Source organism: Rhododendron vialii, chromosome 1a (genome assembly GCF_030253575.1).
Source record: "Rhododendron vialii isolate Sample 1 chromosome 1a, ASM3025357v1".
NCBI classification, from domain to species: Eukaryota; Viridiplantae; Streptophyta; class Magnoliopsida; order Ericales; family Ericaceae; genus Rhododendron; species Rhododendron vialii.
Window position 1 is genome coordinate 7,565,072 of NC_080557.1, and position 70,950 is coordinate 7,636,021.

Consider the following 70,950-nt stretch of genomic DNA (forward strand, 5'->3'; position numbering starts at 1 on the left):
CAAGCCGGTGACAGCCCGGGCGTCCCTAGGAAGAATGCTTCCTTGGAGCATCCCGAAGGCCACACCGAGGTTCTTGACGCTGACGGCGTGGTGGATCGGCCGGCCAGCAAAATGCCGAAACTCGGGAGCCTAGGGGAGTTCCCTTGGATTGACCCAGGAGCCTTCCTCTACTCCACCGGTTCCGCCACCGAGCTCCCCCTGTTCCTCCTCGATCAGGATCGTCTCCTGACCTTCTCCGGCTCCTTCCTCCCGTCAAGTCCTCTTCTCCGGGGGCTCCTGCGGTGAGACTGGGGTCGGCCATGAAGTCCCGGCACCAGCAGTACCGGGGACTGTTCCCCTGCCTCAGCCAGCAGGCCTTCGGCGCCTCAGGTTCAACACCTCTCGGGTTCCCGTGCCCTCCATTGCCTCGCTCAGCCCGGTCCTCTCTGGGGTCTCACGATCAACTTCCTGACGAATGACTCCCCGAGGCGTTGATGTGCTGCCCTCGGCTTCGTTCTCCCCGTCTGTCCTCTCCCCTCTTCCTGCACCTCTTCCGGTTCTTCCTCCTCGGCCTCGCCCTCGGCCTGCCCGCGAGACCCCCTGTTGCCTCGGTTTCTTCTTCAGAAAGCCTGTATAAGTTGGGGTGTACCCAAGCAGCTCCGGTGCGTACCGACTTGTTATGGGAATGGCGTAGGCCGCTCTAATCCGGGCCCGGTCAGCTCTCTCCCGAAGCTGTTGAACGATTCCCTCGCCTGCAAGGCAAAATCAAAACAAGGAATCAGCACGAAGTACGCAAGGCATAACCAAAACAAACGAAACATCTACTGAAAAGTAAATTCTACCAACCCGGAGCCCCGGTCCCAAATTGTACTCTGGTAGTGGTATCGGCGTTCTCCCCGGGCCCGAACATAAAATTGCCGGTCACCGAGATGTAGATGTTCGCCCATTCCTCAGAATCGGGGAGATGATCGACAAGGAACGTGTCGTACCCCGTCCTGCACGAGAGATAATATCGGTTGCTCTCTCGGTTGACTCCTAGGAGGTATACGCCGAAGAGTTCCTCGACCCCAAAGGTCAAGTTGAACTGCCTCCTCAGCTCGATAATGCTTGTGACGATTCGGTAGGAGTATACTGTAAGTTGGGAAGAGGTAAGGGAAACGGTCCGGAGAACTCGCCGGACAAATTGATGAAGGGGGAATCTAATCCCCCCCTCAGTGATAGCCATCAAAGGAAAGATCAACTCCCCTGGTCGGTGAGGAAGGACCTTTGGGTTATTGTCAGGAAGCAACCGGACCTCTACGTCCGGAGGGATGCTGTAAACCCTTCTCAACTCGGCGTAGGCAGCCGGGGTCCCATTAAAATACTGGTTCACGTAGGTGCACGGCCTCATCGGCCACCTTCGTCCCCGAACCTCCTCGGGGGCATCGGCAAATGGGCCCGGCCCGTGGGCCAAAGTACTAGGGATTTCCATCTCCCAAGAAGCGAAGGTTGTGACGGGGTGTGAAGCTCTAAGAGGGTCTAAAGGCTCGATGACGTCCAAATGGATTCGGTAAACGGCTTGGGCACGACACTCCTTAAAGATTTCCTCAAGGTCGGCAGAAGAGGAGCTACTGGTACTGTCATAGGAGACTTCAACAACCATTCGCCCCTACCTAGCAACAGAAAAGAAGTGCAAAAACCCATTAGCTATATGCTCAGGGAGAAGCAACATGACCTAGCAAACAGGGACGAAATGGTAGCCGCTCCTCGGGATGTTTCTAGGACCCTCTCCCCGAGAAGGGTCTCCGAAGCCAGTGGTTTTTTCTATGGTCTCGGGTTGAAGATTGGCCCCGGGAAGAATGTGGGCCTCGGTTTGAGTTTAGACCTCTGTAAGAGCGTGAGCAGCGCTGGAGAAGCCCAGCGCCACCTTAAACCAGACGGCGGCGAGCGGTTGCTCAGCCAGAACAAGCGCAAGAAAACGGCAAAAAACTCAAAAACAGTGATCAAAACATGAAGAATAAAGCAAGGAGATTGACATACCTCAAGTTCGTGCAAGATCTGCCAACCGAAACGATCGAAATCTCGATTGAAAGCTGGAAGTATACGGCGGCGGCGTTTCGACTTCAGAAGCGGAGGAAAAGGTGACGATCTTACCTCTGTCTCTCCTATTTATAATGGTAGAGATGGAAAGCTGCGCGGGAAACGAAGCGTCGTGCATCGAGCCATTAGATCATCGACACGTGTTATCATCGGACGGCTAGTATCAAGGACTCTGCACCGAGGACAGGCGCCGGATATTCAGACCTTAGGCATGTTGACGCGTGTCACCGAAGCGACGTTTCGTACCAATCAACTGACATGGCACGTGCCGAGGCAGCCTTTAGATCCTGAGACCTCGGCAACAACTGACACGTGGCTCTTCTCTGGCGCGGGTTGGATGGAATCTACCGAAGCAATTTCACTCTCCGGTTATTCTCTAAAAAAAAGATCAAGGCCTGATATCTCACACGATGGGATCAAGACCCTGAAGCAGAGGTGCAAAGCTCCAGGGACTTGAGGGGCTATTGTGGAGGCTTCGGTCATGGTCTCGGTAATCTAACCGGACCACCATTAACCGAGGCCTCATATCAGCACGGGCCTGTGTATATCTTTCTGTTTACTCGGTTGGTATCGAATCTCCTGTTTATGCTTCGGTTAAATACCGAAGCATGCATTCCGTTAAAGCCATTTGGAAGAATGTTGCATAGCAAGAGGGGACCAAGAGCGACACGTGGCGGAAGGAATCTTCTAGGCCAGGTCTGGCCATATGCTTCGTAACCGTCTTATCCGGTGCGTCATCTATGACGTCACCCGAGGCGGTTACCTAAGCGTGATCTCCACGCACTAGCTTGAAGCCCAAGTTAACTTAGGTCTATAAATACAAAGAGACACTGATCTTTGAGAGGTATGCCATCTTTCCCTAACCCTAGACCTAAAAGCAACTCTCCTTACTTCTAACTTGATCGTCGGAGGGTCACTAGGCTATTCCAGCCTTAGTGACTTGTTGCAGGTTCAAGCGGCGGAGGAACAGAGCAGCGGAAGAGAAGTACTAGTTCAGGCCAAGGTCCCTCCTCCTAAATCGAACCCCTACAATAACCTTCACGGCTCATTCAGGTAATAGTTAAACCATGATCGAACCGATACCCATTCGGTTATCAAAGGGCTCAATCATAGCCCGTTTCAACCTGCCCGAACTCACCCCTTTGCCACCTCTACCGCCACTCCATATAAAAATGCTTTGTATTATCTTTTTAGTTTTCTTAGTTGTTTTCACACTCTTATCCTATTTTATTTTTTCACATGTAGTTGATACTTATTATTGGCTTTTTTTTGACTTGATGTTGCGTGCTTTTCTTTTTTCATGGCGAAAGTTACTAGTACGTTAGTTGTGGTTAGTGAGTTTTTTGGATAGTGATGACCGCGCGATAGTAAAGTATTTTATACACTTTTCCGTTAATACCACATGTGTGTCTCTTTTCTTTAGAATGGCCACACACACCCATATTTATATTGCCATATGTGAGGCACTAAGGTTGTCTCAATGAGACTTGGAGGTCACATGTTTGAGTCGTAGAAATAGCCTCTCCATTCATGAGGGTAAAGGTTCATAAACACAATCCTTCCCAAGACCCTACATAGCCCTATTTTGCGGCCTAGCTTGACATTATAAGTCAAATGACATATTTTTTTTGTCCTTATTCGAATTGTTTCGCATTTGTTAGTTTTTTGTCGATTTTTTGAGAATTCTTGCATCGTCTTGACGAGAGAAATCTAAAAAATAAAAAATTACGATCAAAATCTAATTTTTTGAATAAAGACAAAAACATAAGTTTATTGGCTTATTTTTGTCTTTATTCAAAAAAAATTGGATTTTGATGGCAATTTTTTACTTTTTAGATTCCTCTCACCATGACAAAGCAACAATCTTCAAAAATTCAACGAAAAACTAGCACATACGAAAAAAATTTGAATAAGAACAAAAAAATAACCATTTAGCTTATTATGCCAAACTAGGCATGCCTCAATGTTAGCAGTTGAGACCATTGTTTTCTGCTGAAAGTAACCGATGGAATACCATCCCAGTAATCATTAAGCGTGGAAAAAAGAAGCCATGTTATTTGATTTACTTTGCAGCACATGCCTATTAAAATATTTCAAGTACTTCTCCGCAATTGAAAAACCTGTCGTTTTTCTGTGTTCAAGAGGAAAGATGGGCCTTCAACAACTATGGCTTTCCTACAATCAACTATTTAACCTCTTCTTCTTTCTCTTCCTTTGCCAACTCACTTGTTTGAATGCCCAACTCTGCACTCAAGAACAGACCTCTGCCCTGCTGCAGTTTAAATGAAATTTTTCCTTCAATAAATCTGCTTCTCAAGAATATTGTGATGATTTTGGAATCACTTCTTTTCCAAAGATGAAGTCTTGGAAAAAGGGTTCTGATTGTTGTTCGTGGGATGGGGTCAACTGTGACGGGACGGGTCGAGTAATTGAACTCGATCTCAGCTGTAGTTGGCTCCAAGGCACCAACCATCGTAATAGCAGTCTCTTCCTCTCCATTCCCCACCTCCAAAAGCTCAACCTCGCTTACAATAACTTTTCCATGTCTCGCATCCCACCTGAATTCACTCGGTTCACCGAATTGACATACCTCAATCTTATAGGCGTAAACATGTCTTCTTCGGTGGTTCTTGTTGGGGTCCACCCATAGTGGTGTGATTATTTTGTGTAACACCCTTAGTGTTGGGTGTTGAGCATATTTACCCTTGGAGTCCCTTATATATAGTTGTAAACCCTATTAAGATTAGTGTGTGACATAATGTGAGGGAAAGGGTGAGGCTAGCGTGGGGGGGCCGGTCTATGGCCTCCCGGAGAGGAACCTACGTGTGGTTCCCGGAGAGTTTTTTCATCTTTATTGTATATTGTGCGAATATATAATCAAATGGAGTTTTTCTCTTAAATCATTGCATGGTTTGTGTATGTGGTGTTCCTCACGGTCCTAACAATTGGTATCAGAGCGGGATTGAAGAAGAGGGTCACCGGAAAAACCACGGGTTCGATTTCTGAAAAAAAAAAGTTGCTCACGAACCTCGTGTTTTGTCACCCAAGGAGGAAGCACGGAGCAAGGCCTAGTCTGGGTTCTCGGTTGAGTTATTTGAAAACTCAATCGGACCAGTAAGGGTTGTGCACCTCACTGAGACGAGTCTATAGGAGGTGACGGGGTCGAGTTTCGTCACCGGATGAAGGCTCGGGAGCCATTCGATCGCAGCGGGTGGAGTCGGCAACGGGCAGAGAGGCTGTTTTGAAAAGCCCGAGGTCATGGATGATTCCAACGTTTAAAATATACATTTAAATACTTCAAAAGCTTCAAAGCAAAGATGAATGTGGATGAACTGCATGTTGATTTGAATACATGGGAACTCCTGCTACTAATGCTGCAATTTTAAGTTACTATTAGGAAATTGATAGTCGCACTCTACTTTATACTGATAGCCCTCCATATTATTCATGAAGTTACTAGTAACTTCACGTTAAAATTGGAACGGCATTAGTAAAAAGTGAAGCGTGAAAATCAGTTTCCTTCCTATTATTCTGATTCTCTGACAATAATAATCAAAGGATCGACCATTGAAATGACAAAAATCCTTAAAGTTTTCACAGCAATTGATTTATCAAGGAACAAGTTCCAGGGTGAGATTCTTGGGATCATCGATGGGCTAAATTCGATACGAGGGCTCAACTTATCACACAACAGCCTCACAGGTCATATACCAAAGTCGCGTGGGAATATAACTAAGTTTGAATGGTTAGACCTCTCATCAAACAAGCTCACCGGGGAGATCTCTCCACAACTTGCAGATTTACTCTCTCTCGGAACGCTTAACCTTTAGCAGAATTGCCTAACGGGGCCTTTACCTCGAGGCAAACAATTCGATACATTTTTGAATGATTCTTACATCAACAACTCGGCGTTATGTGGGCCTCCATTGTCGAATACATGTGGCGATCCTAAGGCAACACAGCTACCCCCGTCGACATTCGAAGAAGAAGATTCAGAGCCCGTGAGTGGATCTGGTTGGGAAGTCATAGTGTCATACTGCCAGGGTATGGATTTGGACATGTCATAGGATATCTTATGTTCTCGTTTGGTAAACCTCAATGGCTTGTGAAGATGGTTGAAAGTGTTGGAAACAGAAATGGAAAGAGGCTGAAAAGCAATGCTCGGCGACGTGGAGGCAGATGAAATTAGCAAAATGCAACTGGTGTTGTATGGTAAGTGTTCAAATTAATGTCTTTTATCATCTTATGCCTACAAAAAAACGTACCTTTTGGTTGTAATCTGGCCTGTCTTTATGATCCTAATTCCTACAATTCGTAGGTTACGATACGAAAATTCTGTTGCAAATTAGTATTATTTCTCTACTGTTTATTGCAAAGCATTGAACTATAAGTTGGAGCCGACATGAGCCCCATGAGCATATATAATTGACTGAGTGTAACGCCACTAATTATAGAATTAGTTAACTTAAAGCTTATACTTGGAAACGGGAAGCACGGATTTTTAAACTTTTTAAAAATACTCCACACAACTTTAAAACACATCTTCAAATATAATAGTATGTACCCGAAACCATTTGATGCACCTGGGTCAATATACATTGAATGACTCTAAGAAAATTATGTTTGAAATTATATTTTAAATTCGTGTATAATAATTTACAAATTGAAGCTACTAAAATTTATTGGGGATAAGAATTAGTTCCTAACATATGTTATTAACGCATTCAACGAGAGACAAAATTTGGTGCGCATTAAGTAAAAAATATTACAGAACTGAGCATTGAAGGAATAAGAAATTAATATAAGTGAAAATTCTATGACATAAATTTAGAAATACACAATAATAACAAGTACTTATGACGATAAATTTAGAACCATGGGTATAATTTTCCACACCATGCGAATCGAACACAATAACCTGCGAAGATGAAATTAATAAAAGGCACTAATTTTAAAGCCTTAAAAAATTGTTTCAATGTATACTGATGGAAAAAATTATTGATCACAGGGACTGTCCATTCTCTATTAATTTCCCATTTTGAAACCAATTTCTTCAATGCCATCATTGATCTGAAGGAGGGCATGAAACTGTGCTGTGAATGCCTAATAATTAGTAGTAAGTACAACAATTAAAAACTAAAATCAGAATATTTAACTTAAAAAACGAATATCTCAAATAATTATTAGTATGCCAAAGAGTAGCTTGATTGACAGGAAGAATCTCTGGGTCACAAACATAGCCAAACTCCAACATCTTCATAAACCAAAACAACAGATGCACACGATGTAATCTCATATACCAAAGATAAAAAGGTAAACACTGAAAGTCAACGTAGAGCAAAACATGATCGCGTGGTTACAGTTATGGGTTGAGTTTTGTAGCTTGTTACGTAAATCTTCCAAGTTTAGTTAGATGCATGTTCAGTAATGCAGTTTAGTTAAAAAGCTACGCGTAGAAAATAGTAGTTACCATACTATGATGACAATACTGAGTTACCATAGTTATATCGAACCTAAAGTCCAAAAAATTACAAATTACTGAGTTCAAAAAAGACGCAGCACAAGATAGAACAGTCACAACTCTTTTTTTATAGGCAAGAGTAATATTTTATTATGGGGGATTTTTAGGCCGGCCCAAAAAATTAGGCTCGGACCTAATTCAGTCCAGCACAAAATATTCTATACCCCCTTTAGTCCCGGCGCTACATTGTGGACAAAAATACCCCTCGCGGGTCAAAACAAGCATCCCGGATCCTCTTGTGGGTCAAAATACACCTCGCGGGTCACGTTCCCGAACCCTCTCCATACGGCTAAACAAAACCCTCTCTCCCCCCAACCACTACAGAACCACCCTAACTCTACCGCTACAGAACCCTAACTCTTCCGCTCAACAGCGCTCTCTCTCTCTCTCTCTCTCTCTCTCTCTCTCTCTCTCTCTCTCTCGTGCAATCGATCAGGCAACAACATTTCAATATGGCAAAAAAAGCTATGTACATTAAAGAATATCGAAAGTCTATGCGAAATTTCTATGCGAACTGTAAAATATGTATATGAGAACCCTAACTCTCATAAACGTGTTGCGTCTATGTGAAGTATGTGTTTTCGAGTTATGTGAACTGTGTGTAGGGTTCTATGTGAAATGTTCTCGATCAGCTCCTTCAAGGAGGAGACTGGCCAGTTATCCTGCGGCAAAGAGGTCAGGATAATAAGCACTTTCGATGGTTTCGCTTTAGGTTTTTCATTTTTGAGTTTTTAATATGAGAATTGTGTATTATACATGACATCTGTCTATGAGAACTGTGTATTTTTCTACTGAAACATTGTATTTTTCCTATGAGAAAACTGTTTATTTTTCTATAAGAACTGTGTACTATACCTATGATGAGACAATGTAAACACTCTATCTAACTTTTGTTCATATATTTAACGGGACTCAAGAAGACTTACAAGATTTGAACTGTGTATTCTGTTCCGAAAGAATACATTTTTAAAGTTACACATCATCATACTTATCCATGAGAACTGTGTATTTCTACGAGAACTGTTTATCAGAACAGTGTATTTTTCTATAAGAACTGTGTGTTATACATGAGATTTGTCTATGAAAATTGTGTATTTTCTACTGGAACATTGTATTTTTCTATGAGAACTGTTTTTTTTTCTATGAGAACTGTGTACTATACATGAGATTTGTCTATAAGAATTGTGAATTTTCTACTGGAACATTGTATTTTTCTATGAAAACTGTGTATTTTTCTATGAGAACTGTGTATTATACATGACATCTGCCTATGAGAACTGTGTATTTTTCTACAGGAACATTGTATTTTTCTATGAGAACTGTTTATTTTTCTATGAGAACTGTGTACTATATCTATGATGAGCCAATGTAAAAACTCTATCTCAATTTTGTTCATATATTTAGCAGGGCACGAGAAGACTTACACATAAGATTTGAAAACTTCTTACGAGATCAGACCAAGAACACTAACAATGGAGGAGGCAGAAGTCATTACAAGATCGAAAACTCAACCTGACAGGCCAGCAACCTCCTTAGTTAGCCAATCATCACAGTACCCTTCGCAAACTTAGGGAAAGAAACGACAAAGATCAAAACAAGAAAAGGTCGCCAAGAAACGCCAAAGGCTTACCCAACAATCTGAATCTGAACCAGACTCCCCAATCCAGACCCAAAAGCAAACCCAACAAAAGAAACATCGGAGCCCAAAACAGAAAAAGAAGGCAATGAAACAAGAATCACAATCACAATCACAATCACAATCACAATCACAACCAGACTCCCCAACCCAGACCCAAAAGCAATGCACATTCAGGTCCAATGTAATAGGAACGGTGGGGCTATTGTCAAAACTGAACTTGAACAATGCCCACTTAGAGCTCTTGAAACAAACACCGTTTTGGATGCTGATTGATGCCATTAGGAAAGGTAAGTTAGCGGAAAAAGCTTGCATGAAGCACGATAAAACCATCCTGAGTATCATTCAGAACTATGATACCAATGACAGCAAGTTCCTCATTGGTGGTAAGAAGGTTGCCATAACAAGGAATGACATCAAGCTAATCTTTGGTATAGCTTGTGGGAACAAACAAATAGGAGATTTGAACAAGAAGAAAAGTGATGTTGCATTTGCAAAAAGAAGGGGGATCCAGGAGGCAAGGATTGGTAGTAAAAAGATGAAAGACATGATCAATGAAATACTTTCAAAAAAAGAGGAATCCATAACTGAAGAAGACATCCAAGATGTAGTCCGCCTTGTATGCATGTTCATTTGCCTGACGCTGTTCTTCTCCACATCAGGAGTCACCATTGCATGGACATATGTGCATTGCATGGAGAAAATAGAAGAAATAAAAGACTACGACTGGGCACAATCCATTGCAGAAACATTGAATACATCAATGCACAAATTCCATGACAAACCAAGAGATGCAACAGGATGTGTGGTGGCATTAATGGTAACTTAAATCTATTTTGCTATGAGAAGTATTTTTGGGTATTCTAATAATTTTCTTTTATTCTAATAATTTCATTTGACCTGTTTTTGCAGTACTGGATTTGTGAACACACGGATTTGATTGCACGACCAAAAAATGAAGCAATTCCAAGACTACTAAACTGGAACACCTCAGACCTGAAAAAAAGAATTGATGATTTTAAAGATTTGAGCAATCTCAACATTACGGTATATACACTAATCAAATTGCTTAACTTGGACACGAAAATACACACTTCTCATAGAAAATTACACACTTTTCATAGAAAATTACACACTTCTCATAGATAAATACACACTTCTTATAGCAAAAACACAGTTCTCATACAAAAAAACACACTTCTCATACACAGTACTCATAGAAAAATACACGGTTATCATATGAAAAACACAATTCTCATACAGAAAAATACACACTTCTCATACACAGTTCTCAATAAAAATACACAATTCTGATTGTGAATTCACATCTTTCAGGTATATGAGAAAGAACTTCAAGAAACATGTCAAGAGGCTCAAGTCTACAGCATGCCACACCCAGAAGTTGTAGATGACAATGACAGGGGAACTATATCACAGATGATGCAGCATACACAATCTCCACAAAGTCCGGCACTACGACTTGATGAGATACACTTAACTGAAAAATAGCAAACATCTCCTCTTGTGTCAACATCATCTCCTAAGAAACAACAAGCAATGTTCTCACAATCACAATCAGGCGAGACTATGGTTCCAAGTACCTACCAACCTCTGGACTCCATTAATTTCAGTCAGGGCCTAATTAAAGAGCACAACCAGATGGGTAAATTCTGTGACAGCTTACTGGAGGACAATGATCAAGTTATCATCAAGGATCTCCAGCAACAAGTCCAATATATTCAGAATCAAAAACAAATAGTTGAACAACAAAACCACGGACTTCAAAAGGACAAGGATACAATGAAAAATGAGCTTAAGGAAATGTAAAAAGAACGGGATGCAATGAAAGAAAAGCTGCAGAAGATTGTAACTATGTCCAACACAATGTTGCAGGCCCAAGAACAACACAAGTTCCTGATAGAGAAGACTGCAGTCTTGGAAAAGGACAGCGATACAATGAAAAATCAGCTGTTGAAAATGGAAAAAGAAAGGGATTCACTGGAACAAATGCTGTAGAAGATGGATACTATCTCAAACGTTTTGAAAAAGGACAGGGATGAAATGGAAAAACAGCTGCTGAAAATGGGAAAAGAAAGGGATGAATTTGAAAAACAGAAACATATGATGCTGCAACAATTTGAAATTGAGAAGAACAAAATCAAAAAGGCCTTTACGATGCAAATTGAATCCCTAATGATCGAGAAGGGCCAGCTGCAAAAGTATCTGAGCACAATTGAACAAAGGCAAAAGACTATAATTGTTCAAAAAGATGCAGAAATAAGCAGCCTAACCAACAAGCTTTCCCTCACCAGCAAGCTTTCCATCCAACCGCAACATACCAAAGAACCTCAAAAGCATTTACCGGTTCTCGAGACTGATTCCTCTTTGCTCACACAAAGAAGTGAGGAAGCAATACATAACATCACACAAACGTACACTGATCAGAAGATTGAGCAAGTGGTCCATGAAGTTACACAACTATATGCTCATGCCGGGAAAGATTCTGAAGAGGACAACAAAGATGATAATGCAAAACAAAGACAACGAAGGCAAAAAATGGATGACAAGTATTACTATGGTTCAATCACAAAGGATGGTCACAAAAAAGAACAAATTGTCCTTGTCGAAAGTGACAAGCCACAAGCAGAAATCAAGAAACTTGATGACAAGATTCCTTCCCTAGGAAAAAAGGCAGACATTGTCCTTGCCTTGCTACCTGACGAATGCCAAGAAACAATCAGAAAATTTTGGAAACTCGAGGAGGGATGGTAAAAATGCTAAACCCAACAATTTACTGTCTTTAAATCATTTCAGATTGGCTAATGTTATGTATATCATGCAGTACGCACATATGGGATTGTGAATTAGATGACCTGCGCATATATCAAGAAGATGTGAGGTTTCTGCTATGTGATCAAGAATTAACAGGCCAGGTAACACAATAAAAAAAGAAGCAACTCTCTTTCTGTATTTTAAGAGAAATGTATATGAGATCTGTGCTTTTGTATGAGAACTGTATTTTTTCTATCAGAACTGTACGTGATAAACAAATACTTTTTACATTCTGATACAGCCAATAGATGCCTACGTCCACTTGCTGACTACAACACTACAACCACCAACATCTGGACCATCCTTTTCATTGGGAATAGAAGATTCCCAATAAGATATGCCGTTTGTCTTCAACAGCTTTTCATCAGTAAGAAAAGGAAGCACTCTCTCACAATTCATGTAGCATACACTCACAGTTAAGAGGTTGCCTAATTATCTTCTTTCGAAATAGACCTTCTTTGGAGGTGATCAAAACTCAGCTAACAGAGCACTTGATGTCGTCCGCTCAAAGATTTTGAACACCAAAACAATCCTTATTCCAATATTTGGTTCAAGCCATTATACTTTGCTTGAGCTAGACACCATTGACCAAGAATGGAGGTTCTACAACTCCATCCACAGACAAGGGAGAAGAGATAAATACTGTGAAGCAACTGCCAATCTGGTAACATAATCCCTCCTTATTCTAAGAAAAATATATGAACTCTTTCAACTGTGTATTGTAGTCTATGTGAACAAACTATGTGAAATGTGTATCGTTAATGTATCCATGATCATATTCTGTAACAAAGAAAGAATGTCACGAACTACATCAACCAACAATGCAAGAAGAAGATTAAAACCTCTGCAAAGCTCGTGGATAATGCACCACAACAAGAACCAGGCTCGTAAGTATCCTTCAACTACCAAAACTCGTCACTGCATCTTATATAAGCCCCTAACATTAGTCTTGTATTCACAGGGTTGATTGTGCAGTTGTTGTTGCCTACATCATTCGCCAAAAGCTAATGAAAAAACCAATTAAAAGCGACCTTATAAAGCAACAATGCCTTCAAATGAGAGCTGATATTGTGCAAGCATTTGTCAGTGACCCGAAGAGATCATGGACTCCAGAAATCTATCATAATAGAATGGAAAATCTCAGACTGCAAAAATATTATGACGACCAGGAGCTTCTTGAAGAGAAGAAAAAAAAGGCATAGATTCAACTTACTCATCAAAGTTGGTAGTGGTGTTGTTCATCAGTTGTATAGTGGTTAATGAGTTGTTTAGTTTATTGGTAAATGAAGATATACAATCTCAGACTGCAAAAATAGTTTTGGAAGTGAAAGTAGTGCAGATGGGTAATGACATGGTGGAGGTAATGTTCATGACTTGTATAGTGGTTAATGTGTACTGTTCAGTTTAGTGATTAATGAAAATATACAATCATCTTTCTCTGAACTCTATTTTTTATTGTTCAAATTTTGCAGTTCGCATTGGAGGAAAAAAACAGTTCTCATACACACTTCTCATACAAAAATTTGCAGTTCGCATAGAAAAAATACAGTTCTCATACACACTTCTCATAGAAAAATTCACAATTCTCATAGAAACCTAACATAGCAGAAACCTCATTAACCACTGCAAAAATATTAGTTTTGGATGTGAAAGTAGTACACATGGGTAATGACGTGGTGGAGGTGTTGTTCATGACATGTATATATTGGTTAATGAGTTGTTTAGTTTACTGGTTAATCAAGATATACAATCATCTTTCTCTAAATTTCATTTTTCATTGTTCACAGTTTACAGTTCGCATAGAGGAAAAACACAGTTCTCATAGAAAAATTTGCAGTTCACATAGAAAAAACACAGTTCTCATAGAAAATTTCACAATTCTCATAGAAAATAACCAATTCTCATAAAAAATTTAAAGGGTATTTTTGTAAATTACATCTTCAACGTGAAACCTTATTTTATATGGCCTATAAATACCCCTCTTCCTCTTCCCATTTCTTCATTTCCCACCCTCAACACAACTACAACAAAAAAATCCTAAAAAATGGCAGAAGACTTGGCAAGACTCATCAAAGATGCCGTAGATGCATCACTCAAAGAGACCAGTGAAAAACTTGATGAAACCTAAGCCCGATTCTTCGAAAACCAGGACAACATCAACCTTCTTAAGAAAAAAGTGCAGATTTTCAAAGATTGGAAACTTGCCAAAAATTTGGCAAAGGAAGCGGAAGCAGAAGAAGCCACTACTAGCAGAAACGTGCGACCAAGAAGACAACCACCAACTAATTAGGGATCTAATTTTTCAGTTTGGCTGTTCTATGTTTTTTTTTTTTTCTTTCTTTCTTTCTTAGTAGATCTCTTGTTTAAATCTGGTACTTTCTTCTTCTCCTTGTATTTGGATCTATCAATTCCATCTAGGATGTTTGAAATGTGTACTTTCTTCTATCGTCAGGTGTATTCAACGATGTATGTCTTATAAATCTGGATGTTTTTCCTTATTTATTATATTTCTAATTGCCAAAAATACTTAAACCAAAAAATAAAAGTCACAATTAATTAGTAATCTCGAATATATTCTATTTTTTGTTTTATTTATTATTATTATTATTTATTATTTTTCAAACAAAGATCTCTATATTTTATTTTTGTTGTTTTTGTTTTGTTTTTTGTTTTTTATACCCAAAATCGTTGCACTTAAAACCGTTCACCACGTGTATCACTACCATCTTCTCACTCCATTAAATACCTGAAAGGTTAAACACCGCACACGGCTTTTCATTTCTAGAGAGAGAGAAGAAATCTCTGACGCAAACTACAATGGCAGCCCCAAATCAGAACGCTCCGGACGACACTCCACCAAACAACGCTCCAAAAATCTCAACCATGGAGGATGTTGTGAAAAAGATCATTGAGGAGCATGTGGCTCCACTCAAAGCTGAAGTGGAACGCCTGCATCGCCAGCACAGGATACAGAGCATGGATCTTCTCCGCCTCAGGTTAGACATCCAGGCATTGATGGACGCTCACAGAGCAGGAGGGAACAAGGAGGACGAGGGCGAGGAAGAGAAAGATGCACAGTAGAAGTTAGGGTTTGGTGCGTCAACTACTTTTTGAAAAATTAGGGTTTCTAGTTGGGGTTCATCAACATTTTGGGGATTTTTTGCGACTTTTTGGCTCCTTCCTCAAATGATTAAGGAATCTAACTCCGATGAACATTAGGGTTTGTAGTTGCGTTAAACCACTGATGCTGTAATTAGTGCTATCTGACTCTGATGATAATTAGGGTCTTCTGAATGTTAAGCTGGATTTCATCTATGTTAACAATCGTTTGCTATTTGTTAGTATGGTTTGGTGTATGTCAATTTGATGCATGTTCTCTTAGAATTTAACTTATCATCGAAAATACACACTTCTCATAGGGGAAAAAATACTTCTCATAGAAAAAAAAACACTTCTCATAGAAAAAAACACTTCTTATGAAAAAATACACACTTCTCATAGAAAAAAAAACACTTTTCATAGAAAAAAACACACTTCTCATAGAACAAAACACATTTCTCATAGAACAAAACACAGAATTAGTTAAAAAACACAAAAAAAATTCTTATTCTCAACAATTATTTCATGAATCAAATCCAATAACATTGTTTTTTGTACAACTCAATTATTAAAACCTAAAACTAGGCCTCAAATCCTCCTTACAAGTAAGTTTATTATGATTCTCTATCTTCCCACACCTACCACACTTCATTTCTCTAACCTTCTCCCCATTCGAACGAATCCTCTTCTTCTTAAGCCGCCCTGGAGGCTTTTTTGACAATGGTGGCAGAATACTAGTACCACAATCAACCACATCACCTTTCAACAATGACGCAACTGGGTAAATTGGTTTTGAATACACCTGACGATAACTCTCAACATGAAAAAAACGCTCTACATACAAGTTCAAATCCTTACCACTATATTTGATAGCACAGACAGCGTGGCAACAAGGGAATCCATTCAACTACCACCAACAACAACTGCATGTACGCCTCCCAATATCAACACATATAGACGGATCCGTGTCAACTTCAAATATATCAGCACTTGAAGGAATCACTTTCCATGTTTTAACTAAATCATATAACTTCTCCAACCGAGACTCCCCATAAGGACAAATCACCTGATCCAATTTACTTGTCATTTCTCTCCTCAAACACATTGATTTCATCATCTTCTTCCTTATACGATCAACCATATCCACCACGGGCAATTCATGCTCTTTCAATATCCATGAGTTAAAGCACTCAGCTAGACTAGAGGACATTGCTCCATAACGTTGCCCCGGGAAAAAAATATTTGCCCACCGCTCATTAGGCAACTCCGACAGAAAATAAACAACAGCTGCTGTAAGGACCCGTATTTTTTCGGATATTATTTGAACATTTTATAAAAAAAAAAAAAAAAATAATAATAATAAAATAAAATGTGAAATTGATTGAGTTTATTTTAATTGTGGGTCAATGTGCAAGAGTTTAAAATATGTGGGTGTTAGTGTGATAAGGTGCATGTGTGTATAAGTGTGTGTGTGCCAGGGGAAAATAATTCCCAAAACCCCATCCCATTCTCTCTCCCGTTCTCTCTCTCGGCTCTCTCTACCTCTCTCACTCCCTCACCCAAAAACTCACCTCTAAATTCAAAACCCACAACAAATAACCTCCATTCCATCTTCTACTCGTGTATTGTGGTCCGTATCGCTCCGGTTCGAGCTCGGAGAAGTTGTATTCCGGTTGGAACAAGGTTTTCGGAAAGCTAGGGCTTGTAACTTCTTGGGTTTCGTGCTCCGACTTCGAGGTAGGGAATTCTACCTCACTTTATATGCTATTTGAGTGTTTTTATGCCTTATTCGAGCTGGTATTGGTTGTCGTTGAGATTGGATCGAAACTTAAAATTTTCTGTCGAAATCTGTTGAAATCGTCTGTAAGTAACTCCTCCTACCGGTAGGAGCTTTTACCCTACCGGTAGAACGATTGAGAAATTTTGTCAACCAGCTCAAACGTACAGCAGCAGCTCAAAAGCTGCTCAACGTATCGAACTTCTACCGGTAGGAATTCCTTACCTACCGGTAGGTCAAGCATGTATCGAACTTCTACCGGTAGGAATTTCTTGCCTACCGGTAGGTCACGCTCGAATTTGAATGTTGACCTTTCTGTTTCCAAGTTCTACCGGTAGGACTTGCTTGCCTACCGGTAGGTTGCGTGAATTGGAGTTTCTACCGGTAGGACTTGTTCACCTACCGGTAGGTCTAGGTTTTATCGGAATGTTAGCCTTTCTGTTTTCAAGTTCTACCGGTAGGACTTGCTTGCCTACCGGTAGGAGACTAGAAGTTTCACCTGCTTTCACCTGCTTATTTGAGCTGCTGCAGTATCTTTCAGCTGCTTTCCTATATCTTTCAACTTGCATGTCAAAGCCTCTCATCGACTCTAATGAGCTTGTTTGTGTATTCTTCCAAGTGTTTTGATGAGTATTACTCATTTCTCACTTAGAGTGGCATCCAATGGACTAGAGTGAACATGTCTAGGGATTCGATGAGTAGTGTTGCAATCCGTTCCCTCTCTCGATTCGTAAATTTCTTAGATTCGTTTAGTACATGCTTTTACGGACTCCAAGTATAGAAACTAGATGATCAGGCATCGTAAAGTCTAGTCATGGGTTAATATGTGGCGTGTGAAGGTACGGGAAATGTACTTAGAGGTACGGTGAGGACGCGTGAGGTTATGGTGTACTTAAAGGAATAGGCGTGTAATAATTAATTAGTCCGAGTCTTGATATGGATGACAGTTAGGAACGGTTTGAGATGTAGTCAACGCGGTAGATTGGTAGATTGTTTGGAATGCTTGAAGTGAAAATTGATGTGAGAAAGAATTGTTTGAAATGAGGAAATAACTCGTGTCCTCTCGACTCGTCAAGCCTTTTAATCCTTTTGACACTCTCTCTATGAGGCTCAAGTGTAGAAACTAACGGATAAAGTATGGTAGGATTATATGTACGGGCTTAGTATGCTATGTCAAATGTGAATGGCTAAATTAATGAAAAGGCATGAACATGTATATTTGTGGAGTCACGTAATGATTAATTAAAATTCAGTGGTATAACCGTTAAAGGGATGATGAAATTGATTATGAAATGATGTCGATTGTGAAAAGTGTGAAAGGTGACCCAAGTGGTCGTTATTGAGGGAAAAGACTCGGGGTGACCCTGCGCTCGAGGGAACTAGACCCGAGGTGACCCAACTGATTCATATTATTGGAGGAAAAGACTTGGGGTGACCCTGCGCTCGAGGGAACTAGACCCAAGGTGACCCCACCTGATTATTGTTATTGAGGGAAAAGACTCGGGGTGACCCTGCGCTCGAGGGAACTAGACCCGAGGTGACCCTAGTGATTATTTGATGGGAAATACCGGATTAAAGGAAAAGAAAGGTTTTGCAATTAAGGGATTTAATGAAGATCAATGTGGACACGAGAAAGATTGTACTATCATACGGAGAATAATAAGATGTTTTGATTTGATTATAGACAAGTGTGAGATGACGTGAGTTTAATAATGTAACTAGTTAAAGAAGTAAACGGCTAGTGACATTGATGTGAAGTCTAGGACTCTTAGGCGATAATTCGCAGCTTGTTGGTAGTCATTTGTGGTATAGGCGTATCTGTCAGTACTCATTCATTCTCGGTGCATGGTTCATTCAAATTGCATATAGCTTGAGTTTAGAATTTTCTACTGGGCTAGTGTAGCTCAACCAAATCTTTCTTTTCAGGTTCTGATGCCGGGCAATAGATTGCATGCATTATGTGCTTGACAGTAAAAGACTTTTGGAAGCTGACATCACTGGTTATTTCGTCATCTTTGTGAAGATCTCATTTTGTTAAAGGTGGTTTTGTAACTAATTATTACTGAATTTTCTTTTGACTAAAGTTGTAATTATCTAAACTTAAGGACTTGTTTGTAAATTAAACAGGTGGGAAACTCATTTGGGTAACGTATATGATATGCGAGGTTTCTCTTTTATTGAAATGTATTACTTAATTATGTTGAAAATCGAGGGTGTGACAACTTGGTATCAGAGCATAAGTTTAGAACACCTCGAGACCGTGGGGAGACTTTTGGTCTCATGGGTTCAAAAAAAATCGATGCATCTTTTTACAAAAATCACATGTGTGCTTGCATGAAGAGTCAGTATGTCGATGTGACATTGCATATATATATCACATAGAGTGGCACAAAGTTGTTGACTTCGGTTGGAAAGGTTGGAGACCTGTAGCACATAATTAGGTGGCTAATGTTGATGATTTCATTTCTTATGCTTCCATAGTAGGATGTCTTCGAGACGTGGAGATAGGTGTGGTGAGACTGGGGATCGTGAGCACCAGGGCTGTAGTGCAAACGGGGAGAATGAAGTGAGTCAATGTACCAGGGATGAAGCGATGTTTCCTGAGATTGCTGAGTGCGGAAAAGGTGTCGAGACACTGGAAGGTGCGCAAGGTGGTGTGAATGTGGGAGAAATTAGGCATCGAGTCGTTAGCACAAAATCATCTTCTAAGAGTGTTGAGAGTTCAGGAAGGCAGAAACCTAGAGTATTAAATCACTTTACTCAGGACCAGCAGGGCTTTAAGCCACCTCTTTATATCGGGACTCCAAGAGCTCTTCTCAAGTGTCAGACTATGTGTTATCGATGTCGTCAGTTTGGCCATATTCGTTCTCAATGTCCACGGCGTGGGGGATCTTGTTATACTTGCGGTGAACGTGGCCACATGGCAAGGAATTGTCCTCGGGGATTGGGAGTACATGGTGAGTCGAGCTCGATGCAGCAGGAAACACATACGTCGAAACAGCAACAGATGCAGTTCCGCCGCTAAACTACCACCCCCCCTTATTCTCTAGCTCTTAGAAGCGTCACTTGTTTGAGGTATCATTTATTCCTAGTTGTGCTACTCATTCTCTACAATACTTTTGATTTGGAAGCATTTCACTCATTGAGAATCCTATTCTTGTCCATGTTTGGAATAGAAAATAAGAAATCTTAGTCCACGCGTGTTGAGAAATATCGATAGATCATATTTGCCGAGATTAGAGGTTAATCATTCCGTATTGAAGTGTTGTCTTTGACCTCTTTAAATTGCTTATATCGAGATTTGGTCTGATTTGGACAGGGATTGTTTGTATCCATGATGATTGGTGACATCTCAAATGTGAGTTTAGAAGAGTTGTTTCTTTTATTACCATCTTTCATTGGCCGAGCTGAATATTGCCAGAATTGTATCGTAATTTATTCTTCCATGAAATCCAGTGGGTGGATGACCCGTTATAATTCTCAGTATTTGAGTCAATTGTCATGCGATCCCTTCCTAACTTTTCTTGGGCATATTTAAATTCTTATAGCGAAGTATCTTATGACACTGTTGCTATCAAATTTGACAAGTGTTTCTCGTTCCCTATTCGAGGTCTTATTTGACATCATCCTGCTTGAGATAAGTTTTCATTGGTCAGTTTAGATTTCCTTGATGCGATTATCATTTTCGTCGTTTGCTTATAACCGTTATTCCATATGAGTATTTAATTTGCAACATCAATCTGTTGAACCCAACCTTTAGCTATGTACCGTATGAAATACAAATTCGTTAACACTATCAAAATTTAGACCTTGTACCCATCATTGCCTGCTTGGGCCATCATTCATTGTGGTCCCATGACTAAGAAGTCATATGATTTGAACTCATATCCTCTTTGTATCTATTTGTTTGCCCTTGCCTATTTGGTTGGTTCGAATTTCCATTGTTGGAGTCAAATCTTGTGGTGACATATCTATTGATGTCTATTCATTGACACCGTTCAATACAAATTCAATTGTGGAAATTACTTTCAATGGTATTTTACTCTGTCGTGGTTCCTCGATTCTGGAGGCACATGATTCATCTTGTGATGCTTAGTCTCAAATTGTTGAAAGTTCTACTCATTTCTAGTATGGAAAATTTCCTATTTTGGATCAATTGGTTTGCGCGAGATCAGTCTCATTACCTGGAACTTATTCATAATATCGAAATCTTTCGTTTGAAAAATGTTATCCGTTGACTCCTCTGACTTGTAAAGCAATAAGAGAGTTATGACCTGTCACTTCAAATTTCGTGAGTTGGCATAAATAGGTACTTCGAGTTTGTTGCCGAACCGCCGTAAAGATTCCAAGTGCTCTCTAAATTTCAGATGCCCTATTGCTGTTCTTCAAATTCTTGATTAATGCTGCTTGAGTTTTGTAGCTTATTCGTTTCATTTGAGATGACGAATCGAATCCTTCTCGTAATATAGAATGACCCAACCTAGAGTGAAAATTTGGTGCGGCCTTTAGAAGGATTGGCTTGTGTTATGGACCCGCTAAAACAATTAATTCGATTCGCCAACGATAGTTGGAAGCTCGAGGGAGAATGACCGAAAAGAGAAAGGTAAAGATCGTCAAAGATTGCTAACTGCGGAGGGCTGACCAAAGGATTGTGTTGACCGTCGACGTCACCCAATGTTATTTGAAGAAGGGAAATCATGAATTTCGTAAAGCATAGTTGCGTTGGGGCTTGTCTCGTTCTGGCAGAAAGGAAGCGTTCACCGTAAGAAGGATAGTCTAAGTGTCGGACACTATGTGCGTGTTTTGGGATACCCAGGCGACAACCGGTGAAATCCACTTGGAAGAGGCGCTTGATCACCGCCCATTCTAGATGGAAGTCTCGGGAAGTCAAATGGATTATCTGATTATACTTAGGAGGTAAGATCTCCATGGTGAGATAGATAATTGTGTATAGGATTTGTATAATAAAGAAAAGTTTAGAAACTGTGTACCGTTTGACGTTACCGCCTGACTTTTTCAAAATATATGATGCATTATGTATACGGAGATTGAGGAGGTATGAAATAAATCCATTGCATGTGTTAGAGAGGTCCGAAATTGAATTAGAAGCTCAAGTGTCCTATGAAAAGAAACCGATGCGTACCTTAGACTCGCGTAGTCCATTGTTGAAAGGTAAGCTGATGTTGTTAGTGCATGGTTACGTGGAAATGGGGGTACGAATTTCGAAAGATATACGCGTGTTTGTTGTGGTTTGCTTGATATGAATCTAGACGTGGACTTCGATGATTATTGAATTGTTGCGTGATGGATAGTGCTACGGTTCGAGTGTGTTGATATGTTATTTGGCATGGCTAGATTAGTTTTAGCAAATTTCGAGGACGAAATTTCTTTAAGGAGGGTAGGGTGTAAGGACCCGTATTTTTTCGGATATTATTTGAACATTTTATAAAAAAAAATAATAATAATAATAATAATAAAATAAAATGTGAAATTGATTGAGTTTATTTTAATTGTGGGTCAATGTGCAAGAGTTTAAAATATGTGGGTGTTAGTGTGATAAGGTGCATGTGTGTATAAGTGTGTGTGTGCCAGGGGAAAATAATTCCCAAAACCCCATCCCATTCTCTCTCCCGTTCTCTCTCTCGGCTCTCTCTACCTCTCTCACTCCCTCACCCAAAAACTCACCTCTAAATTCAAAACCCACAACAAATAACCTCCATTCCATCTTCTACTCGTGTATTGTGGTCCGTATCGCTCCGGTTCGAGCTCGGAGAAGTTGTATTCCGGTTGGAACAAGGTTTTCGGAAAGCTAGGGCTTGTAACTTCTTGGGTTTCGTGCTCCGACTTCGAGGTAGGGAATTCTACCTCACTTTATATGCTATTTGAGTGTTTTTATGCCTTATTCGAGCTGGTATTGGTTGTCGTTGAGATTGGATCGAAACTTAAAATTTTCTGTCGAAATCTGTTGAAATCGTCTGTAAGTAACTCCTCCTACCGGTAGGAGCTTTTACCCTACCGGTAGAACGATTGAGAAATTTTGTCAACCAGCTCAAACGTACAGCAGCAGCTCAAAAGCTGCTCAACGTATCGAACTTCTACCGGTAGGAATTCCTTACCTACCGGTAGGTCAAGCATGTATCGAACTTCTACCGGTAGGAATTTCTTGCCTACCGGTAGGTCACGCTCGAATTTGAATGTTGACCTTTCTGTTTCCAAGTTCTACCGGTAGGACTTGCTTGCCTACCGGTAGGTTGCGTGAATTGGAGTTTCTACCGGTAGGACTTGTTCACCTACCGGTAGGTCTAGGTTTTATCGGAATGTTAGCCTTTCTGTTTTCAAGTTCTACCGGTAGGACTTGCTTGCCTACCGGTAGGAGACTAGAAGTTTCACCTGCTTTCACCTGCTTATTTGAGCTGCTGCAGTATCTTTCAGCTGCTTTCCTATATCTTTCAACTTGCATGTCAAAGCCTCTCATCGACTCTAATGAGCTTGTTTGTGTATTCTTCCAAGTGTTTTGATGAGTATTACTCATTTCTCACTTAGAGTGGCATCCAATGGACTAGAGTGAACATGTCTAGGGATTCGATGAGTAGTGTTGCAATCCGTTCCCTCTCTCGATTCGTAAATTTCTTAGATTCGTTTAGTACATGCTTTTACGGACTCCAAGTATAGAAACTAGATGATCAGGCATCGTAAAGTCTAGTCATGGGTTAATATGTGGCGTGTGAAGGTACGGGAAATGTACTTAGAGGTACGGTGAGGACGCGTGAGGTTATGGTGTACTTAAAGGAATAGGCGTGTAATAATTAATTAGTCCGAGTCTTGATATGGATGACAGTTAGGAACGGTTTGAGATGTAGTCAACGCGGTAGATTGGTAGATTGTTTGGAATGCTTGAAGTGAAAATTGATGTGAGAAAGAATTGTTTGAAATGAGGAAATAACTCGTGTCCTCTCGACTCGTCAAGCCTTTTAATCCTTTTGACACTCTCTCTATGAGGCTCAAGTGTAGAAACTAACGGATAAAGTATGGTAGGATTATATGTACGGGCTTAGTATGCTATGTCAAATGTGAATGGCTAAATTAATGAAAAGGCATGAACATGTATATTTGTGGAGTCACGTAATGATTAATTAAAATTCAGTGGTATAACCGTTAAAGGGATGATGAAATTGATTATGAAATGATGTCGATTGTGAAAAGTGTGAAAGGTGACCCAAGTGGTCGTTATTGAGGGAAAAGACTCGGGGTGACCCTGCGCTCGAGGGAACTAGACCCGAGGTGACCCAACTGATTCATATTATTGGAGGAAAAGACTTGGGGTGACCCTGCGCTCGAGGGAACTAGACCCAAGGTGACCCCACCTGATTATTGTTATTGAGGGAAAAGACTCGGGGTGACCCTGCGCTCGAGGGAACTAGACCCGAGGTGACCCTAGTGATTATTTGATGGGAAATACCGGATTAAAGGAAAAGAAAGGTTTTGCAATTAAGGGATTTAATGAAGATCAATGTGGACACGAGAAAGATTGTACTATCATACGGAGAATAATAAGATGTTTTGATTTGATTATAGACAAGTGTGAGATGACGTGAGTTTAATAATGTAACTAGTTAAAGAAGTAAACGGCTAGTGACATTGATGTGAAGTCTAGGACTCTTAGGCGATAATTCGCAGCTTGTTGGTAGTCATTTGTGGTATAGGCGTATCTGTCAGTACTCATTCATTCTCGGTGCATGGTTCATTCAAATTGCATATAGCTTGAGTTTAGAATTTTCTACTGGGCTAGTGTAGCTCAACCAAATCTTTCTTTTCAGGTTCTGATGCCGGGCAATAGATTGCATGCATTATGTGCTTGACAGTAAAAGACTTTTGGAAGCTGACATCACTGGTTATTTCGTCATCTTTGTGAAGATCTCATTTTGTTAAAGGTGGTTTTGTAACTAATTATTACTGAATTTTCTTTTGACTAAAGTTGTAATTATCTAAACTTAAGGACTTGTTTGTAAATTAAACAGGTGGGAAACTCATTTGGGTAACGTATATGATATGCGAGGTTTCTCTTTTATTGAAATGTATTACTTAATTATGTTGAAAATCGAGGGTGTGACAGCTGCACCACCGTGTTTCAGCAAATTACCCATATGCTGATTAAACTTTGCCACAGTGGGAGTATAAGCACATTTTGAAAACACTCTGATCAAACCCTCTTTATACTTGACATTTGTGGACGCCAAAGCAGTACGCAAATTGCACTTCAAATGATAGAGACGGTAAGCATGAAAGCTTGAAGGAAACACCTTAGCAATACCCTCTTTTATTCCTCTGTGACGGTCAGATATAAAAACAAAAACCCTTCTGTCTTCATCCAAAATACCATGCAACTTCTCCATAAACCAAAGCTAATTATCATTATTCTCAGAATCAACCACACCAAAGCACAATGGAAATAGACCTGAGAAGGAAAAAATAATTCAGTTACCAGTTCATACATATGGCAAAATCAATTCTCACACTTCAAGAACCAGTTCTCATAATTTTGAAAACAGTTCTCATATTTCTCATAGTGCATTATAGCCTATGTGAACTGTATGTTATATTCATATGAGAATTGTATATGTAATCTATTTCATACCTGCATTACCATCTTTAGCTCAATCACACATCAAGCATCCTATATGACTATAAGAAACCAGTTCTCATAGTTCAGACACCAGTTCTCATAGTTCTGAAAACAATTCTCATATTTCTCATACTGCATTGTAGCCTATGTGAAATGTGTGTAAGTAGTCGTATGAGAATTGTATATGTGATCTATTTCATACCTGCATTACCATCTTTAGCTGAAGTAGACATCAAGCATCCCATATGCCTTGCCTTCAAGAACGTTGCGTCAACGGATAAAACAGGCCTACAGTGCTTAAATCCTTGTACACATGCATCAAATGCTACAAACAACCTCAAAAAATGATTTGTGATTTGATCCCACTCAACATCAAAAACACTTCTAGGATCCGAATTCAGAACAACATTACGATACCATTGAAGTTGATTAAAAGAATCTGAATAATCTCCAAATGCACTTGACTTGGCTTTCTGGACAGCTAATCAAGCACGATTATATGACACATCCACCCCATAATACTCCTTCAAATCATCAACAACATCAACAGGACGTTTCTTTGACTTGTCTCGAACATCATCCTTTATCAATTGACTAATCAGAGATGAATTAGCATGACAGTTCTTTGTCGTACGCCCAGCAACACCACAACAATGAACATTATAATACCTTTTGATGTAAAAGCAACCACTGACCTTGTCAAGTCTAGCATGGATATTCCACTTGCAAGATTTTACCTTACAAACTGCAGTCACTCTCTCTGTTTCATTCTTTACAAAGTCAAACTCAAAAGAATGAACAATTGAATATTTCCGCAATGCATCACGAAAACCTTCCGAACCCCCGACAAACAACTGACCAACACTTTTAATAAGCTCTTTCCACGCGTCCAACAACCTTGGCCGATGCTGATGCGAGCAAAACATAGCTCCCAAATCATCCTCTTTACCTACATATTCCATTGATTCCAACCGACAGCCGACTAACCCTTGCCCACTGAAACAAATGCCCTTACTAGTGCTAGCACCACCACTATCGAAAACCCCACTACTATTAGCACCAACATCAACACCACACCCACTAATATCACTATCAAAATCATGACTGTCTACTACTGTAACTTCAATGCAATTCAATCCAATACTATCAGCTACAGCAAACATCACCTCCAAATCTTCATCATTATATAACATGGTACTAGGATGATCACGTATAGCATAAAAGAGTTGCAATGAGTGTCTTCTCAACTCACTAAACTTGCCACACAATATCTTCATAAAATCTCCAATTCTCGACGACCGAGACAACTTTATTCCAGCACACAATCCATTGTATTTACAAAACAAAATCAACGATTTCTCCGTTTCCCTAACAAAAAAAACAAACAATTCACACAAAGAAAAATGACACAATTCTCATAAACCAACACAGTTCTCCTATAAAAAACACAGTTCTCATATAAATAAACACAGTTCTCATTTTAAAAACACAATTCTCACAAACACTTCTCATGCAAAAAACACAAAAAGACAGTTCACATCAAAATCTAACAAACAAACACAATGATAGTTCAAGCTAGGCCTCAATCTAACAACAAAAACAACATTTAAATAATAAAAATATGAAAATAATCACAAAAACAGTAAAAAAATCAAAATCTAACAACATAAACGCGTGCAAAATACACAAAACGACAATTCACATCAAATTCATATGAGAACTATAGTTCAGAAACCAGTTCTCATAGTTCAGAAACCAGTTCTCATAGTTCAGAGACCAGTTCTCATAGTTCAGACACCAGCTCTCGTAATTCAGAAACCAGGTCTCATAGTTCAGAAACCAGTTCTCATAGTTCAGAAAACAGTTCTCATAGTTCAGAAATCAGTTCTCATTTTAAAGAAACCAGTTCTCATAGTTCAGAAAACAGTTCTCATAGTTCAGAAACCAGTTCTCATAGTTCAGACACCAGCTCTCGTAATTCAGAAATCAATTCTCATAGATCTAAAAACAGTTCTCATATATCAAAACAATCACATAAACACTGAAAATAAATAAATCTACCAACAAAAACAACATTAAATACCTCATCTGCTCGACTCCATCAACCTGCATCTCCTCACGCACCACAAAGCTACAACGAATCACAAAGCAACATACATCACTACTAAATGAAAAGTACATCAACTGAATAACTAATCAAATCTAACAACATACTCAAAAATACCTCAACAGATCGATTGAATCTCAATCCAACGCAATTCCTCCTCTCAATCGAACATCAATCGCTCAAGCTAGACATCAATCGTTCTCTCTATCGCGATCTCTCCCTAGATCTCGATATCTCTCTCTCTCTCTCTCGAGATCGCTCTCACGATCGCGATCGCGATCGCGCTCTCTCTCTCTCTCTCTATCTGTCTTCTCTCTCCGCCAATATTCTTTTGAAAACAAGCCTATATATAGTAAACCCGGAAAAGGTCAAAAACGTCCATCACCCAACATACCCGAGCCATTCAGCTTCGGGAAAATATTTCAGGGTTGGGATCATTCCGAGGCTAGAAAGGAGGACCGGCCTCTAATTATCTATTAAAGAAAATGAGAAGGGGAATTCAACCAAAAGTTGGAGTGTAAAGTTGGAACTTTTTGGTTCATCGGAACTGGAAATAAGATTTACTATTTGTATATAGTTGGAGTTATTGATTTTTCACGCTCCCACTTTTATAACTACACTCTTTTTGGTTTTTTGGGCCCTTAGTTTTTAGAATCACACCAAGGAACACCGGAGTTGTGGTTCCTTTCGTTAAAAAGCCAAGAGGGATAAGAGAGATTCGCAAAAAAAGAGTGCGTAGTGGAAAAAGAGAGAATACCAGATATCGAAAGCTTTGGGGCAATCACGAAGAACATGAATGGTATTTCCCGTCAAATTCGGACAGAGAGAATACGACATTGAAAAGCTCATTCTCACTTCTGGAACAAGGACGTGGCCCGTTAATTGCAATAAGGGAATATTCAACGGCCAAGATTGGCTTGACTTTCTAAACGTCCATTCTCTAGATGTTGTCAAAGTTGTCGTCTTCACTTACGACATCTGTACTAACAAGGTTCAAGTTCTCACATGCTCCTATTTTTTGCCAAAAGTTGAAATAATGGTACACAAAAGTTTTTTTTGGTCGGCAAGAGAGAAATTTTATTCAAAACTCGAAAGGGTACATCGATCAAGGGAAAGAGTAAGAATGCATCACTACTAGAACATAAATCCCAACGAGGTTGGCACTTATGTCATAATACTATCATGTGCATACCACAATCCCGGAGGAAGAAACAAAAAGAAAGACATCCAATAAAGTATTGGACGTACCCCAAAAAATACAATCACAATATCAAATCCATATACTAAATTTTAATCCTCCTGATTCCATTCAAACTCCTCTTGAAATCCTCAATGGAATAATCCTTGATGTCAAACTTTCCTTTTATCCAAACACATTCTAATCTTGACCAAGTCACTCAGCTCTTCCACATCTTTTGAGACGTTGTTGAAAATGAAATCATTCCTTGCTTTCCAAAGTGTCCACAAGACTGCAAAAAAACAAGTCTCCCAGCAAGACTTTTCTAAATTCTTAAATCTGTGAGAAAACTACCAATTCATGAGCAAAGTTAAAGAACCCGGACAAACCCATGTTGTGTCCCACCACCTAATGATTGAGGACCAAAGCTGCCACGGAAATTTGCAAAACAAGAGCAAATGCACTGGTGACTCAATATGCAGAGAGCAAAAAGGGCACATAGATCATTACCTGAAACAAGGATTCCTCTGCTGCACAAAATGGATTTTGTTGCTATTCTATTTTGGATGGCCTGCCAAACGAAAACTTCAATTTTGGGGGGACATAAGTTCCTCCAAATCACACTGAGCCACCCATTTTGATTTTCCATCTGGTTTTCCCATTCTGCATAAGCTGAGCTTACTGAGAAAATTTTGTTGGCATTCCACCTCGATCCATTCCATAATATCATCTCTGGACCTAGCCATCTGGAATCCTTGAAGTTTCTAAAGAAGCCTCTGTTTTTGCTCTTCTTGCCACACTCGCAAAGGTCTTTTTTGAAAAGCAAATTCCAGGCAGGTTCTTCTCCCTCTTGTAGCATGTCTTTTATCAAGGAATTTTTCTGTAATGATAATAGGAACAGCCTAGGAAATTCTTGTTTAAGTGGTACTTCCCCGATCCAAATCTGGTCCCAAAACCTTGTTGAAGCCCTTGAGCAAACTCTGATTCTAAAACCTTGTTGAACCACGTTACAAAGCTTTGAGGACTCCTTAGTCCTTACCTATGGAGCAAATATCACTCCACATAGTTGAAACTTTTCTAGGATCTGGAGTTGTTGGGACTGAAAAATCATTCCTCAAACCGTACTTATTTGAGACCACCTTGGTCCATAAGGCATCCTTCTCCTCAGTAAACCTCCACCACCATTTTGCAAGTAAGGCCTCGTTACGAACCATTAGTCTTTTGATTCCTAATCCCCCACACCCTTTGCTCCTAGTTACTGACTCCCATTTCACTAGGCTCGTCTTTCTCTTTTCACTTGCACCTCCCCAAAGAAATTTTCTTTGCATTTTCTCCAAGTTCTTTGCCACTCCCACTGGAATTTTGAACAATGACATGTAGTATATAGGTAGAGAGTTCAAGGTGGATTTGATCAGAGTAATCCTTCCACCTGTGGACAAAAATCTGGTTTTCCAGAGGGCTAATCTCTTAGAAACCCTCTCGACAATTGGCTTCCAAGTCTTTACCCTTCTAGGATTAGCTCCCACAGGAAGACCCAAGCAATTCATTGGGAGCTTACCTTTCAAACAGCCCATAATCTCAGCCAAAACCTCCACTTCCTGATCTTTAATACCCACACCACACATCATGCTTTTAGAGAAGTTTATCTTCAGTCCGGACATCAGTTGGAAGCATCTAAGAATCCTTTTAACCCTTCTAATCTCCTCTGGATTGTTATTACAAAAAAGTAGTGTGTCATCTGCAAACTGTAGGTGAGTCACAGCCAGTCTAGTATACCCAATCTCCACTCCTTTAATTAAACCCAGACCTCTTGCTCTTTCAAAAAGAATGTTGAGAGCTTCCACCACAATATTAAAAAGGAAAGGGGACAAGGGGTCTCCCTGCCTCAGACCCTTGTGAGATTTGAATTCCTGAGTTGGTGATCCATTTACTAAAACTGACAATGACATAGAGGAAATGCATTCCTTGATCCAATTACACCACTTTTCTCCGCATCCCATTTTCCTTAGCAGGTCCAACAAAAAATTCCAGTTAACACAATCATAAGCTTTTTGAAAATCAATTTTTAGTAGGATACCTCCTTTCTTGTTATTTTTCCATAAATGGATAATTTCATTTGCAACAAGGGCACCATCCAGAATATGTTTGCCTCCCACAAAGGCAGCCTTCTGCTAACGTTGAAAGAACGGTGAAATGTATCATCATTTCCTCCTACAACCACAAGTATAATGGATTTCTTTCTTCTCGACAAGTTGTATAGCCCTAACTTGATTACTATTTCTGGTCATTTATTATGCATTTATATATTAGTCGACTCCTACTTGACAACCAAGTAAGGAAAAATAAAATAGGGTTTTTAAAACAATTTTATCAATGTTTGTTCATCTTTAATGCCCCCAGTTGGGTCATAGGCTCACGTAAATAAGCTCAGCAAAGTTTGATCAATGAGTATTAAAGAGCACAACTAAAAAGAGAACAAGGCCCTAAAATTGAAGAGCTTGGAAGTTTAAGCAAGCTACAGGGTAGATTAATTGTTTATGATTTACAAAATGTGAAAGACAAGGAAGAAGCAAATGGAGCCCACATGTCTGAAAAATATAAATTACAGAAAATAAAAACAGCGGGCCACCCTACTTTTCCGTTGTCAATTACAGTACCATGCCTTGCCTACCATGTATCATTCTATCTCCTTCCATGAAAAGCTTCCCGTCATTGATTTTCGTACTGGATACGGATGCGAATGCAACAGCCAAAATGAGAATCGATTTCCATAGAGTACTCAAATTCACATTTAACCCGAACCACGGTGGCATTCTTATAGAAAGTAATGCACAGAGCAAAATAAAATTAGAAATTCCTATCCATAAAATGCGAAAAAACATATTCATGTCCGCTTGTTATGTCTCTTATCCCAAAACTCAGGCAGTAAACCTCACGAAAAGTCTGCCATTGCTTGATTTGGAAAGATAGAATTTGAACAGGTTTTGAGGAAATTAAAATCAATCGATCGATCAAGAGAGAGAGAGAGATTCACAAATTAAAATAAGATTTACTATTCGTATATAGTTGGAGTAATTGATTTTTCACACTCCCACTTTTATAACTACACTCTTTTTAATTTTTTGGGGCCCATAGTTTTCAGAATTACACCAAGGAACACCGGAGCCATGGTTCTATTTGGATTTACAAAAAGCACAAAGCCATGAGGGATTAGAGAGATTCACAATAGAAGAGTGCGCAGTAGGAAAGGAAAGAGAATACTAGATATCAATTCAGACAGAGAGAGCTTTACGCCATCAATTTTTGTACTCTTGGATAATGGCTGCAAATGCGACAACCAAAATGAGAATACATTTCCATAGAGTATTCAAATTCACATTCAACCCGAACCACAATGGTATTCTTGTAGAGAGTAACACACATATCAAGATGAAACTAAAAAGGTGCAAAAGAACATATTCATCTCCACTTGTTCTGTCTCTCAAACCCAAAGTCCCATTCGTAGAGTGGGAAGTCTGCCATTGCTTGATTTGTAAGGATAGGATTTGAAGAGGTTTTGAGGATATTAAAATAGAGAGAGAGAGAGAGGATTTGAAGAGGTTTTGAGGATATTAAAATAGAGAGAGAGAGAGAGAGAGAGAGAGAAAAAGAAGAGGAAATAGGATTTGAAGAGGTTTTGAGGATATTAAAATAGAGAGAGAGAGAGAGAGAGAGAGAGAGAGAGAGAGAGAGGGGAAGAAGAAGAGGAAGAGGAAGAAGAGGCTGAGAGAGAGATTTAGTGGTAGATTGAGAGTGATTTCAACGTTTGAAAGAAACGGATTGAGAGTGATTTGGACCAATTGTGAAATTTCAAAAGTAGAAAATGATAGATTTCTGATTTATTGGTAAGTGTTTGGTTCTTTAGAATATGCTTAATTAGATGACAGAGTTAACCTTTACGAGTAATTTGTAATGAGTTTAATATTTTCGTTGCATTTGAAGGAGTACATCCGATGTTATGAACAAGTCAATAAACAAATACAGAATCCGAAGTGCAATGAGTTTAATGTTTCCGTTGCGTTTGAAGGAAGACGTCCGCTGTTATGATCAGGTCAATAAACAAATTCCGAATTGAAGTGAAGTACTAAAATTTATCCAGTAGAACCTTGAATGATGATTGATTTGTTTTCGTGGATTCTGAGACGTAAAAGAGGCAATCATCGTTTGTTGTATGTTGGTCATGGAAGTCACGACCTATGCCAGCTAACCTGTTTTTACCTTTTGTTTAACTACGTAGTTCAAAAGGTTAGTCTCAAATTATACAGTAGCTACTCACTTTTCATTATAAACCATACAACCTTTCATTTATTAGCCGATGTGGGATACAGCTCCAAGAAGATTGTGATACTCCGTCCGAGTATTTTACTAATTTGAGTGGATATGACGAGTTTGTGTATATGTTTAAGGTAATATAAAAATAGTCTTGCTGTTGTCAGCCCACTGAGCTGACGATAAGCATACTAGAATACAAGTAAAAACATGTATTTCTGATTACTTTTTATACCATTTAATACACATTCACATACTTACTATTGTCAACCCATTGAGCTGATTTTAGAATTTTTCATATAAAAAAGAAAAAGACAGAATAAGGTATATGTGCACGCAAATTAGGTAAAGCATGTGGGTTTTGTTTGTATCTATAAATGTGTGGCATAAAGACAAAAAAAAAAAAAAAAAAAAGAAGGGATAAGAATGAAAACACACAAAGAATTACTCCCTCCGTCCCCATTCTATTGTCCATCGTCCTATCCTAACCGGCTAAAAAACTAATTATAACTTTTAATTGGTAATACCAATTATATGCAATATGGATATTGTTTGTTAGATCTCAATGGGCTCTTTTAAATGATGTTTTCAAAATTACCTAAAACATTATAGATTGCAAGATATAATCAATTGAAAAGTGGTTTGGACTTCCAAAAGAGACAAAAGAATGGGACCGGAGGGAGTATGAAGTAAGGTGGGGAGGACAAGTGTCAATTGGGTAAACAATATTTGGTGACTGCTCATTGCATATTTAATGGAAGGAATCAGGAGATGTTCGGTCACAGGAGGGAAGCCGTGGAGTAGTTTTCGTTGAGAGAGAGACAAAAGAAAAAAAGTAAATTGAGTGAGAGAGTGAGAGGGAAAGAGATGTGGGGGTGTCAATGGTAAGAGAAGGGAAAATGGTGACATGTAAATAAGAATAGGAGAAGAGAAGGAAAGAGTTACAGTAACCGGACCCACTTTGGCCAGTTGAGACATGGGTTGGAAAGGGTGTGTGAAGGTGGATATGAGAAAATTTATGTAAACATTTAAGGAAGTGGTTGATGGGTTTTCAATAATTATTTGTTTGTGAATATTGAGTTGTTGGTGTCAAAGATTTGGTTTGGTTGGGTTAGATAGGTTGAGGTACTTGAGGATTCGGGTTGTTACAATGGAAATTACAGACCATGAATCGTAGTTTGTTGTTGTTAATGAAGTGTGTTCTTCCCTTTGTAGTGGATTGGGCAGCGATAAATCAAATGCTTCAATTAATAGCTATCAAGAAAGCTTATTTGAGAACTTGAAAGAACAAGTGGTTGATTTTATGTGTTTGCTCTGACTTAAATTGGATTAGTGAGTATGATGAAATAGTTGGCTTCAATCTCTGGAGAAATGAAACTATCAAGGCTTATTTTATAAGCATAAGATAAATCCTACAGTACTTGAGAAAAAATTGTGTTTGAAATTTCATGTCAGCTAATTTTTCCTCTACCATTGGGTGTGGGCACACGCCCCCTGAAAATTCGTAAAATAATCGGGTGCGCCCTTTTGGGAAAGCGTGGTGAAACACTTCGATTTAAAGTCGCCACTCGGATTTTGTAGAACACACCCAAGGAACCAAACTTTGAAATGTTTTGCTACGTTTTGATTTGAAAAAGGCTTTGTAGACTGAACTGTCGTCACCTTCGATATCTGAGGTTTGGGAGCTAGGTTACAAGAGGAGAATGGTTTCATGGCATCCCTCTCGCCCAATCCGAGGATCGGTCTCTACTCGAGCATTTTATAAAACATTTGTAATTTTCTCTCATTAATAATTTTTAGCCAATTAGGGCAGTGGAGCAGTTTAAGGGGATTAAAACTGTAACATGTTTGCAGTATATGACAAAATTGTATGTATGGTTTATTGAAACAATGGATATAGATTGAGAACAAGCGCTTGCGGGAATTTTAAACAGACAGGAACACACTGGTCCGGAGTGTCGTGCGCAGGAAGAAACCTGCGTGCACTGGCCGAACCACTACATGGATACCTGACCTACGCACGCCACTCACCGACTGGTGTACACCAGTAAGCCTAAAGCCCTTGCTTTCAACCTTCTGGGCTCTGGAAAGGACCAGTGCACGTATATCCAAGACAAACCACGCAGTTTATAGAGCAGAATATATACAGTTACAGACAGTTGAAAATGGCTTTAGGGTCATAAAATAAACAGAGCACCTCATAAACAATGTAGGGAAATGAGCAAAGGTTAAGGTCTAGTTGCTATGCAATGGATAGCCACTGGGCTAGATCTAACTGTCGTACGCCGGTATGTAGATACCGTACGCCAGTTACACACTTTTGTCCAGTACTTGGCTTTGCACTTTCTAGGCTCTGGAACATGAACAAAAGGATCTCAGAGGCATTACAAAGCAATAGAAATAATATTAAGAAAGTAAAACTAGCAACTTTAACTATGTAAAGCAGTAAATTGGTTATTAGGCATGTTCACAGTGATGAATAGACAAGAAAAAAAGCATAAAACCAAGATCCTGACCCCAGTTCACAATTGGATTACGCGGGTTCCAAAGGGTTCCAAACTAGAGTACGCGGGTTTGTCCCAGACAAACCCCAGATAGGTCCTAGTCCCCACGCCAGTTCTGCACGTACTGTCAAGGATGGGCGTACACGAGCTTATGACCGGCGCACGCTGGGTTTTGCCATTGATGATTTTTGAAACATTGCCAGCTTTAGGGCCATGATTAGTATTGATTACCAGCCATGACCCTACCAGCCCCCCTTAGGGATTAGAACAGAAAGTTTACAAAGGTGGTATACCTTTTTGTTTTCAAGTTTCTTGGAGAGTTTGAGCTTGAACTTGGCTTTGAAAGGGGAATGTGGGTGGATGGATGTGTGTTGTGGTGTATGGGAGAGCTTCTTGTTGTTTCTTTCTCAAGAAGAGGAAAAGGAAGAACAAGGAGCTAATGGAGAGAGAGATGACTTGAATGCTTCAAGTTTTTGGTAACCTCTTGCACATGAATACAAGGGGGGTATATATAGAGGACAGGGAGGAGTTGTAATCAGTTGAAGGGCAGGTTGGCTTTGGAGGGAGAGTCTCACATGCATCAAATGCATGGGACAAGGTGATGGATCTTGTACGAGAGAGGGGGGAACATCCCATGCACGTACACACTCATCATACGAACGAACAGTGTACTGGGGTGGCCTAAAAGTCTTGTACATATGGCTGAATAAAGGTGATTTGACTAGCTCTGACCGGCGTACGCCAGTAAGTGACCGGCGTGCGCCAGTCCAAGCCTGGTTAACAGACCGATGACTGACATGTGGCAGTGGACCAGCACACACCAGTTGGGTACCAGCGTGCACAAGTAGGGTTTTACTGAAGCTTTCTGGCTCTGGCTTAAAGGATTTGAAAGGGTTTGAGAATGCTCAAAGCTCAAACACACTAAGAACCTCAGGGTGTTTTTGATCTTATTCATCATCGGGGAATCAAAGAACATTAGTAAACTTATCTAGACAGCTCAGAATAGTGTGTCTACATTGGGTTTAGTTGGTGGGGGGTGCTAAATGTTATAATGCTAGCTACAACAATTGAGAAAGTTAACCGGTTAAGAGATTTGGTCAAATCTTTTTTTTTTTTGCGAAAAATTGAGTCAGAATAGTGTGTCTACATTGGGTTTAGTTGGTGGGTGGTGCTAAATGCCATAATGCTAGCTACAACAATTGAGAAAGTTAACCGGTTAAGAGATTTGGTCAAATCTAATTTTTTTTGAGAAAAATAGAGTCACAAATATGAGTGTGACAGAGCCCCGCGGGCATCTCACTAGTGTCCACCTACAAAAAGTTGTTTATAGTTAAGCATTTAAGCTATTTGGGAAATTTTATGCAAGCTCATTCACTCTTTTAACATTTTTGATTTTAGAAACAGTCAAAAGCTATAGAAATTCACTTTTACTTGTGCTGTTGTTTTATGGCTCTTTGACTTGGTGGGCAATTTTAACCTAGAGGGCGAATACCTTTCACCTGAAGGTAACTCTGAACCATTTGGCCTCTGTCATGTACGACCGCGTGTCTCTCTGGCCCTGTGGCAAGCAGCGCTAATGCGCGATCGATCACCTTGACAATTAATGAGGTTGCATATCTGGCTAGCTGCTTCCTCTTAGTTGAAAGATAAAAGGTTCCGGAGAAGAAGTTGCTGGCAAATCAGCCTTAAACGCCTTCCCTTTTCGAGTTAAAACGGCCAACCGCAGTTTCGAAGGCAAATTTACATGAAAGTGGCTCGAAACAGCTAGGCTTCAATACTTTTTAAACGTCACACCAAAAGCAGTGTTCCTTTTATTGTACACTTTCACTCCACCACACATACAATAAGGGATACATGATGCACAAATAAATGTTTACAACACCAAGGCACAAAAGAGGATTATTTACCAATAGTTGTCCTCTTAAGATAAGGAATACAAACAGTCGATCTGCTTGATGATCTTTTCCTTAGTCAGACTTGAACGCTCCAGAATTGCGGTTAGATTTAGAGTTGTTTGGCCTACCAAGTAAACGCCACCGGGAGAAGCTTTCTATAACCTCTGGACAAAGCAAATTCCAGAAATATATCGTCCTCTCCCAAGCTGGCTCAAACAAGTACCTGTCTCCCCTGCAAATGCTCTTGAAAATTGCTTTGGTACACCCCTCTGTTGACTCCACTGGAAAACCATCCATTCCAGCCTATACAGTAAAAAACAAAGAGGAAATTAGAAACCGAAATTATTCCTGAACTGGAATAGATTCTCAAATGCTTTGGATTATCTCCGGCCATTACCCAAACTTTTGCTCCAACGTGAGTACAAGCTGCATCTGGATGAAGCACTCACTCTAACGGAGAAACTCAAATTTTAAGCATAAATTTGACTCACTGCAGCAACTAGAGACAGATGAGGCAGAAGGGTTCAGCTTTCTAACTTCTTTAACTAACTGCCGCAATCTCCGGTTACTGAGCATAGGAGTTAACAGGTTCAAAGGTGAATTGCCCACTTCTATCAAACAAGCTTATAGCTTGAGGAATTCACAGTTGATTTTTCAGCTTCACCAAAAAAAAAAAAAAAAAAAAACTTTACCTTTGACATGAAATCACCTCTAGTAATTTCCGAGTCTACAACTCCGGGACCGACAATCGTGATCCCTATATCCGAACCAACTTCAACTCGTAGCGTCTCGTAAAAGCTGACTAGGGCTCCCTTGCTTCCCTAAAGAAATATAAGATATTTTTGACTAATCAATTAAAGATGAGCCAAACCAAGGCATGTTTATCTAAACAAAAATGTAGTACTTAACTTTTTCTGAGGGCATGGATCATTTCCGATCCATCCCAATAGACTAGATGGTCCTGTGTCTCCACTTTGATAATCAAACCTGTTCAACTTTTAGAGCGTATTCCAACCAAAAATTATGCTGATCAGATACTATTTAGAACAAAAGCGATAATGTGTTTTGAAATCATATGATCAACCAGTATCTGAACAGCTTAATTTTGACATGATCACTGCTCGGGATAAGCTCTAAAAAGAGATAGGCGAGATCACCAAAGTACAGACGGTCTAGTCTATTCCTTGGAGCGGAGAGGATCTATGTCCATTTCTTTTCACGTACAGAATAGATGCTAAGTCTTGGTATTGGAGACCATTGAGCTATTGAAGCAATCACAATGATCTTCCCTCTGCTCTTTCTTAGGTGCGGAATTGCGAAACGGGTGCAATAAACAGAACCCCAGAAGTTTGTGTTCTGCAGCATAAAACCCAAATTAGTAATGGTTAATTTGTTCCCAAATTCCTACCTAAATAGTATATATAGTTTTGGATTGATCTAAGGCCTAGTTTGGACTAGGATTTGTGGAGAGATTTTTAGATAAGAAAAATTCAGGCAACTTTTTTATGTTAAAAATGGAAGACAATCACCATAATTGGAGTGAAATCTTCGACATTATCGGCGTCTTCAAACAGACAAAGCGGAGCAATCCCGGCATTGTTCACTACGTGATTCACTGTGTAATTGAAGTCATCAAACAAGAGAGACGTAAATTGTCGAATTATAACAAGGTAATTCTGCATTTTAAACAATCGAAAAGAGGGAAAGAGAGTAAGGGAGATCACACACTTGCGTTAAATGAAGATAGTTCCCTAGACGGTTTGACACATCAAAAGCGTCCTATTTTTCCCCAACTCGTTCCCTTCAATCTTTTGGGGAAACTCTAAAACACGCACCAAATACTCTCGAAAACTTTTTCAATCACACTTCAATGATCGGGACCGTTTATAATCTTTAATTCACTGAGAGCATCAAGCAAGCCAAAACATCAGTTTGAGCAATTATCGTTTGATATGCTTTCGAAACAGATTTATATTGCAAAAAATTTAGAAAGGAGTTTTGTTCCAGTGTTGCAATCTTATATCTTTTAAGATGATGTGTTCCAAAATCATATCTATTGATGTCCAGTAAACTTGGTTTTTGGCATACTTCATGTTGTCAACGAGCAAAAAAAAAATGATCTGTTTTGATCATTGATGTGAGATTGTCAGATATTTTTACAGGCTGAGATTGCAGATCGAGGAGCCAGACTCGATTATACATATTGTGTTCTCTAATTGTTTTTTTTGTTAATTTTATGTGTCAGAGTGTTGGTGTCATGCTATGTGTTCATTTCTGTGCTACATCTTCAACTCTGTAGTTCGATATATTTTCTTTCAAACAAATAGTACTATAGAACCAAAGAAATGAATTGAAACTAAAGAATTAGAAACATACATTTACCAAAGTGGTTTAGCGCAGCATCAACAAATCGCTTACAGTCTTCCACCTTTGAAACATCACCGGTTTCAACAATCACATCAGGTGACCCGAGCCGTCGTGCCTTACAAGCCACTTCTTGAAGTTGCTTTTCTCTCCTTGCCACCAATACCAAACAAGCACCCCCTTTTGCATACTCATAGGCAAGATGCTTCAAAACAGCAAGTCTAACAATTCACTTCCCAAAATAATGGACCATCGAAGTACTAGAAACCAATTTTCGTGTGTCTAAGAGTAGTAAGATGGGTATAAACTTAATCATTGACATTATTGATTTTACTTATAAAGTGGTAGTCATAATGTTCAGATCCACAACTTCAAAGTTAGTAAGTTGGGTTTTAACTTCTGGTTTAGTGGCCTTTAAAGAACCAATTAAGAAAGTGATTCTTTTGGGAGAGTTCAGAGTTGATCAAACCTCGCCAATGCCTGAAGATGCACCGGTGATGAGTACAATTTTACTGGAGACGTTTTCGCTGAATACGGACCTTGATATAGAATTGAAAATCTTGAAGAGCAAAATAGCCGGTAGGAAGAAGAAGAGCAAAAAGAGTGATATAAGAGGAAGCACAATATTAAGCAACTTGTGAACTGAATCCATGCTTGAGAGAAGACAGAGGAGATAAGTTGGAGTATGGGACGAAGAACAATATCGAGCAACTTATCTGTTTTTAGAGAGATTTATTTACGGCTCCGACGTGAACAGCAACAACCAATCGCCACCGTCTTAAAGTGCCTTAGATGGTCCGGATTTTAATACTCACTCCGTCCCATTTTCATTGTCCATTTTTGAAATACGTGTCATTTTTTAATTGTTTATATCTTTCAATCTATAATTTTTTCATAATTTTGAACTTTGTATTATAGAATTAGTCGAAATCTATCAAACAAGATCCATATTACATATTTTTTAAGATCCACACTAAAAGATATAAGTAAAAGACATAAAAGAGAAACACAGAATAACAGACAATAAAAATGGAATGGAGAGAGTAAAAATTTACCAGGGAAAAGTTTTACTCTTTCCCGGAAAAGTTTCATTAACATCCGGACCGTTCAAAACACTTTCGGACGGTCGCGATTGACTCCGTAAACAACCATTCACGGCTGCGCCGTTAAAAAGATTTTCTCAATCTGTTTTTTACCACAAAAATTAAGTTGGAGCACGTGTGGAAGCCCAGAAGGACAACGATGTTTCCTCAAGGGGAAAAACAAAGGACAACCATTTACAAAGGACAACCATTAAGTCACTTTTGGTTGTTTGTTGGAGTGGGCTTTTATTGTTGGGGATTGACGGTGATAGTTCATTTTTGTGGTGGCATGGTCCTGGAGGGGGATGGCAGATGCTGACTAGGCCGATTTGGCCTAGGCAGTTCGGATCTAAATCGTGCAATGGATGGTTGGACTTGTATGCGTTCAGATTCAATCCGAACCGTCCACGCCAAGATGAACGGCCGGATCAACCGCTCGACACCCGCTTTACAGGGGGTACTCGGTAGCATCCCCTGTCCTAGTTTGATGGCTATAGTGCATTTTGGTTTCTCCATCACTGGATTCTTTACTCAAATGGGCATCTTTTTGCAACACAATTCCAATTTTTGCTCTATCAAAAACGTGCTTACATGATGAAAAGTTGGGCATCTACCAATACATGTATGGAAAAGAAAACCCCTGAATTCAACTGCCCACGTGATACCCTACCCACCGGCCACCACATAAAGAAGAGTTGTTATCCTTATCCCTTGTCTTTCTTGTTTGTAATTACAGTCATATTTTTAGCCTCAATCCAAACGTAATCGTTTTCAAATTTTGATCAAGTAATTAAATACTGAGCAATTAAACGTGCAAGCCAAACAGACCTAGCTAGGCTTACGAGCCTCACATTAATAATTAGAAATATTTGGACACAGATGTTCAGACAGTGTACAAAAGTTTGTTTGTCCCCGTCTGATGCATGTAGATTCTAATTTCATTTCAAACTCATATGCATTGAACAGTTCCCGATGCTATTGTATCCGAATAGATAGTAGTATGTGTTAAAGTAGCATCACTCTCTGAATATTCACTCGTAGGGTAGGGGATAAAATCTAAAAAATTACTGCCAAACTTCTCTTTTTAAGTATCAGGGACCAATTAATCGAGAGGATTATTCCTCCAATCCAATGCAATGGATCCTCAACCTCCACATGTACTCATCTTCCCTCTCCCCTTACAAGGCCCCATCAACTCCATGCTGAAGCTCGCCGAGCTCCTCTGCCTCTCCGGCAGCCTCCACGTCACCTTTCTCACTCACTTGATGGATCCCCTGTACACAGTCTTTGAAAATGTTTTTTTTAGACCAAATTGTTTACTTTTTGGCAGCCCATGTTCATTTTAAGAGTCAAGTCGTCCTTTTCTATTTTTATTGGCCAATTGGTAAAAAAAAAATTAATAATTAACAGTAGACGGGAATTTTCGTTTTCAAAAGATAATAAGCATTATAACTTGCTTTTTTTGACATTATAGCACTGGGATAAACTAAAACCTAGATAGTGGAGTTTGGGCAGGAAAAACTAAAGAAAAAAATTGGTGATCTTTCTTCTAGATGCTAATCTTCACTTCGTGGAAGAGTCATCTGTCGCATTCGAGTCTTTCTTCTCATCTCCGCCGTGTAGCATTTGAGTCATTCATTACCGAGATAAAATCGGGACCGTTAAATTGCCGAACGGACGGCTCGGATGGTGCCTCCGCACAAAACCATCCCCGGTTAAAGCGTAGATTATAACTCTAATCATCTTCCAATTTCCGTTTTATATTCAGTAACTGAGAAGGTGCATGATGTAGTAAAATTTATCCATGTCACGAGATCTGATTAGAGATCTTGATCTTGGCCACATAAACATATCTTTTTCGATGGTTCCAAATTCCATGTAACAGTGATTGGATGATTTGCGTAGAATCGAAATCCTAGAAGCTTGTCCAAATGGTTTTAGATTTTGCATTCTCCAATTCATTTTGCAAAATTTATTATGATAGAATGAATTTTGTAATTGGCTCCCGAACACCATGTTCAATATTTTCAAATTGGAATACGTATCGTATATCGTTTATTTCAAATCGGGATACATATCGTATTGGATCAAGATATTGTAACTACAATATCTTGTCTTGTGTACGCAGAGAGAAATGTCTGAAATTCCATCTAAAAAGAACACGACAATACTATCTCTAAACAGGAATCAAGTAAAACAAAAGAGTTCAACTGAAAGTAACCTGTTCCGTGAAGAGTCCAGCATGATAGATAGATAGATGGAGGGATTTTGACGTATTTTGGCTCAAAGTCTCCCATGCCAATTAAAGTAATTGGAATATGAAGGGCTTATCATTGATCAAGACAAATTGGCAAAACCATCTAATGACGACCAAGACTTGGCATTTAAGTACGTGGAACCCATGAGTCCGATAGGTCTTCAATTCATCGAGTACTGTAGTTTTTGTTCTTTGGAATATTTTTCCTTCACTTGTTTTTAGTAGCCCGAAGGAATATCGGCTAAGAGGAAGGGCATCAGAAGTGATTTTCCAGCAAACTCCCAGCGACCAAGAAGTTAAAATTGGTCTCCAGTTCATGTTGTATTGTGATTATACTCAGTCGGATTTGTGTGTTGGATTCAAGTAGAGTCGGGCCGTGACGGTGGTGGGTCTTTGCGGGATAACTACAAAATGGTAGTGAATGGTGCTCTTTGGATTCTTACGTTTTGATGACTCTGAATGTTAAAAATGAGAGAATAAATATTATTGAATTCGATAACACTATACAATGAGTTCCTTTATTTATAGAGGAAAGGGAGCCTAATTAAGGAAGGAAATCATACCAATTAACTATGAAAGAAAATCATCTTAACTACAATTAAATCTCAATAATCACGATATCATTTATTATATCCATTTATTCAAACAAAGAAGAGTAGTGGATCAGTTCGAGAATGCTTGTTCATCTAAAAATTGAAAGCTTAGATTTCTTTTTTCATTAGCTCATGGTCTGGAAGATGTAATCTGATGGGTTTGTAATTTTTGAGTCTTAGTTTTTATGGTAAATTTGTAGAAATTTATCATGATGTTTCATGATGACCTATTTATCATGTTTATAACCTATTTATTATGGATTGTTTTGATGTCGTTACATGGGCGTTTGTTGAAACTTGTGGTACAATAAATAGAATTTGGTGAATTGTTTGGCATGCATGCATAGTTAATATGAAGAGACCCATATTTAATTTTAAAGTTTATAATTGAGGAAAATGGAAAATGTGATGTGTGTATGTGGTTTGGGGCTAAAGTGATTGAATTGAATGTGAAAGGGTGTAAGTGTGGTTTCCATATGTATGAGTATATATAGGAGGGTGAGAGAGTAGAGAATTATATTTCTCCTCTCTATCTCTCACTCCTCACTCCCTCTCTCTCTCGGCTCACTCCTTCTCTCTTGCTCTCTCTCCAAATTTCACCCTAACAACTCAAAATCTTCTCAAAACAACCTTCAATCATTCTTCCTCTACACATATTGTGGTCCATATTTTGTCGATGTGAGCTTGGAGGAGGTGTATTGCACTCGGTCTCGATTTCGGAAAGCTAGGGCTCGTATTTTTGTTGGTTTCGTTCTTCGGCCTCAAGGTAGAGATTCTACCTCTCAATATATGTGTAATAGAAGTGTTTTCTAGCCGTAAATCATGTTCTTGTTGTTGTTATTGTTGTTGTAGTTGAAATCCTTGAAATCTGCAGAAAATTTGCTCAAACAGGCATTTGTATCGATACTAGAATCTCTGGAATGTTTTTAAGCCTAGTTCTATCGATATTAGTTTGGCTAGTATTGATATAAAGTGGCTTAGTGACAGCTTTTGTTGTTTTGTTTCAAACTTCATTGTTTTTACCCCCGATCATTTCTAACTTGTTGTAAACATCACCAAATTACTCAAAAATATGATTAATCATATTTGTTGAGTTCGTGAAGCATCTTTGCATCCCTTACCTTTGTTCGGTATAATTTGACGTTGGTTTTCCTTATGAACTTCGACTAAATGGAAATGACACATTACGGAGACATGAGATTTGTAAACACTTGTTGACACAACGAGAACATTCAGGATCCATCGACGGGTGGGTGCCAGGCAGGGGGTATCGAGATCCCTAAATTGGCCCGGCAGGAGCAAAAGCTCATATTGGTTACATTCAGGACCTACCGATGGGTACGTATGGTGCCTGGTAAGGGGTATCGGGATCCCTAAACTGGCCCGGCAAGAGCAAAAGCTCATATTAGGACCTACCGATGGGTTTGGTGCCTGGCAGAGATCCCTAAATTGGCCCGGCCGGAGCAAAAGCTCATATTGGTTACATTCAAGGCCTACCGATGGGTATGGTGCCTGGTAAGGAGTATCGGGATCCCTAAATTGGCCCGGTAGGAGCAACAGCTCATAATGGTTACATTCAAGACCTACCGATGTGTATGGTGCCTGGCAGGGGGTATCGAGATCCCTTAATTGGCCCAACAGGAGATTCGGATCATGACACATAACGCGAAGTCACATTGGACACATGGAAAGTTGAAATGGTTAAAGGTTGAGGTGCGTACCAAATTTCGTATTGAGTTTGTTGGATTGTTAAGTCTTGGTTATTGCCTATTGTATGGTCTACATCATGTTCTTGCCTTGTGATCAATCTCGCATTTCTCTTACATATAATGTTAGTGTAGAATTTTCTACTGGGCTAGTGTAGCTCAAACCTATATATTATCATTTTCAAGTATTAACACAGGGCAGTAGAATGCATGGTTGGAATGCTTGGATGTGGAATTATTTTTTGGAAGCTAACGATTGAGGAGTTACTTAGTCATCTTTGTAAATCTCTTTAGGAAGATTATTTGTAACTTTAATTGTAAATCTTTTGACTTTGAAATACTGTAATTCTTAACACTCTTTCACTACTCAATACTACTTATGTTAATTTTGGCCTCGGAGCCAAAGATGTAATTGTAACGATCCGAATTTTTGACCCAAATTTTTTTTCTAAATATAATATTATTAGAATTATTTTCCTTAATGCAATTCTTTTTTTTTAAATATAATTATGCATACAATATATACATGCATTTTTTTTAAAATTTTCCTATACATACATGCATACATGCACACTCTTTCTTCTCCCTCACCTCAAACTCTTTCCGTCTCTCCGTCTCCTACTCAGTCTCTACTTCCTCCCTAACCCTAAAATCAAGCCAAATTCGTCCATTCCAAATCTCATGAACCCAACCCTATTAAATTCACTCTTATTCTCTTCCACCAAATTTTTTCTATAAATACCCCACCCCATTGACCCACGAAATTTACACCACAATATTCCCCACGCGCCCACCAGTCCAAAAAAGAGAAAAAGCAGAGAAAACCAAGTTTCAATCCATGGAGTTTTAGAGAGAGAAAGAAAGAGAGAGAAAAGTGGATTTCGTACCAAGACTCAATCAAAACTCAATCCGACCATTCCAATCTCTTCCTTCTACTTCTAACATCACCAAGCATCGTCCAATTTGATTCCAAAGTCTCCCGATCAAAAAAATCCGAAGTCTTCTTCCCCAAAATTCAAGATTCGTTTTTTTTAAATCAATTCGATCCGATTAAAGGTACTATAATCCTATCCAACCTCTTCTCTAAGTATATTAAGTGTTTATATGCTTAATCCTATGTCTCGAACGAAAAAAATATAGTTAACCGCGCGTTTTCTGCCGTATTTACCAAATTGATATTATTTTTGAGCCCGACACTTTATTTGAAATTATTTACGAAGAAGATGACCCTTTTTGATATTTATTTTACAATTCGTCTGATATTATTATTATGAAAAACTACTGCTCTTATATTATTTTATTATAGTGTAATATCATATTAGTATAAAATATATTAGTTATATCAGTTTAATTTATCTGGTAGTTTGAGTTGGTTTTAAATGTTTCGAAACAACTTCGCGACCTCCCGAACCCTATTTCTGACCCCCGAACTATATTTCCTAAATTTTTCACACCTCAAAGATCATAACTTGTTAAGATCATATTTTTTTTATTTAATTATCTATTTATTAAATTACTTATTAGTTATCTATCAAAGTTTACAAACGAAAAACCTTTACGACCTTCCAAACAATGTTTTAACACCCAAACTAATTTTTCCTAGACTTCTTGCATCCTAAATATGATATCTTGTTTAATTAATATATTTTTTATTTAATCTACTATTTATTGTTATTTTTATAGCGTTTCCAATCAAAAATTCTTTACGACCTTATAAATCTTATTATTAATGCCCGAATAATTTTATTTAGACTCTCTACTTTCTGAAGATGAAATTTTGTTAATCGTAACATATTTTAATTTGTAAATTATTTATTATCTATTTACTTCACTTTCGGTCACTTTATTTAACGTCTTTATTTAAATTAATCTCGTGACCCTCCGAACCCAATTTTTGACACTCAACTGGTTGCATAAGACCTTTAGGACTCTTATTAAGGTCATGATAAATATTTCAAAATTTTTATCTAATTAATGTATTTAATTAGTTTTTAATTAATCTATTATCTTAGAATTAATTAATAAGAGCCCAGAAAATTTTCCTTTTAAAACTCTTACTTGATTATTTACATTGTGACCATACAAGATTAAGGGCAACGGCCCGTTCATAATAAGTTGCGTGATTACATTGTTTATTAATTCTTTTAATTATTATTGATTTGTTGTATATTGCACCGATACTTGATTTGAATGCTAGATTGGACTCTAGAGACGTGGGGTCGTATTGCGAAATAGAACTCATCTAGATGATGCTAGATAATGGATAAATTGGAAAGTTTTATTTTTTTAGATTGCCTGCAGGCGGAATTTTGAGATGTGATGAGTTGGATGTGATGGTTTGAAACTGGCAAAGTAAGCCCAGTGTTGATTGATGAATTGAAACTAGCGGGAGTCCAGTGATGATATAAAACCTGGCGGGTAGTCCAGTGATGTTTTGATAAAACCTGGCGGATATGGCTAGAGTTATTTTCTGATGATAAAACCTGGCGGTAGTCCAGTGATATTTTCTGATGATAAAACTTGGCGGTGGTCTAGCGATGTTTTGATAAAACCTGGCAGTGGTCCAGTGATATTTTCCAATTATAAAACCTGGCGGTGGTCCAGCGATGTTTGTGATGATAAAACCTGGCGGTGGTCCAGTGATATTTTCCGATGATAAAACCTGGCGGTGGTCCAGCGATGTTTGTGATGATAAAACCTGGCGGTGGTCCAGCGATGTTTGTGATGATAAAACCTGGCAAAGTAAGCCCAGTGATGAATGTGATGAATGATGATTGGCAAAGTAAGCCCAATGACGAATTGAGACTGGCAAAGTAAGCCCAGTGATGAATGTGATGATTGTGAAGTGGTGTATAAGATAAGCGAACCCTAGTTGTGATTCAAGCATGATAAGCTTCCCCTTGTTGTAGTGATTGGGGTGCACACACTCGGTATATTTGCGACAGCAAAGGGAAGTGATCTCATGGGACCGAGCATGGCTAGCGGTTAGGGAGGAAAGATCCCGTGGAGGAGATCTTAGATCGCACGATAGGATAATGGATAGTAATAAATCAATTTATGTGAAAAATCTTTGTTTTACTTCTTCGTACTATATTTATCCTGCTGCGTGCTAACTGTATAATAAGTGGGGTAGTTGGGTTGGATTATTCTACTGGGTGATTTATCACTCACGGATACGTCTGTATCCTGGCAAATCGTTTGCTTCGGCGATCAATTTGCCAGTGGGCGCAGGATTCAATGGAGAGGATTCAAAGATGTTGCAGTTCAACACATAAAGAATATCAAGAACGAAGATCGAGTATATTTCGGATTTGTATCAAGCCTAGAGTCAGCTCTAAAATTAATGTATTTTGAATCAGTAAATTTATCTTGTGACTGTATTAGCTAAATTTTATTTTGGAAAATTATATTTATTTAGCAAATTTTCTTAAAATTTTATTTTATTTTGCTTCCGAAAAGTCGGGGCGTTACAGTAATATTTTGGGAACTATTGAATGATGGAAGTGTGATTATGGAAATGGGAATGCTACATTATTTTGGAGTATTGTATGGATTATTGTGAGGTTTTATTTATGAAAATCCTGTATATTTATGTTGAAAATCGTGGGCGTGACATAATATATGTTGACATGCGATACTTTTAATGATGGCGATTCGTTAGATAGTAAACTGAGTTGTGAAACAGATGGTGTGGATGCGTGCATTGTGTATGAAAGGGAGTTCTAAGTTATCTAGAGTTGGAATTGTGTTTTATATTCTACTTGTAGTCAAAAGGTACTTATTGCTCCTATTACAATGTTTCCTTAGAGCTTATCATATCATATATTTATCTACAGTTAGCGGAGATTTTTCTTCTGGGCTAGTATAACTCAACTCTTCATTTTCATGTACCTACCATGGCATATAGCTTGGAGTGCATTTCAGGTGTTCTTTGAGAGCTTCTTTGCAGAGTCATTTTGTCATCCAATCTAAATCATGTTTTTGAGATGAAATTGTAACTACATTGTTATATCTTTTGACGTAAACAAATTTAATGTTACTTAATATTTTTCGATCCTCTCCTGGCTATTGTGTAAATTTTTGTGAGATTTAATTATGTGGACACTTGTTTAAAAGGATGTTGGTTTATGAGATAATGTTTGGCATGATGTTCATTGGTATGTAGGTACGGATATGACGACGTTTTACATATGGAAAAGCTATATTTATTATGTTTAAAATCGAGAGCGTGACAATTTACTTTAGGACCACCGGACAATCTTATTTATGACTTTTATATAAAAAAGTTATGAAATTCATGCTTAAAGAAATCTCAAGTCAAGCAAGCCCGGTTTGGCTAAATTTGATTTATCTACTGCTTTATGTCATTGATGAATTTACGTTCCAATATTCAGTAAAAGTAATTTCCTCCACACAAGTAACAGAGAACATACAAAATTATGGATTAGTGATTTAATTTCCACTTGCCAAAGTATGGATTAGTGATTTTCCACTTGCCAAAGTATGGATTTGTGATTTTCCACTTGCCCCCACTTCGTGACATAGCTCATAAGGTTAAGGCTTAGCGATTACCCCAGAGAGAGAGAGAGTATTCCAAGAAAGTACGTCTGGAGACTGGGGTCCTTACACATACATTTTGGATCAAAGTCTTGCATGCCCTAAGTCATTTGAACTATATGAAGGGCTTATCATTGACCAAGACAAATTGGAACAACCATCCAACGACCAAGACTTAGCATTTAAGTTTGGTGACTCAAAATCCGAGTCCGTGGGCCAAATGACTCCAATTGGTCTTCAATTAAACGAGTAGTACAGTTTTGTTTTGGGAATTTTTTTAACGAGCACTAATTGCCCGTTAGACAAACGAGATGCAACTCGGTTCTTCTAAAAGACAACTTCAAACCTTATGTCTCCCAAAATAACTTCCGAAGGACTCAAAGCAATATTTGATATCGTTACAAACAGGGACGGATACAAACAGGGACAGATTTTATAAAATTGGAGTATTAATTTTCTTAAATATTTCAATTATACCCAATAAATTTTTGGTAGTGTTCCAATAAAATTACTCTAAATTTTCATTATGAGGACATTTGTCTGATCTATTTCTTCGAGTGCTAAATTTTCACATCATTTTTTTTTTGTGCCAACACATTGCTTTCTTCTAATTTAAGATGAAATTACAAATATACTCATCAATTTGTTATTTTACCAAATAAAATTATTAATTAAGGAACTATAAACGCACGGTTTAAATTTACTAATTTGTGCGCCTCCACTAATGCAAATTTCCGAATCTATCCCTAGTTACAAATAGGGAATTAATATTCCCGCTCCCTTTTTTGATACTCACACTCTGTTTTTTTTGTTTTTTAGTGTTGGAAGTGTACGTATATCTTTGCTAAAAGACAAAAAAAAAAAGTGATATAAAAAAAAAGGAGTGTGAACATTAATTCCCTTACGAATAAGGGTGTATGTTAAACTCCAAAATAGCACCCATGTTTTTTTATTTTAGTTTCCAACGGACGTCTATAAAACTTTTCGAGTAATTCCCCTCTGTTGCTATATCTTTCTTTTTCCTGTGTTGAAGAGGAAACATGGGCTGTGAAAAAGTATGGCTTTCCTACAATCAACTATTTAACCTCTTCTTCTTCTTTCTCTTCCTTTGCCAAATCACTTGTTTGCATGCCCAACTATGCACTCAAGAACAGAACTCTGCGCTGTTGCAACTGAAAGGAAGCTTTTCCTTGGATAAATCTGCTTCTTGGTATTGTAATATCAATGGAAGCACTTCTTTTCCGAAGATGAAGTCTTGGAAAAAGGGTTCTGATTGTTGTTCGTGGGCTGGGGTCGATTGTGACAACAAGACGGGTCAAGTAATTGGACTCGATCTCAGCTGCAGCTGGCTCAAAGGTACCATCTGCCCTAATAGCAGCCTCTTCCTCTCCTTTCCCTGCCTTCAAAACCTCAACCTCGCTCATAATGACTTTTTCATGTCTCCCATCTCACCTAAATTCACTCAGTTCAACGAATTGAAGCACCTCAATCTCTCTGACACTAGTTTTTCGGGCAAAATCCCCATAGAATTCTCCTTCCTAAATAAACTGGTGTCACTTGATCTCTCTGCAAATGATGATTTGAGATTGGAAGAAGGCGGATTTGAGTTACTCATTCAAAATTTATCCAAGCTAAGAGATCTTGATCTTGGGCATGTAAAAATGTCTTCTTCAGTGGTTCCGAATTCCTTGCTCAATTGTACATCTTTAAGAACCCTCCGTCTCACATCCTTTGGTTTACATGGAAATTTCCCTAGTAGAATATTTCATTTACCTCATCTACAGGTGCTAGATATAGGGTTTAATGATGCTCTCTCACAGGTTATTTACCCGATTTCATGAATTTGAGTTATCCTCTCTCAATCTTAATTCTCTCACGCACAGGTTTTTCTGAAGAATTGCCCAACTCGATTGCTAATCTGAAGTCATTGGAGGTATTGTCACTCTCTACTTGCCAATTTCATGGGTCCCTTCCTACTTCTCTCTGGAACCTTACACAAATCAGTGTTTTAGAGCTCCAATCCAACAATTTCAGCGGTATCCTCCCATCTTCAATTTCAAACCTTAGAAATATCTCTTACTTTTATACCTTTCAAACAATAATTTCACAGGTCCCTTCTTTTCATGGGATGCAAACTTGACAGAACATTTCATCTTAGATGTGTCAAATAATAGTCTCACTGGTCCTCTTCCTTCACAAGTAATTGTACCTCCAAAGCTATGCTTTTTGAGCATCTGCCGAAACTTGATCAACGGTACAATCCCATCTTGGGTCTTCAAATTACCCGCATTCAAGTACTTAGATCTCAGCTATAACTTACTGATGGGTCATACACTTGAGTTTCTATCTGCATCCTTATGGATTATTGATTTGAGCAATAACAACCTACATGGTACGGTTCCAAATTCAACCTTTGAACTACGAAAGCTTACCCACCTGATTCTTTCTTCAAATAGCTTTTCTGGCACCATTCCTGAATCAAATAGATTCAACGAAAATCTCATTATGCTCGAACTACATAATAATAGCTTCTCTGGCACCATTCATGATTCATTTTCCATGAGAAGTCGCTTGAAAACTGTCAATCTTAATGACAATGGGTTTGAAGGCCCAATACCAAAGTCTTTGGTTAATTGTAAAAACCTTGAAGTGCTAGATCTCGGAAGAAACAAGTTAGTTGACAAATTTCCGCATTGGTTGGGAAATTTACCGAACTTGCAAGTCCTAATCTTGCGATCTATAACATATTCTATGGATCCATCCTGACTTCTGAGACCAAATTTCGCTTCCCCATGTTGCTAGTTCTTGATATGTGATAGGTGCGTAAATATGCATATTTACGCTTCCTAACTTGGGCTTGTTATGCCTGTTTAGCGCGCTATTTGGATTTTGATACTTGTTAATTGTGTTTCAGGACTCTCGGAGCCGATGGATAATATTTGCAGCTAAAGTACAAAGTTCAATTTTATTTGGTGCAGAAGCATAACCAGTGAACAAATTAATTCCAAACGATTGTTCCGAGCTCTGATCGGGAATTAAGAATAAATGGTTTGGTTTGAGCATGACTAAAGCTTTGCAACACATGACCAGTGCCATCCACGTAATTGACTCTGACTCTGCTATGGCAATCCATTGGCTGATGATTTGGTATAGGAAATCACATTGTATTTGCAGAAAAGGAAGTTGGACTTGTGGGTCCAATAGGAAAAAATGGCACACGTGTATTGTCTTTTTTACAGTGGGCCAAGAGAAAAATAGTAAAAAAGGCTTTTCAACTTTTTACACAGGATAACTATTATATAGAGTATAAAAGGAGGAGGGGTTTTGTTGTTTAGGGTATCTTTCTGGACACCGAAAAATAGAAAAGAACGGAAGCTGCTGCTGCCACCGTCAGAGGATTTCTTCCCACAGTACAAAACAGAAAAAAAGCCGAGACCGGCAGAGATCAAGAGGAGCGGGGGTTACAGTTCTTCGGTTTGAATATTATTTAAGTTCTTTCGAGTTTTTTTTTCTTTCCTTTAAGTTATTTAAAGTTTTATTCAGATCTTTACATTCCGGTAATTCGTATTGATTTCTGTTTTTTATTAAAGTTGTTCGACGGTATTCAATTAGTTGTTCTCTTTTGTTTATTTATTTATTTATTTTATCTCGTTTAAAAAGCATGATTAATTCTAGAGTTTTATTCTTTTTGTTTTTAATGATTAGTGAGTAGTCGTACAGGTAGAGTTGTGGGGTGATTAGCACGCCGTGACCAGTCTGGGCACTGCTCTTATTTTTAAAATAAAATAAACAATTTTAGTTTGGAAAAATACTTTCCGTAGACAAACCTGGGCATTGTCGGAGCCCATGTGTACGGGAAATGGGGGTCCAAAACCCATTCTTCGCTGCGCATGGGTATACGGCGACCCTAAGGTTTTGCATCTTGCGGGTTATCTTTTCAATCCAAAATTGAATGTTTTTAAGAACACCAAACAGAGCAGGTTAATCCGGACTGGTTACAAGTGCTAAGAACCCTTCGACTGTACCTCCTTTTAATTTTCTAAAAAAAATATAATCAATTTCTTGTTTTAGTTAATCTCTCAATCAAAACGACAAGGGGTGGCTACCTAAGAGCTAATTTTAATTCTAATCCGAGTTCCACAGCACACACTTCACCGTCCTTAGTGGATTCGACTCCGGTCTTACCGGGTATTGTGCTATATCGGTCTCCGTCCTACGCTTGGGGCAACCCATTATTTTAGATCTAGGAATCGGTCAAGCAATATGGCGAACAATCATTTCACTGGTCCATTGCCCATGAAGTACTTCAGAAGTTTCAAAGCAATGATGAATGTGGATTTGCATTTTGATGATTTGTACATGCAAAATGATGGTCTTGTAAAACCTTATTATTATTCCGCGACTATAGTATTCAAAGGAATGCCCCTGGAATTCAAAAGAATAGTAAAAACTTTCACCATCATTGATTTATCAAGAAACAGATTCCAAGGGGAGATTCCTGGAATCATTAGTGGGCTAAATTCGATTCAAGGACTCAAGTTATCATACAACAGCCTTACAGGTCATATACCAAAGTCGCATGGTGATTTGACGATGCTTGAATGTCTAGACCTCTCGTCAAACAAGCTCACTAGGGAGATTCCTCAACATCTAGTGAACTTGGTATTTCTTTCGGTCCTAAACCTTTCGCATAATCAACTAACAGGAAGGATATATACCTAGCGGCAGGCAATTCGTTGTATTTGAAAATAATTCTTACATCAATAACTTGGCATTATGCGGACCTCCATTGTCAAATTCATGCAGTGATTCTGGCCCACCAGAACCACCGCCGTCGTTGTTCCAACAAGAAGAGGATTCTCAATTTGCAAGCGGACTCGATTGGGAAGTTTGTTGGGGTGCTTGGTTATATTTTGAAGTAAATTGGACAAGAGAGTGGGAAAGGATGAGTGAGAGATGTTATAAGGAGGAGTTGTGAAAGGCTTTTAGTAGATTTTCATTTCACACTTCTAATACAATTATTACTTCCACACACTTCTAATTATTTTTAACTTAGACACTTATTCTACATTATTCTAGAAGATTACAAATTACATTTTTTTAACACTCCTCCTTAATTTGTAATCTTCATGATCTCTTGAAATTGAGAGAATTTATCTGCTGCCACTGCTTTGGTCATTATGTCAGCTAGCTGCTCCTCCGTGTTGATGAACTCAAGCTGAATTTCTCCTTTCTGCACTAAGTCTCTGATAAAGTGATGTCGGAGCTCAATGTGCTTTGTCCTGCCATGAAAGACTGGATTTTTGCTCATTGCTATGGCTGACATATTATCGCAGTAGATGACTGCAGGGCCTTCTTCTTTATGCTCCATATCAGAAAGTATTCTTCTGAGCCATACAGCTTCACATGCTGCATCTGTTGCTGCAATATATTCTGCTTCTGCTGAGGACAAGGCAATTGTCTTTTGTTTTTTGGAATTCCAAGATATAATTTTAGTTCCCAAGCAAAATACTTGGCCAGATGTGCTCTTTCGATCGTCAATTGATCCGGCCCAATCACTATCGGTGTAGCCAATAAGCTTGCAGTCATTCTCTTTTGTATACTTGATGCCAAATTTCTTCGTCCCTTGGAGATAACGGAGGATCCGCTTGGTTGCTGCATAGTGTAGCTTGCTCGGCTCGTGCATAAATCTTGAGATAAGATTTACAGAATACACAATATCAGGCCTTGTATGAGTGAGATAGTTTAGCGATCCAACCAATCTTCGATAGGCCGTAGCATCGACCTTCTCCGCTCCATCATTTAATTGCAACTTCTCATTTAAAGAGAGGGGTGTAGAGACTGGTTTACAGTCGCTCATGCGGAATTTCTTTAATAAGTCTTCAAGATATTTTTCTTGAGAGATAAAAATCTCTCCTTTAGACTGCCTTACTTGAATGCCGAGAAAATATCTCATAAGGCCTAGATCTGTCATCTCATATTCCTTCATCATAGCATTTTTAAATTCATCGAGCATTGCTACATTGGTGCCTGTGTAGATTAAATCATCAACATAAAGGCAAACAATGAGAAAATCTTGTGTACCTCCTTTTTTGACATATAAGGATGGTTCACTTTGGCTTCTTTGAAATCCGCTTTGACAGAAGTACTTGTCAATATTGCTATTCCAAGCTCGCGGTGCTTGCTTCAAGCCGTAGAGGGCCTTCCGAAGTCGATACACTTTGCCTTCTTTTCCTTTGACTGTATAGCCTTGTGGTTGCTCCACGTAAACCTCTTCTTCTAGTTCACCATTGAGAAAAGCAGATTTAACATCGAGCTGATATACGGGAAGCTCGTGATGTGCTGCCAAGGCAAGAACTGTTCTGATGGTCTCCATGCGAACGACAGGAGCAAATGTTTCATTGAAATCCACTCCAGGCTGCTGTGAGTAGCCTTTTGCTACTAAGCGTGCTTTGTGCTTCTGGATTGATCCATCTTCTTTGTATTTTGTCTTATAGACCCATTTGAGTCCGATTACGTCCTTTCCTTTTGGTAGCTCTACAAGATCCCACGTGTGATTTTTCTCGATAGTTGCAATTTCTTCATTCATTGCTTTTAGCCAAATTTCTTCTTTTGCTGCTTCCTCAAAATTATGTGGTTCACAAGTGAAGAAGGCAAAATCACAAGAATCATATATATCTCGTAAGGAACGTACCTTTCTTATTGGATTGAGATCATCCGACGATGAGCTCTCTGGATTGGTCCGTGGGCTTTGATTTGGACCTGGGTCTGGAGTCAAAGCTTCTTGCTCATGTCCTGCATTATCAGCCTCAAAAAGCTTTGGCTCTTGGAAGGAATTGTCCTCCCACTTCCACGCCGCAGCTTCATCAAATATTACATCTCGAGAAATAGTAAATTTATTTGTGTTTGGATTATAGAGACGATAGCCCTTGGATTCGTCACTATATCCGATGAAAATATATTTCTCCCCTTTTTCGTCAAATTTTTCCCTTTTCTCTGAGGGAACTAATGCATATGCAATGCATCCGAAAATCTTTAGAAAATTTACCTGAGGCTTCTCTTTGCTCCACGCCTCATATGGTGTCTTGTTTCGAACTGCCTTAGTGGGAGAACGGTTGAGGATGAAAACAGCAGTATTGACAGCTTCGGCCCAGAATGTGTTAGGAAGCCCTTTGCCTTTAAGCATGCTCCGTGCCATCTCTGCAATTGTCCGGTTCTTTCGTTCTGCCACTCCATTTTGTTGAGGTGTTTTCCGGATTGTAAGTTGCCTCTTGATTCCTTTTTCCTGGCAATAGTCCATGAATGGAGTGTAGATGAATTCGCCACCACGATCTGTCCGAAGTGTCTTTATTTGTCTTCCGCTTTGTCTCTCCACCAAGGCTTGAAATTTAAGGAATACAGAGAAAGCTTCTGATTTTTTGTCAAGGATGTATAGCCACATCATCCTTGTATAGTCATCAACAAAGAGGAGAAAATATCTTTTTCCACCAAGAGATGGTGTTCTGGTAGGGCCAAAAATATCAGAATGCACCAATTCCAAAGGCGCTTTAGCTCTCCAAGCGAATTTTGGAAATGGTAGTCTATGCATTTTTCCATATATACATCCCTCACAAACTTTATCAATTTTATCAATATTTGGTAGCCCTTTCACCATATTTTTCTCCTTTAGTAATCTCATGCCCTTGTAATTTAAGTGGCCATATCTTAGATGCCACAAATATGAGTCATCAATTTTTTCTCCTTTAAGGGCAAAATTTTCATTAAGTGGCATTATTAACGGAAAAACTTTATTTGGAGTCATTTTGACTGTTGCCACTTTAAAATTTTTCTTTTTGTCAATGATGGTGCACTCATCACTATCAAAGTTAAGTGCATAGCCTTTTTGCAGTAATTGCCCCACGCTTAATAAGTTTTGAGTAAGCCCCGGAACATAAAAGACATCAGAAATTAGTCTTTTGTTACCTCCCTTGGTATAGACGGCAATAACTCCTTTTCCTTCGATATTCTGCAGCTTTCCATCTCCGAGCTTCACTTGTGAAGAAACTTTATCATCCAGCTGCACAAACTTTTTACGATCGCCTGTCATATGATTACTGCATCCACTATCCAAATACCAAATGTTATCTGACTCTTGTTGAGCATTCATGCAAGAGAATAGGTGTTTAGCTTCATTTTCTTCTGAAAAATTAGCTTTGTTTTTTTCTTGATTGAACCAGCAATCTCGATCAGAATGATTAAAAACCTTGCATCTCTTGCATTTAAATCTGCAATCTTTGGATGCATGATTAGATTTTTTGCAAATAATGCAAGAAGAGTTAGAGTTACCGCCATTAGGATTTCTCTGATTGTCGTATCCTTTTCCTTTGTTCCGAGCTTGAAATGCATTTTGGCCTCCCCGTCTTTGTCCGTTCATGCCTCCTCCTCGAGATGAGCCCTTCTCTTGATCTTCTTGATTCTTTCCTCCAAAATTGATTTTGCTTTGAAATGCTTGCTCCAATGATTGATTTGTGAACCTGCTCATTCTTTGTTCATGGGCCTCGAGAGAACTCATTAGTTCATGTCGAGTAAGTTTAGACAAATCCTTGGATTCTTCAATAGCGGCTACAACATGTTCAAACTTTGGAGGCAAACTCCTAAGAACCTTTTCAACGATTCTTTTATCCGGAAGGGTATCTCCATAACTTCGAATTTGATTGATAATTCCAGCAACTCGGGAAAAGAACGTTTGAACGGATTCATTTTCCTTCATTGCTAGATTATCAAAGTCTCTCCAAAGTGTTTGAAGTTTAATGGAGATAACCCTATCATAACCTTGATATTCAATTTTTAATGTCTCCCATGCTTCTTTTGAAGTTTTTGCACCCATAATTCGTGGAAAGATAGATTTGCTTACCCCACGTTGAATGTTGAGGAGGGCCAAAGCATCTCTCTTCTTGTTCTCCTTGAATTTCTTCTTCCTTGCTTCCGTCCAAGTTGCTTCTTCTTCGGCATGTGCCGGTGCCTCGTATCCGCTTTCAACAAGATCCCACAATTCTTGTGAGACAAATAAAGTATGCATTTGGATGCTCCAATAGTCATAGTTCTCTCCCTCAAATATAGGGATGAGATTTTGTGCATAGTTGAAAGTGGAAGAGTTGGTCTCCATGGTGGATGAAAGAAGGACAAGGATGGATCGGTTAAACCTGCTTTGATACCAAAATTGTTGGGGTGCTTGGTTATATTTTGAAGTAAATTGGACAAGAGAGTGGGAAAGGATGAGTGAGAGATGTTATAAGGAGGAGTTGTGAAAGGCTTTTAGTAGATTTTCATTTCACACTTCTAATACAATTATTACTTCCACACACTTCTAATTATTTTTAACTTAGACACTTATTCTACATTATTCTAGAAGATTACAAATTACATTTTTTTAACAGTTATATTGCCCGGTTATGGATTTGGACTGGTATTTGGAGTTGTCATGGGATATCTTATGTTCTCATTTCGAAAACCTCAAAGGTTCGTGAAGATGATTGAAGGTGTAGGAAACAGAAGAGGGAAGAGGGTAGGAAGGAATGCTCAGAGACACGGAGGCAGAAGAAATTAGCCGATGCAATTGCCAGCTGTTGCATATTGTAAGTATTACAAATAGCTAGCTTTGAGCATTTCTGTGCGTACATGCATTTATTTCTGGCTTTTCTCTAGACTCTTCACATTTCTGTGCGTTCATGCATTTATCTATAGGTGCTCAATTTAATTATTTAATTTTTCATTATTCAAAAATCTGAATGAAAATTTAGATGATTGAATCAAGTACCTATAGGTAACGGATTCAGCTGATTTTTGGCAAGGACCCTTAAAAAAATGTTTTACATTTAATGAACGGCTCAAATCGTTTATGTGAGACCCGTGGTGGATTCCACAACAAAATCTATGCACAAATTGTCTGTGTGGACAGACTTATTGTTATAATAATGCCAAACTAGGCATATATGCCAAACTAGGCATATATGCCTCAATGTTAGCAGTTGAGACCATTGTTTTATGCTGAAAATACGAAAAAAGTATTATCTAGTAACCGATGGAATACTATCCACGTAATCATTAAGCGTGAAAAAAAGAAGCCATCTTATTTGATTTAGTTTGCAGCAGATGCCTATAAAACATTTCGAGTACTTCTCCTCAATTGGAAAACCCGTCGCACGTTTTTTTGTGTTCAAGAGGAAAGATGGGCCTTCAACAAGTATGGCTTTCCTACAATCTACTATTTAACCTCTTCTTCTTCTTTCTCTTCCTTTGCCAAATCACTTGTTTGCATGCCCAACTATGCACTCAAGAACAGAACTCTGCGCTGTTGCAACTGAAAGGAAGCTTTTCCTTGGATAAATCTGCTTCTTCGTATTGTGATTACTATGGAATCACTTCTTTTCCAAAGATGGAGTCTTGGAAAAAGGGTTCTGATTGTTGTTCCTGGTATGGGGTCGAGTGTGACAGAGAGACGGGTCAAGTAATTGGACTCGACCTCAGCTGCAGCTGGCTTTAAGGCACCATCCATCCTAATAGCAGTCTCTTCCTCTCCTTTCCCCACCTCCAAAAGCTCAACCTCGCTCACAATGACTTTTCCAGGTCTCCCATCCCACCTGAATTCACTCGGTTCACCAAATTGAAGCACCTCAACGGCTCAACCTCTCTGAGTCTGCTTTTTCGGGCAAAGTCCCGCCTGGAGTCTCCTACCTAAACAAACTGGTGTCGCTTGATCTCTCTTACAATTTTCATTTGAGATTGGAAGAAGGCGGGTTCGAGTTACTCATTCAAAACTTATCCAAGTTAAGAGATCTTGATCTTAGCGGGATAAACATCTCTTCTTCAGTGTTTCCCAATTTCTTGCTCAATTTAACTTCTTTAAGAACCCTCGGTCTCAGAGAATCTGGTTTACATGGAGAAGTCCGGCCTAGAGTCTCCTACCTAAACAAACTGGTGTCGCTCGATCTCTCTTACAATTTTGATTTGAGATTGGAAGAAGGCGGGTTCGAGTTACTCATTCAAAATTTATCCAAGTTAAGAGATCTTGATCTTAGCGAGGTAAACATGTCTTCTTCGGTGGTTCCAAATTCCTTGCTCAATTTGACTTCTTTAAGAACCCTCGGTCTCAGAGGATCTGGTTTACATGGAGAAGTCCGGCCTAGAGTCTCCTACCTAAACAAACTGGTGTCGCTTGATCTCTCTTACAATTTTGATTTGAGATTGGAAGAAGACGGGTTCGAGTTACTCATTCAAAATTTATCCAAGTTAAGAGATCTCTCTCTTATAGGCGTAAACATGTCTTCTTCGGTGGTTCCAAATTCCATGCTCAATTTGACTTTTTTAAGAACCCTTCGTCTAGGAGAATCTGGTTTACATGGAGAATTCCCTAGCAGAGTATTCCACTTACCACATCTACATAACTTGGTAATATTGTATGAGGAGGGTCTCACGGGTCATATACCCGATTTCATCAATTCAACCTAGCCGCTCCAGAACTTAATTCTCTTAAACTTAGGAATTTCAGGAATATTGCCGGACTCAATTGCTAATCTGAAGTCCTTGAAGCAATTGGTCATCCGTCATTCCGAATTCCACGGATCCATTCCTACTTCTCTCTGGAGCCTTACACAAATCACTTATTTGGGCCTCTCATCCAACAATTTCCATGGTATCCTCCCATCTTCAATTTCAAACCTTACACAAATCACTTCTTTGGACCTCTCATCCAACAATTTCAGTGGTACAATCCCATCTTGGGTCTTCGAATTACCCGCACTCATGTACTTAGATCTCAGTTATAACAAACTGATTGGTCACACACTTGAGTTTCAATCCTCTTCGTTGAAGTTTATTGATTTGAGCAATAACGACCTAAATGGTACTGTTCCAAATTCAACCTTTGAACTCCAAAACCTTACCCATCTTATTCTTTCTTCAAATAGCTTTTCTGGCACCATTCCTAGATCAAATAGATTCAGTAAAAATCTCAATGTACTCGCTTTAAAGATGAATAACTTCTTTGGCACCATTCATGATTCATTTACAAGGAGAAATAGCTTGACAACTATCAATCTTTATGGCAATGGATTTGAAGGGCCAATACCGAAGTCTCTGATTAACAGTAGATACTTGGAAGTGCTAGATCTCGGAAGAAACAAGTTCTTCGATGAATTTCCGCATTGGTTGGGAAATTTACCGTACTTGCATGTCCTAATCTTGCAATCCAACAAATTTCATGGATCGATCGTGACTTCCACGACCAAATTTCCCTTCCCCATGTTGCGAGTTCTTGATATGGCGAACAATAATTTCACTGGTCCATTGCCCATAAAGTACTTCAAAAGTTTCAAAGCAATGATGAACGTGGATGAGCATTTTGATTTGGAGTACATGGGAACTGGTAGTTATTATGATTCTCTGACTATAGTAATCAAAGGATCGACCATTGATATGGAACAAATCCTTACAGTTTTTACAGCCGTGGATTTATCAAGCAACAAGTTCGATGGTGAGATTCCTGAGATTATCGGTCGGCTAAATTCAATTCGAGGACTGAACTTATCACACAATAGCCTCACAGGTCATATACCAAAGTCGCTTGGTAATTTGACAAAGCTGGAATGGTTGGACCTCTCATCAAACAAGCTCACTGGGGAGATACCTCGACAACTCACGAATTTAACCTTTCTCGGAACGCTCAACCTTTCGCAGAATCGCCTAACGGGGCCTATACCACGAGGCAAACAATTCGATACATTTTCGAATGGTTCTTACATCAACAACTCGGCGTTATGCGGGCCTCCATTGTCGAATACGTGTGGCGATCCTAAGGCAGCACAGCCACCACCGTCGAGATTTGAAGAAGAAGATTCAGATCCACTGAGTGGAATTGGTTGGGAAGTCGTATTGCCAGGGTATGGATTTGGGCTGGTAGTTGGACTTGTCATGGGATATCTTATGTTCTCGTTCGGTAAACCTCACTGGCTTGTGAAGGTGGTTGAAGGTGTTATTGTATGGTAAGTGTCCAAATCTCTTTCATATCTTGTGCCTACAAAAAAAAAAAAACAATGCTTTTGGTTGTAATTTGGCCTGTCTTTAGGTTCCTAATACCTAGGATTCGTAGGTTACGATACGAAAATTCCGTTGCAAATTAGTACGTATTATTTCTCTACTGTTTATTGCAAAGCACTGAACTATAAGTTGGAGCTGACGTGAGCCCCATGAGCATATATAGTTGACTGAGACACTTATCCCTGAAGTAGTTTGATGGTTTTACAAAACGGCCGTTACGTAACATAACGGGATTTTGACAGGCCGGACAGTTACGGCTACGAATAACGGTCTTGGATCAGAACTTATCAGTATTTATTGTCTCAAATTTTGACTTTTGATCCAATATAATCATACTTACAAAACTACTTCTAAAATTCAAATATTTGTAAGATATAGCTAAAAACATCCAATTTTCTCAAAAATAAGGTTAGAACATGTGTATCAATGGTTTTCTTTAATCATTTGCTAATGCTATAAAAAAATTCACACTTGCGGTCTCCGATTCCCATTACAAATTGACCGATACTCCCGATACTCATTACCCGCGTTACACTGACCGCAACTGCGATTTAAAACGATGAGTTTCATACATTCCACTAGTTCTTATATCTGCAAGCTTTTGTTTCAACTTTTTCTTTTAAAAGAGATCGATTTTTGCAGATATTGTGGAGGAGGCATGAAGCTCTCGTCAGTCTCAGATATGAGGAGAAACTTTGGTTGTAGGAGGTGGATCTAATATATGGGAGATGGGAATAACTTCACTCTTAGGGTGTGATTCAGTGCATAACTACTTGCTTTCTTTACAAAGTTTCCTACTTATGAAATAAATGAATCTTTTTTATGCCCTGTCGGCCTTTCAATCTACAACTGAACTGCTCTCTAGTTTCAAAATAAATGGATTCAAACAATAAATATGCAACGTAAGTACACAAAGGCTAGATATCGTTCTAGCAGACGAAATTACTTGGTACATGTTGGGCGAAAAAACAACAAATAAATGGGGTAAAAAATAGACGGGCAAAGTGATCTTTTACACTTGCGTTGCGCTAGAAGGACAAAAAAGAGAAGGCCAGAAAAAACTAGCAAAAAAGTATTATTCGGAGATGCTATTTAGGATCAGAGTATCGCATGCCCAAGTCATTTGAATATCAAGGGCTTATCATGCATTGACGTCCAAGAAAAAGTGGCAGAACCATCCAATGACGACCAAGACTTAGCATTTAAGTCCATGGAACCCATGACTTCGATAGGTGAAGATTCAGCGAGTACTGTGGTTTTTGTTCTTCGGAATATTTTTCCTTTAATTGTTTTTAGTAGCCCGAAGGAATATTTTTCCTTTAATTGGTCTCAATAAAAGAAAATATAATAGGCATGGCGTGCTTACCCAATTGCCGATACAACAAACAAGACTGAAGTCTAGTCTTGTAAAAGAGGATGGTTCCATGCAACCACTTGGAATTGGGTGGTTGGCTATCCAAATGCAGGGATGTTGACTCCACTTGGAATTGGAATTGGATCGATCACCTACGCGAGTGGAGCAGTGTGCAGCTATCATCAACTGTACCCATCCCAAATTTAATACCAATTAATTCATGATCCACGACTACTAATATATCAGCACCGTGCTCTGCACACCCCCGTTCAGGGATCAAACGTAGGAAAATGCAAACATAGATGGTTGAATGAATTGTATTTCCTCAAACTTACTTAAAAGGTGTGAAAGATTGGAACAAAGTTATCTGAATTTTTTTTAACAAAATACATTTATGCATTGCTTCGAGTAGCTAGAGTACACTAAGATGATCATATATCAAGTTTTTGTTAAAGTCCGGTTATCGGTCTATTTATGCATTTATTGTCGAAAATTTTCAAAATAATAAATGAATTTTGGTTCAGGTTTTTTTGAAAGGATATTGATTTTTTGTGAAAGGTATCAACATTTTTCACATGAGTTGTTGCTTTATGTGAATAATTATAATACACATTAAATTGGGATACATTTATTTAGAAGAGATGTGATTTTAGGAAGTGATCTGAAATATAAGGGTTTCTACAGGAGGCATGACCCTTCCCAATTAAATTAACATCTACTAGAGACACGAGTCTTCAAAGAAGGATGCATACAAAAAGGCATGATGTTTCTTAATTACTTGTCTTCACAAGACATGACCCTTACTAATTAGTGTCTTGAACAAACATTACCATTCCTAACGGGTGTTTACTAAAGACATGCCTATATAAGTCTATAAACGTACCCCTTGTAAAGTCATTCGATTTACAATTAAAATTTCATGAGAAAGGAACCCGGGGAGGTCTGTGCGGCATGGTACTATGCACATCCGGACCGTTGTTCTTGACAATCAATGATCCGAATTGCTTGGTGTTGTGCTTAATCTTAACTGTCCAAGTGTTTAGCAATTCAGACCATTCATTTTCGAGGTCAACGGATCGGATGTGCACCCTTGCACAACACCATCTCCCAGTTCATTGAATTGCTTTCTCGCTCGCTCCGCACACTCTCTTACTAGTATCTTAGGCTTACTTATATTCTATTATTCTAGAAATAGAATATTAGTGCTACATTTTGATTAGTGGATATATACTTTGTCTGTCGTTGTTTGTTCAAATGCAGATAAAAATAAGGGAAAATTTCAAAAAAACCCATGAACTTTCTGACAATTCGCAAAAAAACACCTGAACTTTCACTATTAACAAAAAAACACCTGAACTTTCTGACAACTAGCAAAAAAACACCTGAACTTTCACTATTAACAAAAAAACACCTGAACTTAGCATTCCGTAAACAATTAGACCCCCGCCGTCCAATTCCGTTAGTTTGTAATGGATGGAGCTAACGGAAGGCGTTAACTCTTTTTTTTTTACTTTTTACATTAAAAAATTACTTTTAACATTAAAAAATTACTTTTAACTCTTTCTTTTTTTATTGGTAAATAAATATGCAATAAAGTTCTTTTTTTTTTCTTACTATTTATCAAAAATTACTTTAACTCTATTTTTTACTATTTACAAAAATAACCTTAACCACCATCTTTTTTGTTACTTTCAAATTTTACCTTTCCCCTTCTCTCTCTCTCTCTCTCCCTCTTTTTTTTTTAGAACTTTAACCCCACTCCACCAATCAACTGCCAAAACTCTAGCTCTAATTTCAGAAATTCAAAATTGCTTTTAACCTCCTTTTTTTCAGCATTCTTGTTTTTTATATTTTTTACTTCCAAAATTACTTTTAACTCTTTATTTTTAGTAGTAAATAAATATGAAATAAAGTTTTTTTTCTTATTATTTATCAAGAATTACTTTAACTGTAATCTTTACTATTAATAATAATAACTTTAAGACCCATTTTTACTTTCAAATACTCTCTCTCTCCACTGATGAAAATCCTCCCTCCTCTTGTCTCCACCGATCAGTTTGGAGAAACCCAAAATTTATCTATCAGTTGGTTGTGGGGTTAAATTTGAAAGTAAAAAAAAAAAAAAACGGGGCGGGGTGCGGGGAAGCAGGGGGTGTTAAAATAATTTTCGTAATAGTTAAAAAATGGGGGTGAATAATTTTTGAAAAAGAGAAAGGAAAAAAGAATTTTATTGCATATTTATTTATGACTAAAAAATGAATGAGTTAAAAGTAATTTTTGGAAGTAAAAGTAGTAAAAAAACGAAAAGGTTACAAAGAGGAGGTTAAAAGAACTTTTGAATTTCTGAAATTGTGGCTAAGGCTTAGGCGGTTGGTTGTGGGGTTAATTGGTGGTGTGGAGTCGATTCTAATAAGAAAAAAAGAGGGAGAGAGAGAGGGGGGAAAGGTAAAATTTGAAAATAAAAAATAGGGTTAAAGTAATTTTCGATAAATAATAATAAAAAAAGAACTTTATTGCATATTTATATACCAATAAAAAAAAAGAGTTAAAAGTAATTTTTTAATGTAAAAAGTAAAAAAAAAAAAAGTTAACGCCTTCCGTTAGCTCCATCCGTTACAAACTAACGGAATTGGACGGCAGGGGTCTAATTGTTAACGGAATGCTAAGTTTAGGTGTTTTTTTGTTAATAGTGAAAGTTCAGGTGTTTTTTTGCGAGTTGTCAGAAAGTTCAGGTGTTTTTTTGTTAATAGTGAAAGTTCAGGTGTTTTTTTGCGAGTTGTCAGAAAGTTCAGGGGTTTTTTTGAAATTTTCCCTAAAAATAATCTCGAGTTCGGGCTTCATTGTTTCTTGAAAGCAGATTTGTTCTAACCTGGTACACACCATCTGGTGGAAGCAAATACTATCTTTAGGAAATCGACTCACTAAAGCACCTCAAAGTTAGATTTTTGTGTTTCTAGATTAATTAATTATCTTGAGAAACGACGCCATCTTACAACTTAAGAAGACCGGATTTTCCAGCACTTACGCATCCTAATTAATTAGCTAAATTTTTGCTTAGTTATCTGTCTTTTTCCTATTGACGCGTCCAACACTCGGCTGCTAAAACTCAACAAAAGCCCAACTTAAAATGTTGTCTTGTGAAGCAGAGCGAGACTGAAGATTTGATTTTGGAAGTGGTGAAATTAATTACTAGAAGAAATCAACCACTAATCACAAAGTTTCTATATTTGATACACGAAAAGGTACATAAATTCTAAGTTTAATCATCCATGAAACCCATTAAAAAAATGCATATATTTTAAGGTTAATCCGCCATTGAAATTGTTCAGTGGTACAATTTCTTCTTGTGTACTCAGTTCGTCGGCTATTATGTTACAACAGCCTTACAGGTCATATAACATAGCTATTAGGAAATTTGACAAAGCTCTAATCATTGGACCTCTCATGAAACAAGGCACACAAGGGAGATCCCTCGACAGGTCACAAGTTTCACATCTCTTGCAATCCTAAACCTTTCGCGTGATCAACTGAATGGACGGATACCTCGAGGCAAGTAATTTGATACATTTTCAAATAATTCTTACGTCAACAACTCGGCATTACGTGGATCTCCATTGTGGAATGCATGCAGCAATTTGGGCGCAACCAGAACCACTACCCTCGATGTTACAACAAGAATATGATTCACAATCTTCAAGTGGATTTGGTTGGGAAGTTATATTGCCCGGTTATGGATTTGTGTTGTGTCATGCCCGTGCCTAGATGGACCTTGTAAATGTACAAATAAAAAATTCAAACAAAAATAGTCAATCTTTTTTTTTTTTAAAGTTGATCGAAACAAAGAATTGTCAAATTGCTAGTAATAAATATGAAATAGCCCCTATTTCATTCATCTCGTCTTAGTCTTGCACTTATGTTCTCTCATTTCCTGTTGAATCCATTTGTACGTGATACTAAAGAAGTAAAAGAATCGATATCCAAGTTACTGAATTGATTATACAAAGAACAAAATCATTTTTGTGTAATCCAATTTAATATATCAATCTGATTTATTCTTAAATAGAAATGATATATCCGTACGTACTTATGTTGTGCATGTAACATGCTCGTGCTTTATCATGCCCGTGTTGCGTGTCCCAGAATGACAGCTCAGCTTTGCCACTTAAGTTTCCATGCCATATCGTGCTAGTCCATACCGTGTTGTACCTACTTCTAAGCTTGTCATACCTGTGCTGTGTGGCAGTGCATGTGCTGCTCTAGCCCAATTTACACTTCAAGAGATGGAAAAGGAATGGGGAAATATTTTCAAGTACCTCTTTTCATGTGCGGTGCATATGCTGTGAGACTGAAGTGTGATTTTTTAGCAGTCCATCAACCTTTTAAGAGTCAAGTCTGTTGGAAAAATTGGCTGCTGCAATTCTGAACTGTTGGCGAAACCTCCACAAATGCTGAAATACACTTCGAGTCACGACTATGTCGCTTTCCTAAAGACAGTATTTGCCCCCACCAAAACCGGTATGCAAAGGGTTACAGCAAACCTGCCTTCAAGATAAATCGAAGCCCGAACTTGAAGTTCTTTCCGTTTTCATTTGCACTAACGAAACGGACAGAATATCTGCTTGAACGAATACAAGAACCGAGAACCACTGTGTTCTATTTTCTGCAGCAAAACAGAACGCAGAATGAATGCTAGAAAATATAGAGAGAGATGTAGGAGAAATTCGGATTATGTGTGTATATTATGAGCACTGGATTCTGCTAAGTAGTGGTCTATTTATAGGCCACTACGCACCCATTGAGAATGGGTATGCACCCGATCTAATCTGACCGTTGGATCAGATGTGTGTATATTATGAGCACTGGATTCTGCTAAGTAGTGGTCTATTTATAGGCCACTACGCACCCATTGAGAATGGGTATGCACCCGATCTAATCTGACCGTTGGATCAGATCCTATGGTCCAGATCGATCAGTCACACCCAGTCACACCGAACTGGTGTGCTGTTTCACTCACACCCAATCGGATTTGATCCAATCCGTTGGATCGAGCCCATTCGCAGCCGACGGCTAAGATCGCAACTCTACGAACCAACGCACCCGTAGGCTCGAGTTGCACCCGATCGGAACCGCTCCGTGTGACTCACCTGCCACGCGTGTGACACGCGGCATCCACGTCAGCGCCACCTTACTGCCAACTCGCAATAAGAAATGGCGCCAATAAGGCGCCTAGCGCTAACGTGCAAAGTGCGCCGCTAAAGCGCCACAATGCACCACAGCCCACGCCACACAGCCCACGCGCGCGCGCGCGTGCGCATGCGTGTGTGAGTGTGTACCGGCTCTGCCGGTATGGTGCAAAGCACCAAAGGGCTGCACCACACTAGATCATTAGTTACTTTCATTAGGAATGTTTCCTAATATATACCACTTCAACATCTCTCAGCTTACCAATGTGGGACAAAGCTCACATAGAAGAAAAACAAGCATTCTAAGGAAACAAAGGAATTTTCCAAAACCAAAAAACGACGACTCTTTTATTTTGAAAATCTCTAACAATTCCCCACCATTTTCGAAATACAGATGAAATATTCTCGATTCTTATTACAAGGTTTATGCATACATAAATAGTGTCTTACGACTTCAACTATTCACTTAGTGAAAACATATCAAAGCTGGTCAGGGCAGCATAGTAGACGTGTCTTTGAACTAGTTTTTTCCTCTGTCGACCAACCGGACGTGTCTCACACATAATCCTCCAAATAATGCAGATATCCCAATCGGTTGACCCGTGAACTGGCCTTGGGTCTTTTATCTTGATTTCATGAATGCTCTAAGGTCTAGCCCCTGTGACCTATAGGAAGCGGCACCACCTCCACATTCACATAGGTAGATCGCTATCCGTGCTCCTATAACATTAGCACAAAACAATCTATTAAGAACTAAGTAGTTCAACCTCCTTTGTATTTCACATTATAGGTGCAAAACACTTTACCTTGGAATGTGTAAAATAACTTTAAAGTGTTTTCAATCACGACATATGGTGTAGTTTCTCATTGAACTCAAGAGATTGAGAGTATCAACCGGTTGAGTTGAATTTCCACCAGGAGTGATTAAACTAATTGGGCAAAAGTCTCATTCCCTTTGATGTTTTCAACACCAAATCCCTTGCAAGGCCTTTCGTAAAAGGATCCGCCAAGTTTTGACTTGACTTAACAAAATCAATGGTCACTACAAGAAAAATTACCTTGGATGACGAATGAAAATCGTCACAAATTGTATGTTTTTCGTCACAAATAATATAGGTGACGAAAAAAAATTTGTCGGCTAAAGGTTGTCGAGGATTCCTACCTCGTGACGAAATCTATTTTTCGTCACCTATAGTGTCTTTTGATGATGAAATATTTCGTCACCAAAAAGTGAATAATTAAT

At 38.7% G+C, this 70,950-nt stretch overlaps 6 protein-coding genes across 8 annotated transcripts in view; 3 read left to right on the forward strand and 3 right to left on the reverse strand.

Moving 5' to 3' along the window:
* LOC131327310 (uncharacterized) overlaps nucleotides 1-118 on the reverse strand; it is an 803-nt gene extending 685 nt beyond the window's left edge. Inside the window, exon 1 of the mRNA XM_058360418.1 lies at nucleotides 1-118. This exon is cut by the window's left edge and continues 42 nt beyond it. Within this exon, the coding sequence (XP_058216401.1) occupies nucleotides 1-51 (51 nt within the window). The 5' untranslated portion in view covers nucleotides 52-118.
* A 6,097-nt stretch (nucleotides 119-6,215) lies between these two features.
* LOC131327320 (uncharacterized) lies at nucleotides 6,216-11,208 on the forward strand. Its single transcript, XM_058360428.1, has 6 exons — nucleotides 6,216-6,270; nucleotides 7,067-7,148; nucleotides 8,185-8,254; nucleotides 9,151-10,035; nucleotides 10,128-10,262; nucleotides 10,551-11,208. Exons 1-6 carry the CDS (start codon nucleotides 6,216-6,218, stop codon nucleotides 10,722-10,724), a joined length of 1,401 nt encoding a protein of 466 aa, XP_058216411.1. The 3' UTR covers nucleotides 10,725-11,208.
* Nucleotides 11,209-20,536: 9,328 nt separating this feature from the next.
* On the reverse strand, nucleotides 20,537-28,502 carry LOC131327330 (uncharacterized). The gene is made up of 9 exons (XM_058360438.1): nucleotides 28,411-28,502; nucleotides 27,630-27,677; nucleotides 26,242-26,914; nucleotides 26,051-26,127; nucleotides 25,749-25,930; nucleotides 25,366-25,378; nucleotides 25,035-25,248; nucleotides 21,108-21,197; nucleotides 20,537-20,551 (listed from the first exon to the last, which is right to left on the reverse strand). The coding sequence occupies exons 1-9, from the start codon at nucleotides 28,500-28,502 to the stop codon at nucleotides 20,537-20,539; spliced, it is 1,404 nt and encodes a 467-aa protein (XP_058216421.1).
* Nucleotides 28,503-37,393: 8,891 nt separating this feature from the next.
* LOC131315728 (11-beta-hydroxysteroid dehydrogenase A-like) lies at nucleotides 37,394-40,681 on the reverse strand. Of its 3 annotated transcripts, XM_058344929.1 has the most exons (6): nucleotides 40,371-40,681; nucleotides 39,914-40,106; nucleotides 39,067-39,152; nucleotides 38,762-38,893; nucleotides 38,230-38,358; nucleotides 37,394-37,840 (listed from the first exon to the last, which is right to left on the reverse strand). In XM_058344929.1, the coding sequence occupies exons 1-6, from the start codon at nucleotides 40,551-40,553 to the stop codon at nucleotides 37,610-37,612; spliced, it is 954 nt and encodes a 317-aa protein (XP_058200912.1). In that variant the 5' UTR covers nucleotides 40,554-40,681; the 3' UTR covers nucleotides 37,394-37,609. The 3 variants fall into 3 exon arrangements, with proteins under 3 accessions (XP_058200912.1, XP_058200916.1, XP_058200924.1); XM_058344933.1 differs by lacking the exon at nucleotides 38,230-38,358 and having other exon boundaries at nucleotides 40,371-40,625; XM_058344941.1 differs by lacking the exon at nucleotides 38,762-38,893 and having other exon boundaries at nucleotides 40,371-40,623.
* Nucleotides 40,682-42,119: 1,438 nt separating this feature from the next.
* LOC131327339 (receptor-like protein Cf-9 homolog) lies at nucleotides 42,120-55,074 on the forward strand. The gene is made up of 8 exons (XM_058360447.1): nucleotides 42,120-42,259; nucleotides 43,463-43,603; nucleotides 44,220-44,238; nucleotides 51,344-51,794; nucleotides 51,980-52,132; nucleotides 52,207-52,768; nucleotides 54,338-54,758; nucleotides 54,802-55,074. Exons 1-8 carry the CDS (start codon nucleotides 42,120-42,122, stop codon nucleotides 55,072-55,074), a joined length of 2,160 nt encoding a protein of 719 aa, XP_058216430.1.
* Nucleotides 55,075-60,303: 5,229 nt separating this feature from the next.
* LOC131327346 (receptor-like protein 9DC3) lies at nucleotides 60,304-68,867 on the forward strand. Its single transcript, XM_058360458.1, has 7 exons — nucleotides 60,304-60,577; nucleotides 60,745-61,542; nucleotides 61,624-63,115; nucleotides 63,199-63,252; nucleotides 67,881-68,010; nucleotides 68,156-68,295; nucleotides 68,768-68,867. Exons 1-7 carry the CDS (start codon nucleotides 60,304-60,306, stop codon nucleotides 68,865-68,867), a joined length of 2,988 nt encoding a protein of 995 aa, XP_058216441.1.
* The last annotated feature ends 2,083 nt before the right edge of the window (nucleotides 68,868-70,950 follow it).

Excerpts from the sequence above, each read along its gene's own strand:
- LOC131327320 (XM_058360428.1), top strand. The coding sequence starts at position 6,216 with ATGCTCGGCGACGTGGAGGCAGATGAAATTAGCAAAATGCAACTGGTG. Across the intron at positions 6,271-7,066 it reads AATGCAACTGGTGTTGTATG|GGACTGTCCATTCTCTATTA; the intron begins GTAAGTGTTCAA and ends TATTGATCACAG. Across the intron at positions 10,036-10,127 it reads GATGTGTGGTGGCATTAATG|TACTGGATTTGTGAACACAC; the intron begins GTAACTTAAATC and ends CTGTTTTTGCAG.
- LOC131327330 (XM_058360438.1), bottom strand. The coding sequence starts at position 28,502 with ATGAGCTTTTCAATGTCGTATTCTCTCTGTCCGAATTTGACGGGAAAT. Across the intron at positions 27,678-28,410 it reads CCCAAAGCTTTCGATATCTG|CTTTGTGGTGCGTGAGGAGA; the intron begins GTATTCTCTCTT and ends GATTCGTTGTAG. Across the intron at positions 26,128-26,241 it reads TCCATGCTAGACTTGACAAG|GATGATGTTCGAGACAAGTC; the intron begins GTCAGTGGTTGC and ends CAATTGATAAAG.
- LOC131315728 (XM_058344929.1), bottom strand. The coding sequence starts at position 40,553 with ATGGATTCAGTTCACAAGTTGCTTAATATTGTGCTTCCTCTTATATCA. Across the intron at positions 38,894-39,066 it reads AAGATTTCACTCCAATTATG|AACACAAACTTCTGGGGTTC; the intron begins GTGATTGTCTTC and ends TTTATGCTGCAG. Across the intron at positions 38,359-38,761 it reads CAAGACTTAGCATCTATTCT|GGAAGCAAGGGAGCCCTAGT; the intron begins GTACGTGAAAAG and ends ATATTTCTTTAG.
- LOC131327339 (XM_058360447.1), top strand. The coding sequence starts at position 42,120 with ATGGATCCTCAACCTCCACATGTACTCATCTTCCCTCTCCCCTTACAA. Across the intron at positions 52,133-52,206 it reads CCAATCCAACAATTTCAGCG|GTCCCTTCTTTTCATGGGAT; the intron begins GTATCCTCCCAT and ends ATAATTTCACAG. Across the intron at positions 54,759-54,801 it reads CTCAACATCTAGTGAACTTG|GAAGGATATATACCTAGCGG; the intron begins GTATTTCTTTCG and ends ATCAACTAACAG.
- LOC131327346 (XM_058360458.1), top strand. The coding sequence starts at position 60,304 with ATGGGCCTTCAACAAGTATGGCTTTCCTACAATCTACTATTTAACCTC. Across the intron at positions 61,543-61,623 it reads GGTAATATTGTATGAGGAGG|GAATATTGCCGGACTCAATT; the intron begins GTCTCACGGGTC and ends TAGGAATTTCAG. Across the intron at positions 63,116-63,198 it reads GTTGAAGGTGTTATTGTATG|GTTCCTAATACCTAGGATTC; the intron begins GTAAGTGTCCAA and ends GCCTGTCTTTAG.